Source organism: Orcinus orca, chromosome 4, assembly GCF_937001465.1.
Source record: "Orcinus orca chromosome 4, mOrcOrc1.1, whole genome shotgun sequence".
Lineage (NCBI taxonomy): Eukaryota > Metazoa > Chordata > Mammalia > Artiodactyla > Delphinidae > Orcinus > Orcinus orca.
The window spans coordinates 60,850,561-60,922,649 of NC_064562.1; positions in this window are offsets into that span (position 1 = coordinate 60,850,561).

A 72,089-nucleotide genomic window follows, 5' to 3' on the forward strand; every position below is an offset into this window, starting at 1 on the left:
GGAATTAACCAAAGACTTAGAGTGCCATGCCGGAACCGCACTAGGGCCTGAAGCAATCCTTCGGTGTTGCAGCCAGCTCACAAGAAAGCGAGTTGAAGAAAGGAGCTCAGGGGCACTGTGATTCACAAACCTGCAGAGTTATAAATGACAGCTATCATCCAAAAATATATTGAAGTAAGGCTGCCAAGAGGACTTGCAAGTGGAGCAGAATTGCAGGAAACCGATTTCACGAGGTAGACTGGAATTGCATGTAAAGCATAGGAAAAGAGGCAGAACGTCCACAATGATGCACTTGGCCAAAAAGGGCATGTGCGTTTTTTCCTGAATATATTCAGGAAAAAACGCATATGCCCTTTTTGGCCAACCAAGCAAGCTTGCAAAGGAAATCTGCACTACAATGAAGTCTCACTTCCCCCCGGTCAAAAGGGCCATCTGAAAAAAGTGTAAAATGCAGAAAGGCAGGACAGGCCATGGAGAACTGGGAGCCTTGTTATGCTGAAAGGCAGGATGTAAATTGCCAACAGCCACTCTGGAGAAGTGTATGGTGTTTCCTGAAACATCTAAAAAAGAAAGCAACAGAGCCTAGGGCACTTCCACTTATGGTCCTATAGCTTAGGGAAATTAAAATCAAAAAGACACAGCCACCCCAATATTTGGGACGGCTCTGTTTACAAGAACCTCATTTACAGTACAAGTTCAATATCACAGAAAGCGAAAAATGGATAAAGAAGTTGTGGTACTTACGTACAATGCTATATCACTCAGCAATGAAATCTATGTCATCAGGCCCGTAGCAGAATAATGAGAGGATTCAGGTACGATGATTCTAAGTGAAATAAGTCATACAGAAAAAGAAACATCAGAAGATATCACTACTACACGGAATGTAAACTTGGCTACACAGGAACTGAATTACAAAACAGAACAGGGTCTCAAACGTAGCAAACCAACTTATGCTTGCTTAAGGGGAAAGGTGATTTGGGGTGCTGCATAAAACCAGAGATTGAAATTAGCACAGATACCTTTCCATAAGCCAAATATGTAATAGACAAGAGCTGCTCCTTGCTCAACGAAGTGGACTCAACACCCCATATTAAACGCCTAAGAATATACCTGACTAGTAAGAATCTTAAAACCTATGGATTTATATGTCTCCGAAAGAGAATCAAGCGTGTGTACAGCGGCATAAACGCAGCAGTGATAGGATTGGTGAGGTTCAGTGAGCAAATGCAGACCCTTTGAAGTCATATTGCATGGTACCCATTCCACGGGTCTCAACTCTCCAGGTTTAAGGGATTCTTCCTTCACCTAAAACATGCATGTGGAACCCAGAGTATGATCCACCGTGTGATCGGGAAACGTGTTCAAATGTGTTTCAGTTTTCGTCCCCTGGTACTCGGGTGCAACATTCCAGACGCTTTAATAACACTCTCCCAACTTGGAGAGTCAGGGCCTTTAACCTCCTGTTTGGCCCAGTTTTCAATTTCTGCGTAAAATGAACAGAAATAGGGAGAACCAATGAGAGACAAGCTGGAGGTGTCTAGACGGGCAAATTTAACTCTCATTTCCCACCAGGAAGAGGAATTAACCAAAGGCTCAGCGTGCCATGCCAGAACCGCACTAGGGCCTTAAGCAATCCTGCAGAGTTGCGGCCAGCTCACAAGAAAGCGAGTTGAAGAAAGGAGCTCAGGGCCACTGTCATTCACAAAAATGCAGAGTTATAAATGGAAGCTATCGTCTCAAAATATATTGAAGTAAGTCTGTCAAGAGGACTTGAAAGTGGAGCAGATTTGCAGGAAACCGATTTCAGGAGGTAGACTGGAATTGCATGTAAAGCATAGGAAAAGAGGCAGAACGTCCACAATGATGCACTTGGCCAAAAAGGGCGTATGCGTTTTTTCCTGAATATATTCAGGAAAAAACGCATATGCACTTTTTGGCCAACCAAGCAAGCTTGCAAAGGAAATCTGCACTACAATGAAGTCTCACTGCCCCCCGGTCAAAAGGGCCATCTGAAAAAATGGTAAAATCCAGAAAGGCCATTGAGAACTGGGAGCCTTGTTATGCTGATGGGCGGGATGTAAATTGCCAACAGCCACTCTGGAGAAGTGTATGGTGTTTCCTGAAACATCCAAAAAACAAAGCAACAGAGCCTAGGGCACTTCCACTTATGGTCCTATAGCTTAGGGAAATTAAAATCAAAAAGACACAGCCACCCCAAAGTTTGGCACGGCTCTGTTTACAAGAACCTCGTTTACAGTACAAGTTCAATATCACAGAAAGCGAAAAATGGATAAAGAAGTTGTGGTACTTACGTACAATGCAATATCACTCAGCAATGAAATCTATGTCATCAGGCCCGTAGCAGCATAATGAGTGGATTCAGGTACGATGATTCTAAGTGAAATAAGTCACACAGAAAAAGAAACATCATAAGATATCACTAATACACGGAATGCGAACTTGGCTACACAGAATCTGAATTACAAAACAGAACAGGGTCTCAAATATAGAACACCAACTTATGCGTGCTTAAGGGGAAAGGTGTGTTGGGGTGCTGCATAAAACCAGAGATTGAAATTGGCACAGATACCGTTCCATAAGCCAAATATGTAATAGACAAGAGCTACTCCTTGCTCACCGAAGTGGACTCAACACCCCATATTAAACGCCTAAGAATATACCTGACTAGTAAGAATCTTAAAACCTATGGATTTATATGTCTCCGAAAGAGAATCAAGCGTGTGTACAGCGGCATAAACGCAGCAGTGATAGGATTGCTGAGGTTCGGTGAGCAAATGCAGACCTTTTGAAGTCATATTGCATGGTACCCATTCCATGGGTCTCAACTCTGCAGGTTTAAGGGATTCTTACTTCAGCTAAAACATGCATGTGGAACCCAGAGTATGATCCACCGTGTGATCGGGAAACGTGTTCAAATGTGTCTCAGTTTTTGTCCCGTGGTACTCGGGTGCAAAATTCCAGACGCTTTACTAACACTCTCCCCACTTGGAGAGTCAGTGCCTTTAACCTCCTGTTTGGCCCAGTTTGCAATTTCTGCGGAAAATGAACAGGAATAGGGAGAACCCATGAGAGACTAGTTGGAGGTGTCTGGACGGGCAAATTTAACTCTCATTTCCCACCAGGTAGAGGAATTATCCAAAGGCTCAGCGTGCCATGCCGGAACCACACTAGGGCCTGAAGCAATCCTGTGGTGTTGCGGCCAGCTCACAAGAAAGCGAGTTGAAGAAAGGCGCTCAGGGGCACTGTCATTCACAAACCTGCAGAGTTATAAATGACAGCTATCGTCCAAAAATATATTGAAGTAAGGCTGCCAAGAGGACTTGAAAGAGGGGCAGAATTGCAGGAAACCGATTTCAGGAGGTAGACTTGAATTGCATGTAAAGCATAGGAAAAGAGGCAGAATGTCCACAATGATGCACTTGGCCAAAAAGGGCTTATGCGTTTTTTCCTGAATATATTCAGGAAAAAACGCATACGCCCTTTTTGGCCAACCAAGCAAGCTTGCAAAGGAAATCTGCACTACAATGAAGTCTCACTGCCCCCGGTCAAAGGGCCATCTGAAAAAAGTGTTAAATCCAGAAAGGCAGGAAAGGCCATTGAGAACTGGGAGCCTTGTTATGCTGATGGGCGGGATGTAAATTGCCAACAGCCACTCTGGAGAAGTGTATGGTGTTTCCTGAAACATCTAAAAAACAAAGCAACAGAGCCTAGGGCATTTCCACTTATGGTCCTATAGCTTAGGGAAATTAAAATCAAAAAGACAGAGCCACCCCAAAGTTTGGGACGGCTCTGTTTACAAAAACCTCGTTTACAGTACAAGTTCAATATCACAAAAAGCGAAAAATGGATAAAGAAGTAGTGGTACTTACGTACAATGCAATATCACTCAGCAATGAAATCTATGTCATCAGGCCCGTAGCAGCATAATGAGTGGATTCAGGTACGATGATTCTAAGTGAAATAAGTCACACAGAAAAAGAAACATCATAAGATATCACTAATACACGGAATGCGAACTTGGCTACACAGAAACTGAATTACAAAACAGAACAGGGTCTCAAATATAGAACACCAACTTATGCGTGCTTAAGGGGAAAGGTGTGTTGGGGTGCTGCATAAAACCAGAGATTGAAATTGGCATAGATACCGTTCCATAAGCCAAATATGTAATAGACAAGAGCTACTCCTTGCTCACCGAAGTGGACTCAACACCCCATATTAAACGCCTGAGAATATACCTGACTAGTAAGAATCTTAAAACCTATGGATTTATATGTCTCTGAAAGAGAATCAAGTGTGTGTACAGCGGCATAAACGCAGCAGTGATAGGATTGGTGAGGTTCGGTGAGCAAATGCAGACCCTTTGAAGTCATATTGCATGGTACCCATTCCATGGGTCTCAACTCTGCAGGTTTAAGGGATTCTTACTTCAGCTAAAACATGCATGTGGAACCCAGAGTATGATCCACCATGTGATCGGGAAACGTGTTCAAATGTGTCTCAGTTTTTGTCCCCTGGTACTCGGGTGCAAAATTCCAGACGCTTTACTAACACTCTCCCCACTTGGAGAGTCAGTGCCTTTAACCTCCTGTTTGGCACAGTTTGCAATTTCTGCGGAAAATGAACAGGAATAGGAAGAACCCATTAGAGACTAGCTGGAGGTGTCTGGATGGGCAAATTTAACTCTCATTTCCCACCAGGTACAGGAATTATCCAAAGGCTCAGCATGCCATGCCAGAACCACACTAGGGCCTGAAGCAATCCTGTGGTGTTGCGGCCAGCTCACAAGAAAGCGAGTTGAAGAAAGGCGCTCAGGGGCACTGTAATTCACAAACCTGCAGAGTTATAAATGACAGCTATCGTCCAAAAATATATTGAAGTAAGGCTGCCAAGAGGACTTGAAAGCAGGGCAGAATTGCAGGAAACCGACTTCAGGAGGTAGACTGGAATTGCATGTAAAGCATAGGAAAAGAGGCAGAACGTCCACAATGATGCACTTGGCCAAAAAGGGTGTATGCGTTTTTTCCTGAATATATTCAGGAAAAAACGCATACGCCCTTTTTGGCCAACCAAGCAAGCTTGCAAAGGAAATCTGCACTACAATGAAGTCTCACTGCCCCCTGGTCAAAAGGGCCATCTGAAAAAAGTGTAAAATCCAGAAAGGCAGGACAGGCCATGGAGAACTGGGAGCATTGTTATGCTGATGGGCGGGATGTAAATTGCCAACAGCCCCTCTGGAGCAGTCTATGGTGTTTCCTGAAACATCTAAAAAACAAAGCAACAGAGCCTAGGGCACTTCCACTTATGGTCCTATAGCTTAGGGAAATTAAAATCAAAAAGACACAGCCACCCCAAAGTTTGGGACGGCTCTGTTTACAAGAACCTCGTTTACAGTACAAGTTCAATATCACAGAAAGCGAAAAATGGATAAAGAAGTTGTGGTACTTACGTACAATGCAATACCACTCAGCAATGAAATCTATGTCATCAGGCCCGTAGCAGCATAATGAGTGGATTCAGGTACGATGATTCTAAGTGAAATAAGTCACACAGAAAAAGAAACATCATAAGATATCACTAATACACGGAATGAAAACTTGGCTACACAGAAACTGAATTACAAAACAGAACAGGGTCTCAAATATAGAACACCAACTTATGCGTGCTTAAGGGGAAAGGTGTGTTGGGGTGCTGCATAAAACCAGAGATTGAAATTGGCACAGATACCGTTCCATAAGCCAAATATGTAATAGACAAGAGCTACTCCTTGCTCACCGAAGTGGACTCAACACCCCATATTAAACGCCTGAGAATATACCTGACTAGTAAGAATCTTAAAACCTATGGATTTATATGTCTCTGAAAGAGAATCAAGTGTGTGTACAGCGGCATAAACGCAGCAGTGATAGGATTGGTGAGGTTCGGTGAGCAAATGCAGACCCTTTGAAGTCATATTGCATGGTACCCATTCCATGGGTCTCAACTCTCCAGTTTTAAGGGATTCTTCCTTCAGCTAAAACATGCATGTGGAACCCAGAGTATGATCCACCATGTGATCGGGAAACGTGTTCAAATGTGTCTCAGTTTTTGTCTCCTGGTACTCGAGTGCAAAATTCCAGACGCTTTACTAACACTCTCCCCACTTGGAGAGTCAGTGCCTTTAACATCCTGTTTGGCACAGTTTGCAATTTCTGCGGAAAATGAACAGGAATAGGGAGAACCCATGAGAGACTAGCTGGAGGTGTCTGGATGGGCAAATTTAACTCTCATTTCCCACCAGGTAGAGGAATTATCCAAAGGCTCAGCGTGCCATGCCAGAACCACACTAGGGCCTGAAGCAATCCTGTGGTGTTGCGGCCAGCTCACAAGAAAGCGAGTTGAAGAAAGGCGCTCAGGGGCACTGTAATTCACAAACCTGCAGAGTTATAAATGACAGCTATCGTCCAAAAATATATTGAAGTAAGGCTGCCAAGAGGACTTGAAAGCAGGGCAGAATTGCAGGAAACCGATTTCAGGAGGTAGACTGGAATTGCATGTAAAGCATAGGAAAATAGGCAGAACGTCCACAATGATGCACTTGGCCAAAAAGGGCATATGTGTTTTTTCCTGAATATATTCAGGAAAAAACGCATACGCCCTTTTTGGCCAACCAAGCAAGCTTGCAAAGGAAATCTGCACTACAATGAAGTCTCACTGCCCCCTGGTCAAAAGGGTCATCTGAAAAAAGTGTAAAATCCAGAAAGGCAGGACAGGCCATGGAGAACTGGGAGCATTGTTATGCTGATGGGCGGGATGTAAATTGCCAACAGCCCCTCTGGAGCAGTCTATGGTGTTTCCTGAAACATCTAAAAAACAAAGCAACAGAGCCTAGGGCACTTCCACTTATGGTCCTATAGCTTAGGGAAATTAAAATCAAAAAGACACAGCCACCCCAAAGTTTGGGACGGCTCTGTTTACAAGAACCTCGTTTACAGTACAAGTTCAATATCACAGAAAGCGAAAAATGGATAAAGAAGTTGTGGTACTTACGTACAATGCAATACCACTCAGCAATGAAATCTATGTCATCAGGCCCGTAGCAGCATAATGAGTGGATTCAGGTACGATGATTCTAAGTGAAATAAGTCACACAGAAAAAGAAACATCATAAGATATCACTAATACACGGAATGAAAACTTGGCTACACAGAAACTGAATTACAAAACAGAACAGGGTCTCAAATATAGAACACCAACTTATGCGTGCTTAAGGGGAAAGGTGTGTTGGGGTGCTGCATAAAACCAGAGATTGAAATTGGCACAGATACCGTTCCATAAGCCAAATATGTAATAGACAAGAGCTACTCCTTGCTCACCGAAGTGGACTGAACACCCCATATTAAACGCCTGAGAATATACCTGACTAGTAAGAATCTTAAAACCTATGGATTTATATGTCTCTGAAAGAGAATCAAGTGTGTGTACAGCGGCATAAACGCAGCAGTGATAGGATTGGTGAGGTTCGGTGAGCAAATGCAGACCCTTTGAAGTCATATTGCATGGTACCCATTCCATGGGTCTCAACTCTCCAGTTTTAAGGGATTCTTCCTTCAGCTAAAACATGCATGTGGAACCCAGAGTATGATCCACCATGTGATCGGGAAACGTGTTCAAATGTGTCTCAGTTTTTGTCTCCTGGTACTCGAGTGCAAAATTCCAGACGCTTTACTAACACTCTCCCCACTTGGAGAGTCAGTGCCTTTAACATCCTGTTTGGCACAGTTTGCAATTTCTGCGGAAAATGAACAGGAATAGGGAGAACCCATGAGAGACTAGCTGGAGGTGTCTGGATGGGCAAATTTAACTCTCATTTCCCACCAGGTAGAGGAATTATCCAAAGGCTCAGCGTGCCATGCCAGAACCACACTAGGGCCTGAAGCAATCCTGTGGTGTTGCGGCCAGCTCACAAGAAAGCGAGTTGAAGAAAGGCGCTCAGGGGCACTGTAATTCACAAACCTGCAGAGTTATAAATGACAGCTATCGTCCAAAAATATATTGAAGTAAGGCTGCCAAGAGGACTTGAAAGCAGGGCAGAATTGCAGGAAACCGATTTCAGGAGGTAGACTGGAATTGCATGTAAAGCATAGGAAAATAGGCAGAACGTCCACAATGATGCACTTGGCCAAAAAGGGCATATGTGTTTTTTCCTGAATATATTCAGGAAAAAACGCATACGCCCTTTTTGGCCAACCAAGCAAGCTTGCAAAGGAAATCTGCACTACAATGAAGTCTCACTGCCCCCTGGTCAAAAGGGTCATCTGAAAAAAGTGTAAAATCCAGAAAGGCAGGACAGGCCATGGAGAACTGGGAGCATTGTTATGCTGATGGGCGGGATGTAAATTGCCAACAGCCCCTCTGGAGCAGTCTATGGTGTTTCCTGAAACATCTAAAAAACAAAGCAACAGAGCCTAGGGCACTTCCACTTATGATCCTATAGCTTAGGGAAATTAAAATCAAAAAGACACAGCCACCCCAAAGTTTGGGACGGCTCTGTTTACAAGAACCTCGTTTACAGTACAAGTTCAATATCACAGAAAGCGAAAAATGGATAAAGAAGTTGTGGTACTTATGTACAATGCAATACCACTCAGCAATGAAATCTATGTCATCAGGCCCGTAGCAGCATAATGAGTGGATTCAGGTAGGATGATTCTAAGTGAAATAAGTCACACAGAAAAAGAAACATCATAAGATAGCACTACTACACGGAATGTGAACTTGGCTACACAGGAACTGAATTACAAAACAGAACAGGGTCTCAAATGTAGAACACCAACTGATGCGTGCTTAAGGGGAAAGGTGAGTTGGGGTGCTGCATAACACCAGAGATTGAAATTAGCACAGATACCGTTCCATAAGCCAAATGTGTAATAGACAAGAGCTACTCCTTGCTCAACGAAGTGGACTCAACACCCCATATTAAACGCCTAAGAATATACCTGACTAGTAAGAATCTTAGAACCTATGGATTTATATGTCTCCGAAAGAGAATCAAGCGTGTGTACAGGGGCATAAACGCAGCAGTGATAGGATTGGTGAGGTTCAGTGAGCAAATGCAGACCCTTTGAAGTCATATTGCATGGTACCCATTCCATGGGTCTCAACTCTGCAGGTTTAAGGGATTCTTACTTCAGCTAAAACATGCATGTGGAACCCAGAGTATGATCCACCGTGTGATCGGGAAACGTGTTCAAATGTGTCTCAGTTTTTGTCCCCTGGTATTCGGGTGCAAAATTCCAGACGCTTTACTAACACTCTCCCCACTTGGAGAGTCAGTGCCTTTAACCTCCTGTTTGGCCCAGTTTGCAATTTCTGCGGAAAATGAACAGGAATAGGGAGAACCCATGAGAGACTAGCTGGAGGTGTCTGGACCGGAAAATTTAACTCTCATTTCCCACCAGGTAGAGGAATTATCCAAAGGCTCAGCGTGCCATGCCAGAACCACACTAGGGCCTGAAGCAATCCTGTGGTGTTGCGGCCAGCTCACAAGAAAGCAAGTTGAAGAAAGGCGCTCAGGGGCACTGTCATTCACAAACCTGCAGAGGTATAAATGACAGCTATCGTCCAAAAATATATTGAAGTAAGGCTGCCAAGAGGACTTGAAAGCGGGGCAGAATTGCAGGAAACCGATTTCAGGAGGTAGACAGGAATTGCATGTAGAGCATAGGAAAAGAGGCAGAACGTCCACAATGATGCACTTGGCCAAAAAGGGCGTATGCGTTTTTTCTTGAATATATTCAGGAAAAAACGCATACGCCCTTTTTGGCCAACCAAGCAAGCTTGCAAAGGAAATCTGCACTACAATGAAGTCTCACTGCCCCCGGTCAAAGGGCCATCTGAAAAAAGTGTTAAATCCAGAAAGGCAGGAAAGGCCATTGAGAACTGGGAGCCTTGTTATGCTGATGGGCGGGATGTAAATTGCCAACAGCCACTCTGGAGAAGTGTATGGTGTTTCCTGAAACATCCAAAAAACAAAGCAACAGAGCCTAGGGCACTTCCACATATGGTCCTATAGCTTAGGGAAATTAAAATCAAAAAGACACAGCCACCCCAAAGTTTGGGACCGCTCTGTTTACAAGAACCTCATTTACAGTACAAGTTCAATATCACAAAAAGCGAAAAATGGATAAAGAAGTTGTGGTACTTACGTACAATGCAATATCACTCAGCAATGAAATCTATGTCATCAGGCCCGTAGCAGCATAATGAGTGGATTCAGGTACGATGATTCTAAGTGAAATAAGTCACACAGAAAAAGAAACATCATAAGATATCACTACTACACGGAATGTGAACTTGGCTACACAGGAACTGAATTACAAAACAGAACCGGGTCTCAAATGTAGAACACCAACTGATGCGTGCTTAAGGGGAAAGGTGAGTTGGGTTGCTGCATAACACCAGAGATTGAAATTAGCACAGATACCGTTCCATAAGCCAAATGTGTAATAGACAAGAGCTACTCCTTGCTCAACGAAGTGGACTCAACACCCCATATTAAACGCCTAAGAATATACCTGACTAGTAAGAATCTTAAAACCTATGGATTTATATGTCTCCGAAAGAGAATCAAGCGTGTGTACAACGGCATAAATGCAGCAGTGATAGGATTGGTGAGGTTCGGTGAGCAAATGCAGTCCCATTGAAGTCATATTGCATGGTACCCATTCCATGGGTCTCAACTCTGCAGGTTTAAGGGATTCTTACTTCAGCTAAAACATGCATGTGGAACCCAGAGTATGATTCACCGTGTGATCGGGAAACGTGTTCAAATGTGTCTCAGTTTTTGTCCCCTGGTCCTCGGGTGCAAAATTACAGACGCTTTACTAACACTCTCCCCACTTGGAGAGTCAGTGCCTTTAACCTCCTGTCTGGCCCAGTTTGCAATTTCTGCGGAAAATGAACAGGAATAGGGAGAACCAATGAGAGACTAGCTGGAGGTGTCTGGATGGGCAAATTTAACTCTCATTTCCCACCAGGTAGAGGAATTATCCAAAGGCTCAGCGTGCCATGCCGGAACCACACTAGGGCCTGAAGCAATCCTGTGGTGTTGCGGCCAGCTCACAAGAAAGCGAGTTGAAGAAAGGCGCTCAGGGGCACTGTCATTCACAAACCTGCAGAGTTATAAATGACAGCTATCGTCCAAAAATATATTGAAGTAAGGCTGCCAAGAGGACTTGAAAGTGGGGCAGAATTGCAGGAAACCGATTTCAGGAGGTAGACTGGAATTGCATGTAAAGCATAGGAAAAGAGGCAGAACGTCCACAATGATGCACTTGGCCAAAAAGGGCGTATGCGTTTTTTCCTGAATATATTCAGGAAAAAACGCATACGCCCTTTTTGGCCAACCAAGCAAGCTTGCAAAGGATATCTGCACTACAATGAAGTCTCACTGCCCCCCGGTCAAAAGGGCCATCTGAAAAAAGTGTAAAATCCAGAAAGGCAGGACAGGCCATGGAGAACTGGGAGCCTTGTTATGCTGATGGGCGGGATGTAAATTGCCAACAGCCCCTCTGGAGAAGTGTATGGTGTTTCCTGAAACATCTAAATAATAAAGCAACAGAGCCTAGGGCACTTCCACTTATGGTCCTATAGCTTAGGGAAATTAAAATCAAAAAGACACAGCCACCCCAAAGTTTGGCACGGCTCTGTTTACAAGAACCTCGTTTACAGTACAAGTTCAATATCACAGAAAGCGAAAAATGGATAAAGAAGTTGTGGTACTTACGTACAATGCAATATCACTCAGCAATGAAATCTATGTCATCAGGCCCGTAGCAGCATAATGAGTGGATTCAGGTACGATGATTCTAAGTGAAATAAGTCACACAGAAAAAGAAACATCATAAGATATCACTAATACACGGAATGCAAACTTGGCTACACAGAAACTGAATTACAAAACAGAACAGGGTCTCAAATATAGAACACCAACTTATGCGTGCTTAAGGAGAAAGGTGTGTTGGGGTGCTGCATAAAACCATTGATTGAAATTGGCACAGATACCGTTCCATAAGCCAAATATGTAATAGACAAGAGCTACTCCTTGCTCAACGAAGTGGACTCAACACCCCATATTAAACGCCTAAGAATATACCTGACTAGTAAGAATCTTAAAACCTATGGATTTATATGTCTCCGAAAGAGAATCAAGTGTGTGTACAGCGGCATAAACGCAGCAGTGATAGGATTGGTGAGGTTCGGTGAGCAAATGCAGACCCTTTGAAGTCATATTGCATGGTACCCATTCCATGGGTCTCAACTCTCCAGGTTTAAGGGATTCTTCCTTCAGCTAAAACATGCATGTGGAACCCAGAGTATGATCCACCATGTGATCGGGAAACGTGTTCAAATGTGTCTCAGTTTTTGTCCCCTGGTCCTCGGGTGCAAAATTACAGATGCTTTACTAACACTCTCCCCACTTGGAGAGTAAGTGCCTTTAACCTCCTGTTTGGCCCTGTTTGCAATTTCTGCGGAAAATGAACAGGAATAGGGAGAACCCATGAGAGACTAGCTGGAGGTGTCTGGACGGGCAAATTTAACTCTCATTTCCCACCAGGTAGAGGAATTATCCAAAGGCTCAGCGTGCCATGCCGGAACCACACTAGGGCCTGAAGCAATCCTGTGGTGTTGCGGCCAGCTCACAAGAAAGCGAGTTGAAGAAAGGCGCTCAGGGGCACTGTCATTCACAAACCTGCAGAGTTATGAATGACAGCTATCGTTCAAAAATATATTGAAGTAAGGCTGCCAAGAGGACTTGAAAGCGGGGCAGAATTGCAGGAAACCGATTTCAGGAGGTAGACTTCAATTGCATGTAGAGCATAGGAAAAGAGGCAGAACGTCCACAATGATGCACTTGGCCAAAAAGTGCGTATGCGTTTTTTCTTGAATATATTCAGGAAAAAACGCATACGCCCTTTTTGGCCAACCAAGCAAGCTTGCAAAGGAAATCTGCACTACAATGAAGTCTCACTGCCCCCGGTCAAAGGGCCATCTGAAAAAAGTGTTAAATCCAGAAAGGCAGGAAAGGCCATTGAGAACTGGGAGCCTTGTTATGCTGATGGGTGGGATGTAAATTGCCAACAGCCACTCTGAAGAAGTGTATGGTGTTTCCTGAAACATCCAAAAAACAAAGCAACAGAGCCTAGGGCACTTCCACTTATGGTCCTATAGCTTAGGGAAATTAAAACCAAAAAGACACAGCCACCCCAAAGTTTGGGATGGCTCTGTTCACAAGAACCTCGTTTACAGTACAAGTTCAATATCACAGAAAGCGAAAAATGGATAAAGAAGTTTTGGTACTTACGTACAATGCAATATCACTCAGCAATGAAATCTATGTCATCAGGCCCGTAGCAGCATAATGAGTGGATTCAGGTACGATGATTCTAAGTGAAATAAGTCACACAGAAAAAGAAACATCATAAGATATCACTACTACACGGAATGTGAACTTGGCTACCCAGGAACTGAATTACAAAACAGAACAGGGTCTCAAATGTAGAACACCAACTGATGCGTGCTTAAGGGGAAAGGTGAGTTGGGGTGCTGCATAAAACCAGAGATTGATATTAGCACAGATACCGTTCCATAAGCCAAATATGTAATAGAGAAGAGCTACTCCTTGCTCAACGAAGTGGACTCAACACCCCATATTAAACGCCTAAGAATATACCTGACTAGTAAGAATCTTAAAACCTATGGATTTATATGTCTCCGAAAGAGAATCAAGCGTGTGTACAGCGGCATAAATGCAGCAGTGATAGGATTGGTGAGGTTCGGTGAGCAAATGCAGACCCTTTGAAGTCATATTGCATGGTACCCATTCCATGGGTCTCAACTCTGCAGGTTTAAGGGATTCTTACTTTAGCTAAAACATGCATGTGGAACCCAGAGTATGATCCACCGTGTGATCGGGAAACGTGTTCAAATGTGTCTCAGTTTTTGTCCCCTGGTACTCGGGTGCAAAATTCCAGACGCTTTACTAACACTCTCCCCACTTGGAGAGTCAGTGCCTTTAACCTCCTGTTTGGCCCAGTTTGCAATTTCTGCGGAAAATGAACAGGAATAGGGAGAACCCATGAGAGACTAGCTGGAGGTGTCTGGACGAGCAAATTTAACTCTCATTTCCCACCAGGTAGAGGAATTATCCAAAGGCTCAGCGTGCCATGCCGGAACCACACTAGGGCCTGAAGCAATCCTGCGGTGTTGCGGCCAGCTCACAAGAAAGCGAGTTGAAGAAAGGCGCTCAGGGGCACTGTCATTCACAAACCTGCAGAGTTATAAATGACAGCTATCGTCCAAAAATATATTGAAGTAAGGCTGCCAAGAGGACTTGAAAGCGGGGCAGAATTGCAGGAAACCGATTTCAGGAGGTAGACTGGAATTGCATGTAAAGCATAGGAAAAGAGGCAGAACGTCCACAATGATGCACTTGGCCAAAAAGGGCGTATGCGTTTTTTCCTGAATATATTCAGGAAAAAACGCATACGCCGTTTCTGGCCAACCAAGCAAGCTTGCAAAGGAAATCTGCACTACAATGAAGTCTCACTTCCCCCCGGTCAAAAGGGCCATCTGAAAAAAGTGTACAATCCAGAAAGGCAGGACAGGCCATGGAGAACTGGGAGCCTTGTTATGCTGATGGGCGGGATGTAAATTGCCAACAGCCCCTCTGGAGAAGTGTATGGTGTTTCCTGAAACATCTAAAAAACAAAGCAACAGAGCCTAGGGCACTTCCACTTATGGTCCTATAGCTTAGGGAAATTAAAATCAAAAAGACACAGCCACCCCAAAGTTTGGGACGGCTCTGTTTACAAGAACCTCGTTTACGGTACAAGTTCAATATCACAGAAAGCGAAAAATGGATAAAGAAGTTTTGGTACTTACGTACAATGCAATATCACTCAGCAATGAAATCTATGTCATCAGGCCCGTAGCAGCATAATGAGTGGATTCAGGTACGATGATTCTAAGTGAAATAAGTCACACAGAAAAAGAAACATCATAAGATATCACTAATACACGGAATGCAAACTTGGCTACGCAGAAACTGAATTACAAAACAGAACAGGGTCTCAAATGTAGAACACCAACTTATGCGTGCTTAAGGGGAAAGGTGTGTTGGGGTGCTGCATAAAACCAGAGATTGAAATTGGCACAGATACCGTTCCATAAGCCAAATATGTAATAGACAAGAGCTACTCCTTGCTCAACGAAGTGGATTCAACACCCCATATTAAACGCCTAAGAATATACCTGACTAGTAAGAATCTTAAAACCTATGGATTTATATGTCTCCAAAAGAGAATCAAGTGTGTGTACAGCGGCATAAACGCAGCAGTGATAGGATTGGTGAGGTTCGATGAGCAAATGCAGAACCTTTGAAGTCATATTGCATGGTACCCATTCCATGGGTCTCAACTCTGCAGGTTTAAGGGATTCTTATATCAGCTAAAACATGCATGTGGAACCCAGAGTATGATCCACCGTGTGATCGGGAAACGTGTTCAAATGTGTCTCAGTTTTTGTCCCCTGGTCCTCGGGTGCAAAATTCCAGACGCTTTACTAACACTCTCCCCACTTGGAGAGTCAGTGCCTTTAACCTCCTGTTTGGCCCAGTTTGCAATTTCTGCGGAAGATGAACAGGAATAGGGAGAACCAATGAGAGACTAGCAGGAGGTGTCTAGACGGGCAAATTTAACTCTCATTACCCACCAGAAAGAGGAATTAACCAAAGGCTCAGCGTGCCGTGCCGGAACCACACTAGGGCCTGAAGCAATCCTGCGGTGTTGCGGCAAGCTCACAAGAAAGCGAGTTGAAGAAAGGAGCTCAGGGGCACTGTCATTCACAAATCTGCAGAGTTATAAATGACAGCTATCGTCCCAAAATATATTGAAGTAAGGCTGCCAAGAGGACTTGAAAGCGGTGCAGAATTGCAGGAAACCGATTTCAGGAGGTAGACTGGAAATGAATGTAAAGCATAGGAAAAGAGGCAGAACGTCCACAATGATGCACTTGGCCAAAAAGGGCGTATACGTTTTTTCCTGAATATATTCAGGAAAAAACGCATACGCCCTTTTTGGCCAACCAAGCAAGCTTGCAAAGGAAATCTGCACTACAATGAAGTCTCACTGCCCCCCGGTCAAAGGGCCATCTGAAAAAAGGGTAAAACCCAGAAAGGCAGGACAGGCCATGGAGAACTGGGAGCCTTGTTATGCTGATGGGCGGGATGTAAATTGCCAACAGCCACTCTGGAGAAGTGTATGGTGTTTCCTGAAACATCCAAAAAACAAAGCAACAGAGCCTAGGGCACTTCCACTTATGGTCCTATAGCTTAGGGAAATTAAAATAAAAAAGACACAGCTACCCCAAAGTTTGGGACGGCTCTGTTTACAAGAACCTCTTTTAGTGTACAACTTCAATATCACAGAAAGCGAAAAATGGATAAAGACGTTGTGGTACTTACGTACAATGCAATATCACTCAGCAATGAAATCTATGTCATCAGGCCCGTAGCAGCATAATGAGTGTATTCAGGTACAATGATTCTAAGTGAAATAAGTCACACAGAAAAAGAAACATCATAAGATATGACTACTACACGGAATGTAAACTTGGCTACACAGGAACTGAATTACAAAACAGAACAGGGTCTCAAATGTAGAAAACAAACTTTTGCTTGCTTAAGGGGAAAGGTGAGTTGGGGTGCTGCATAAAACCAGAGATTGAAATTAGCACAGATACCGTTCCTTAATCCAAATATATAATAGACAAGAGCTACTCCTTGCTCAACGAAGTGGACACAACACCCCATATTAAACGCATAAGAATATACCTGACTAGTAAGAATCTTAAAACCTATGGATTTCTATGTTTCCGAAAGAGAATCAAGCATGTGTACAGCGGCATAAACGCAGCAGTGATAGGATTGGTGAGGATCGGTGAGCAAATGCAGACCCTTTGAAGTCATATTGCGTGGTACCCATTCCATGGGTCTCAACTCTCCAGGTTTAAGGGATTCTTCCTTCAGCTAAAACATGCATGTGGAACCCAGAGTATGATCCACCGTGTGATCTGGAAACGTGTTCAAATGTGTGTCAGTTTTCGTCCCCTGGTACTCAGGTTCAACATTCCAGACGCTTTACTACCACTCTCCCCACTTGGAGTGTCAGTGCCTTTAACCTCCTGTTTGGCCCAGTTTGCAATTTCTGCGGAAAATGAACAGGAATAGGGAGAACCAATGAGAGACTAGCTGGAGGTGTCTGGACAGGCACATTTAACTCTCATTTCCCACCAGGAAGAGGAATTAACCAAAGGCTCAGCGTGCCATGCCGGAACCACACTAGGGCCTGAAGCAATCCTGCAGTGTTGCGTCCAGCTCACAAGAAAGCGAGTTGAAGAAAGCAACTCAGGGGCACTGTAATTCACAAACCTGCAAAGTTATAAATGACAGCTATCTTCCAAAAATATATTGAAGTAGTCTGCCAAGAGGACCTGAAAGCGGGGCAGAATTACAGGAAACCGATTTCAGGACGTAGACTGGAACTGAATGTAAAGCATAGGAAAAGAGGCAGAACTTCCACAATGATGCACTTGGCCAAAAAGGGCATATGATTATTTCCTGAATATATTCAGGAAAAAATGCATACGCCCTTTCTGGCCAACCAAGCAAGCTTGCAAAGGAAATCTGCACTACAATGAAGTCTCACTTCCCCCCGGTCAAAAGGGCCATCTGAAAAAAGTGTACAATCCAGAAAGGCAGGACAGGCCATGGAGAACTGGGAGCCTTGTTATGCTGATGGGCGGGATGTAAATTGCCAACAGCCACTCTGGAGAAGTGTATGGTGTTTCCTGAAACATCTAAAAAACAAAGCAACAGAGCCTAGGGCACTTCCACTTATCGTCCTATAGTTTAGGGAAATTAAAATGAAAAAGACACAGCCACCCCAAAGTTTGGGACGGCTCTGTTTACAAAAACCTCGTTTACGGTACAAGTTCAATATCACAGAAAGCGAAAAATGGATAAAGAAGATGTGGTACTTACGTACAATGCAATATCACTCAGCAATGAAATCTATGTCATCAGGTCTGTAACAGCATAATGAGTGGATTCACTTACGATGATTCTAAGTGAAATAAGTCACACAGAAAAACAAACGTCATAAGATATCACTAATACACGGAATGTAAACTTGGCTACACAGGAACTGAATTACAAACATAACAGGGTCTCAAATGTAGAGAACCAATTTATGCTTGCTTAAGGGGAAAGGTGAGTTGGGGTGCTGCATAATACCAGAGATTGAAATTAGCACAGATGCCGTTCCATAAGCCAAATATGTAATAGACAAGAGCTACTCCTTGCTCAACGAAGTGGACTCAACACCCCATATTAAACGCCTAAGAATATACCTGACGAGTAAGAATCTTAAAACCTATGGATTTATATGTCTACGAAAGAGAACTAAGCATGTGTACAGCAGCATAAACGCAGCAGTGATAGGATTGGTGAGGTTTAGTGAGCAAATGCAGACCCGTTGAAGTCATATTGCATGGTACCCATTCCATGGGTCTCAACTCTCCAGGTTTAAGGGATTCTTCCTCAGCTAAAACATGCATGTGGAACCCAGAGTATGATCCACCGTGTGATCGGGAAACGTGTTCAAATGTGTCTCAGTTTTCGTCCCCTGGTACTCGGGTGCAACATTCCAGACGCTATAGTAACACTCTCCCCACATTGAGAGTCAGTGCCTTTAACCTCCTGTTTGACCAAGTTTGCATTTTCTGCGGAAGATCAACAGGAATAGGGAGAACCCATGAGAGACAAGCTGGCGGTGTCTGGACGGGCAAATTTAACTCTCATTTCCCACCAGGAAGAGGAACTAACCAAAGGCTCAGCGTGCCATGCTGGAACCACACTAGGGCCTGAAGCAATCCTGCGGTGTTGCGCCCAGCTCACAAGAAAGCGAGTTGAAGAAAGGAACTCAAGGTCACTGTCATTCACAAACCTGCAGAGTTATAAATGACAGCTATCGTCCAAAAATATATTGAAGTAAGGCTGCCAAGAACACTTGAAAGCGGGGCAGAATTGCAGGAAACCGATTTCAGGAGGTAGACTGGAGTTGCATGTAAAGCAATCGAAAAGAGGCAGAACGTCCACAATGATGCACTTGGCCAAAAAGGGCGTATGCGTTTTTTCCTGAATATATTCAGGAAAAAACGCATAGGCACTTTTTGGCCAACAAAGCAAGCTTGCAAAGGAAATCTGCACCACAATGAAGTCTCACTTCCCCCCAGTCAAAAGGGCCATCTGAAAAAAGTGTAAAATCCAGAAAGGCAGGACAGGCCATGGAGAACTGGGAGCCTTGTTATGCTAATGGGCGGGATGTAAATTTCCAATAGCCACTCTGGAGAAGTGCATGGTGTTTCCTGAAACATCTAAAAAGCAAAGCAACGGAGCCTAGGGCACTTCCACTTATGGTCCTATAGCTTAGGGAAATTAAAATAAAAAAAAAAAGCCACCCCAAAGTTTGGGACGGCTCTGTTTACAAGAACCTCGTTTACAGTACAAGTTCAATACCGCAGAAAGCGAAAAACGGATAAAGAAGTTGTGGTACTTACATACAATGCAGTATCACTCAGCAATGAAATCTATGTCATCAGGCCCGTGGCAGCATAACGAGTGGATTTAGATACGATGATTCTAAGTGAAATAAGTCACACAGAAAAAGAAAAATCGTAAGATATCACTAATACACGGAATGTAGACTTGGCTACACAGGAACTGAATTACAAAACAGAACAGGGACTTAAATTTAGAAAACCAACTTATGCTTGCTTAAGGGGAAAGGTGAGTTGGGGCGCTGCATAAAACCAGAGATTGAAATGAGCACATATACTGTTCCATAAGCCAAATATGTAATAGACAAGAGCTATTCCTTGCTCAATGGAATTGACTCAACACCCCATATTAAACGCCTAAGAATATACCTGACTAGTAAGAATCTTAAAACCTATGGATTGATATGTCTCTGAAAGAGAATCAAGCGTGTGTAGACTGGCATAAACGCAGCAGTGATTGGATCGGTGAGGTTCGGTGAGCAAATGCAGACCCTTTGAAGTCATATTGCATGGTAACCATTCCATGGGTCTCAACTCTCCAGGTTTAAGGGATTCTTCCTTCAGCTACAACATGCATGTGGAACCCAGGTTATGATCCACCATGTGATCGGGAAACGTGTTCAAATGTGTCTCATTTTTGTCCCCTGGTACTCGGGTGCAAAATTCCAGACGCTTTACTAACACTCTCCCCACTTGGAGAGTCAGTGCCTTTAAACTCTTGTTTGGCCCAGTTTGCAATTTCTGCGTAAGATGAACAGGAATAGGGAGAACCAATGACAGACCAGCTGGAGGTGTCTGGACGGGCAAATTTAACTCTCATTTCCCACCAGGAAAAGGAATTAACCAAAGGCTCTGCATGCCATGCCGGAACCACACTAGGGCCTGAAGCAATCCTGCGGTGTTGCGGCCAGCTCACAAGAAAGGGATGTGAAGAAAGGAGCTCAGGGGCACTGTCATTCACAAACCTGCAGAGTTATAAATGACAGCTATCATCCAAAAATATATTGAAGGAAGTCTGCCAAGAAGACTTGAATGCGGGGCAGAAATGCAGGAAACCGATTTCAGGAGGTAGACTGGAATTGCATGTAAAGCATAGGAAAAGAGGCAGAAAGTCCACAATGATGCACTTGACCAAAAAGTGCATATGCGTTTTTTCCTGAATATATTCAGGAAAAAACGCATACGCCCTTTTTGGCCAACAAACGAGGCTTGCAAAGGAAATCTGCACTACAATGAAGTCTCACTGCCCCCTGGTCAAAAGGGCCATCTGAAAAAAGTGTAAAATCCAGAAAGCCAGGACAGGCCATGGAGAACTGGGAGCCTTGTTATGCTGATGGGCGGGATGTAAATTGCCAACAGCCACTCTGGAGAAGTGTATGGTGTTTCCTGAAACATGTAAAAAACAAAGCAACAGAGCCTAGGGCACTTCCACTTATGGTCCTATAGCTTAGGGAAATTAAAATCAAAAAGACACAGCCACCCCAAAGTTTGGGATGGCTCTGTTTACAAGAACCTCATTTACGGTACAAGTTCAATATCACAGAAAGTGAAAAATGGATAAAGACGTTGTGGTACTTACGAACAATGCAATATCACTCAGCAATGAAATCTATGTCATCAGGCCCGTAGCAGCATAATGAGTGGATTCAGGTACGATGATTCTAAGTGAAATAAGTCACACAGAAAAAGAAATATCATAAGATATCACTAATACATAGAATGTAAACTTCGCTACACAGGAACTGAATTACAGAACAGAACAGGGTCTCAAATGTAGAAAACCAACTTATGCTTTCTTAAGGGGAAAGATGAGTTGGGGTGCTGCATAAAACCAGAGATTGAAATTAGCACAGATACCGTTCCATAAGCCAAATATGTAGTAGACAAGAGCTACTCCTTGCTCAACGAAGTGGACTCAACAGCCCATATTAAACGCCTAAGAATATACCTGACTAGTAAGAATCTTAAAACCTATGGATTTATATGTCTCCGAAAGAGAATCAAGCGTGTGTACAGCGGCATAAATGCAGCAGTGATAGGATTGGTGAGGTTCGGTGAGCAAATGCAGATCCTTTGAAGTCATATTGCATGGTACCCATTCCATGGGTCTCAACTCTCCAGGTTTAAGGGATTCTTCTTTCAGCTAAAACATGCATGTGGAACCCAGAGTATGATCCACCGTGTGATCGGGAAACGTGTTCAAATGTGTCTCAGATTTTGTCCCCAGGTACTCGGGTGCAACATTCCAGACGCTTTACTAACACTCACCCCACTTGGAGAGTCAGTGCCTTTAACCTCCTGTTTGGCCCAGTTTGCAATTTCTGCGGAAAATGAACAGGAATAGGGACAACCAATGAGAGACTAGCTGGAGGTGTCTGGACGGGCAAATTTAAGTCTCATTTCCCACGAGGAAGAGGAATTAACCAAAGGCTCAGCGTGCCCTGGCGGAACCACTCTAGGGCCTGAAGCAATCCTGCGGTGTTGCGGCCAGCTCACAAGAAAGCGAGTTGAAGAAAGGAGCTCAGGGGCACTTTCTTTCACAAACCTGCAGAGTTATAAATGACAGCTATCGTCCAAAAATATATTGAAGTAAGGCTGCCAAGAGGACTTGAAAGCGGGGCAGAATTGCAGGAAACCAAGTTCAGGAGGTAGACTGGAATTGCATGTAAAATAGGAAAAGAGGCAGAACGTCCACAATGATGCACTTGGCCAAAAAGGGCGTATGCGTTTTTTCCTGAATATATTCAGGAAAAAACCCATACGCACTTTTTGGCCAACCAAGCGAGCTTGCAAAGGAAATCTGAACTACAATAAAGTCTCACTGCCCCACGGTCAAAAGGGCCATCTGAGAAAACTCTAAAATCCAGAAAGGCAGGACAGGCCATGGAGAACTGGGTGCCTTGTTATGCTGATGGGCGGGATGTAAATTGCCAACAGCCACTCTGGAGAAGTGTATGGTGTTTCCTGAAACATCCAAAAAACAAAGCAACAGAGCCTAGGGCACTTCCACTTATGGTCCTATAGCTTAGGGAAATTAAAATCAAAAAGACACAGCCACCCCAAAGTTTGGGACGGCTCTGTTTACAAGAAACTCGTTTACGGTACAACTTCAATATCAAAGAAAGCAAAAAATGGATAACGAAGTTGTGGTACTTACGTACAATGCAATATCACTCAGCAATGAAATCTATGTCATCAGGCCCGTAGCAGCATAATGAGTGGATTCAGGTACGATGATTCCAAGTGAAATAAGTCACACAGAAAAAGAAACATCATAAGATATCACTACTACACGGAAAGTAAACTTGGCTACACAGGAACTGAATTACAAAACAGAACAGGGTCTCAAATGCAGAAAACCAACTTATGCTTGCTTAAGGGGAAAGGTGAGTTGGGGTGCTGCATAAAACCAGAGATTGAAATGAGCACAGATACAGTTCCATAAATGAAATATGTAATAGACAAGAGCAACTCCTTGCTCAACGAAGTGGACTCAACACCCCATATTAAACGCCTAAGAATATACCTGACTAGTAACAATCTTAAAACGTATGGATTTCTGTCTCCGAAAGAGAATCAAGCGTGTGTACAGTGGCATAAACGCAGCAGTGATAGGATTGGTGAGGTTCGGTGAGCAAATGCAGACCCTTTGAAGTCATATTGCATGGTACCCTTTCCATCCGTCTCAACTCTCCAGGTTTAACGGATTCTTCTTTCAGCGAAAACATGGATGTGGGACCCAGAGTATGATCCACCGTGTGATCGGGAATCGTGTTCAAATGTGTCTCAGTTTTCGTCCCCTGGTACTCGGTTGCAACATTCCAGATGCTTTACTAACACTCTCCCCACTTGGAGAGTCAGGGCCTTTAACCTCCTCTTTGGCCCAGTTTGCAATTTCTGCGGAAAATGAACAGGAATAGGGAGAACCAATGAGAGAGTAGCTGGAGGTGTCTGGACGGGCAAATTTAACTCTCATTTCCCACCAGGAAGAGGAATTAACCAAAGGCTCAGCGTGCCGTGCCGGAACCACACTAGGGCCTGAAGGAATCCTGCGGTGTTGCGGCCCGCTCACAAGAAAGCGAGTTGAAGAAAGGAGATCAGGGGCACTGTAATTCACAAACCTGCAGAGTTATAAATGACAGCTATCGTCCAAAAATATATTGAAGTAAGGCTGCCAACAGGACTTGAAAGTGGGGCAGAATTGCAGGAAACCGATTTCAGGAGGTAGACTGGAATTGCATGTAAAGCATAGGAAAAGAGGCAGAACGTCCACAATGATGCACTTGGCCAAAAAGGGCGTATGCGTTTTTTCCTGAATATATTCAGGAAAAAACGCATACGCCCTTTTTGGCCAACCAAGCAAGCTTGCAAAGGAAATCTGTACTAAAATGAAGTCTCACTGCCCCGTGGTCAAAAGGGCAATCTGAAAAAAGTGTAAAATCCAGAAAGGCAGGACAGGCCGTGGAGAACTTGGAGCCTTGTTATGGTGAAGGGCGGGATGAAAATTGCCAACAGCCACTCTGGAGAAGTGTATGGTGTTTCCTGAAACATCTACAAAACAAAGCAACAGAGCCTAGGGCACTTCCACTTATGGTCCTATAGCTTAGGGAAATTAAAATCAAAAAGACACAGCCACCCCAAAGTTTGGGACGGCTCTGTTTACAAGAACCTCGTTTACGGTACAAGTTCAATATCACAGAAAGCGAAAAATGGATAAAGAAGTTGTGGTACTTAGGTACAATGCAATATCACTCAGCAATGAAATCTATGTCATCAGGCCCGTAGCAGCATAATGAGTGGATTCAGGTACGATGATTCTAAGTGAAATAAGTCACACAGAAAAAGAAATATCATAAGATATCACTAATACATGGAATGTAAACTTCGCTACACAGGAACTGAATTACAGAACAGAACAGGGTCTCAAATGTAGAAAACCAACTTATGCTTTCTTAAGGGGAAAGATGAGTTGGGGTGCTGCATAAAACCAGAGATTGAAATTAGCACAGATACCGTTCCATAAGCCAAATATGTAGTAGACAAGAGCTACTCCTTGCTCAATGAAGTGGACTCAACAGCCCATATTAAACGCCTAAGAATATACCTGACTAGTAAGAATCTTAAAACCTATGGATTTATATGTCTCCGAAAGAGAATCAAGCGTGTGTACAGCGGCATAAATGCAGCAGTGATAGGATTGGTGAGGTTCGGTGAGCAAATGCAGATCCTTTGAAGTCATATTGCATGGTACCCATTCCATGGGTCTCAACTCTCCAGGTTTAAGGGATTCTTCTTTCAGCTAAAACATGCATGTGGAACCCAGAGTATGATCCACCGTGTGATCGGGAAACGTGTTCAAATGTGTCTCAGATTTCGTCCCCAGGTACTCGGGTGCAACATTCCAGACGCTTTACTAACACTCACCCCACTTGGAGAGTCAGTGCCTTTAACCTCCTCTTTGGCCCAGTTTGCAATTTCTGCGGAAAATGAACAGGAATAGGGACAACCAATGAGAGACTAGCTGGAGGTTTCTGGACGGGCAAATTTAACTCTCATTTCCTACCAGGAAGAGGAATTATCCAAAGGCTCAGCGTGCCATTCCAGAACCGCACTAGGGCCTGAAGCAATCCTGCAGTGTTGTGGCCAGCTCAAAAGAAAGCGAGTTGAAGAAAGGAGCTCAGGGGCACTGTAATTCACAAACCTGCAGAGTTATAAATGACAGCTATCGTCCAAAAATATATTGAAGTAACGCTGCCAAGAGGACTTGAATGTGGAGCAGATTTGCAGGAAACTGATTTCAGGAGGTAGACTGGAATTGCATGTAAAGCATAGGAAAAGAGGCAGAACGTCCACAATGATGCACTTGGCCAAAAAGTGCGTATGCGTTGTTTCCTGAATATATTCAGGAAAAAACGTATTCGCACTTTTTGGCCAACCAAGCAAGCTTGACAAGGAAATCTGTACTACAATGAAGTCTCACTGCCCCCCGGTCAAAAGGGCCATCTGAGAAAACTCTAAAATCCAGAAAGGCAGGACAGGCCGTGGAGAAATGTGAGCCTTGTCATGCTGAAGGGCGTGATGAAAATTGCCAACAGCCGCTCTGGAGAAGTGTATGGTGTTTCCTGAAATATCTAAGAAAAAAAGCAACAGATCCTAGGGCACTTCCACTTATGGTCCTATAGCTTAGGGAAATTAAGATAAAAAGACACAGCCACCCCAAAATTTGGGACGGCTCTGTTTACAAGAACCTCATTTATGGTACAAGTTCAATATCACAGAAAGCGAAAAATGGATAAAGAAGTTGTGGTACTTACGTACAATGCAATATCACTCAGCAATGAAATCTATGTTTTCAGGCCCGTAGCAGCATAATGAGTGGATTCAGGTACGATGATTCTAAGTGAAATAAGTCACACAGAAAAAGAAACATCATAAGATATCACTACTACACGGAATGTAAACTTGGCTACAAAGGAACTGAATTACAAAACAGACCAGGGTCTCAAATGTAGAAAACCAACTTATGCTTGCTTAAGCGGAAAGGTGAGTTGGGGTGCTGCATAAAACCAGAGATTGAAATTAGCACAGATACCATTCCATAAGCCAAATATGCAATAGACAAGAGCTACTCCTTGTTCAACGAAGTGGACTCAACACCCCATATTAAACGCCTAAGAATATACCTGACTAGTAAGAATCTTATAACCTATGGATTTATATGTCTCCGAAAAAGAATCAAGCGTGTGTACAGCGGCATAAACGCAGCAGTGATAGGATTGGTGAAGTTTGGTGAGCAAAGGCAGACCCTTTGAAGTCATATTGCATGGTACCCATTCAATGGGTCTCAACTCTCCAGGTTTGAGGGATTCTTCCTTCAGCTAAAACATGCATGTGGAACCCAGAGTATGATGCACCATGTGATCGGGAAAGGTGTTCAAATGTGTCTCAGTTTTCGTCCCCTTGTACTCGGGTGCAACATTCCAGACGCTTTACTAACACTCTCTCCACTTGGAGAGTCTGTGCCTTTAACCTCCTGTTTGGCCAAGTTTGCAATTTCTGTGGAAAATGAACAAGAATAGGGAGAACCAATGAGAAACTAGCTGGAGGTGTCTGGACGGGCAAATTTAACTCTCATTTCCCACCAGGAAGAGGAATTAACCAAAGGCTCAGCATGCCATGCCGGAACCACACTAGGGCCTGAAGCAATCCTGCGGTGTTGCGGCCAGCTCACAAGAAAGCGAGTTGAAGAAAGGAGCTCAGGGGCACTGTCATTCACAAACCTGCAGAGTTATAAATGACAGCTATCGTCCAAAAATATATTGAAGTAAGGCTGCCAAGAGGACTTGAAAGCGGGGCAGAATTGCAGGAAACCGATTTCAGGAGGTAGACTGGAATTGCATGTAAAGCATAGGAAAAGAGGCAGAACGTCCAGAATGATACACTTGGCCAAAAAGGGCGTATGCGTTTTTTCCTGAATATATTCAGGAAAAAACGCATACGCCCTTTTTGGCCAACCAAGCAAGGTTGCAAAGGAAATCTGCATTACAATGTAGTCTCACTGCCCCCAGGTCAAAAATGCCATCTGAAAAAAGTGTAAAATCCAGAAAGGCAGGACAGGCCATGGAGAACTGGGAGCCTTGTCATGCTGAAGGGTGGGATGAAAATTGCCAACAGCCACTCTTGAGAAGTGTATGGTGTTTCCTGAAACATCTACAAAACAAAGCAACAGAGTCTAGGGCGCTTCCACTTATGGTCCTATAGCTTAGGGAAATTAAAATCAAAAAGACACAGCCACCCCAAAGTTTGGGACGGCTCTGTTTACAAGAACCTCCTTTATGGTACAAGTTCAATATCACAGAAAGCGAAAAGTGGATAAAGAAATTATGGTACTTACGTACAATGCAATATCACTCAGCAATGAAATCTTTGTCATCAGGCCCGAAGCACCATAATGAGTGGATTCAGGTATGATGATTCTAAGTGAAATAAGTCACACAGAAAAAGAAATATCATAAGATATCACTACTACACGGAATGTAAACTTGGCTACACAGGAACTGAATTACAAAACAGAACAGGGTCTCAAATGTAGAAAACCAACTTATGCTTGCTTAAGGGGAAAGGTGAGTTGGGTTACTGCATAAAACCAGAGATTGAAATTAGCACAGATACCTTTCCATAGGCCAAATATGTAATAGACAAGAGCTACTCCTTGCTCAACGAAGTGGACTCAACACCCCATATTAAACGCCTAAGAATATACCTGACTAGTAAGAATCTTAAAACCTATGGATTTATATGTCTCCGAAAGAGAATCAAGCGTGTGTACAGCGGCATAAACACAGCAGTGATAGGATTGGTGAGGTTCGGTGAGCAAATGCAAACCCTTTGAAGTCATATTGCATGGTACCCATTCCATGGGTCTCAACTCTGCAGGTTTAAGGGATTCTTCCTACAGCTAAAGCATGCATGTGGAACCCAGAGTATGATCCACCGTGTGATCGGGAAACGTGTTCATATGTGTCTCAGTTTGGGTCCCGTGGTACTCGGGTGCAACATTCCAGACACTTTACTAACACTCTCCCCACTTGGAGACTCAGTGCCTTTAAACTCCTGTTTGGCCCAGTTTGAAATTTCCGCGGAAAATGAAACGGAATAGGCAGAACTAATGAGAGACTAGCTGGAGGTGTCTGGACGGGCAAATTTAACTCTCATTTCCCACCAGGAAGAGGAATTCACCAAAGGCTCAGCGTGCCGTGCCAGAACCACACTAGGGCCTGAAGCAATCCTGCGGTGTTGCGGCCAGCTCACAAGAAAGCGAGTTGAAGAACGGAGCTCAGGGGCACTGTAATTCACAAACCTGCAGAGTTATAAATGACAGCTATCGTCCAAAAATATATTGAAGTAAGGCTGCCAAGAGGACTTGAAAGCGGGGCAGAATTGCAGGAAACCGATTTCAGGAGGTAGACTGGAATTGCATGTAAAGCATAGGAAAAGAGGCAGAACGTCCAGAATGATACACTTGGCCAAAAAGGGCGTATGCGTTTTTTCCTGAATATATTCAGGAAAAAACGCATACGCCCTTTTTGGCCAACCAAGCAAGCTTGCAAAGGAAATCTGCACTACAATGAAGTCTCACTGCCCCCCGGTCAAAAGGGCCATCTGAAAAAAGTGTAAAATCCAGAAAGGCAGGACAGGCCATGAAGAACAGGGAGCCTTGTTATGCTGATGGGCGGGATATAAGATGCCAACAGCCACTCTGGAGAAGTGTATGGTGTTTCCTGAAACATCAAAAAACAAAGCAACAGAGCCTAGGGCACTTCCACTTATGGTCCTATAGCTTAGGGAAATTAAAATCAAAAAGACACAGCCACCCCAAACTTTGGGACGGCTCTGTTTACAAGAACCTCATTTAGGGTACAAGTTCAATATCACAGAAAGCGAAAAATGGATAAAGACGTTGTGGTACCTACGTACAATGCAATATCACTCAGCAATGAAATCTATGTCATCAAGCCCGTAGCGGCATCATGAGTGGATTCAGGTACGTTGATTCTAAGTGACATAAGTCACTCAGAAAAAGAAACATCATAAGATATCACTACTACACAGAATGTAAAATTGGCTACACAGGAACTGAATTACAAAACAGAACAGGGTCTCAAATGTAGAAAACCAACTTATGCTTGCTTAACGGGAAAGGTGAGTAGGGGTGCTGCGTAAAACCAGAGATTGAAATTAGCACAGATACCGTTCCATAAGCCAAATATGTAATAGACAAGAGCTACTCCTTGCTCAACGAAGTGGACTCAACACCCCATATTAAACGCCTAAGAATATACCTGACAAGTAAGAATCTTAAAACCTATGGATTTATATGTCTCCAAAAGAGAATCAAGCGTGTGTACAGTGGCATAAATGCAGCAGTGAAAGGATTGGTGAGGTTCGGTGAGCAAATGCAGACCCTTTGAAGTCATATTGCATGGTATCCATTCCATGGGTCTCAAGTCTCCAGGTTTAAGGGATTCTTCCTTCAGCTAAAACATGCATGTGGAACCCAGAGTATGATCCACCGTGTGATCGGGAAACGTGTTCAAATGTGTCTCAGTTTTCCTCCCCTGGTACTCGGGTGCAACACTCCAGACGCTTTACTAACACTCTCCCCACTTGGAGAGTCAGTGCCTTTAACCTCCTGTTTGGCCCAGTTTGCAATTTCCGCGGAAAATGAAAAGGAATAGGGAGAACCAATGAGAGACTAGCTGGAGGTGTCTGGACGGGCAAATTTAACTCTCATTTCCCACCAGGAAGAGGAATTAACCAAAGGCTCAGCGTGCCGTGCCGCCACCACACTAGGGCCTGAAGCAATCCTGCGGTGTTGCGGCCAGCTCACAAGAAAGCGAATTGAAGAACGGAGCTCAGGGGCACTGTAATTCACAAACCTGCAGAGTTATAAATGACAGCTATCGTCCAAAAATATATTGAAGTAAGGCTGCCAAGAGGACTTGAAAGCGGGGCAGAATTGCAGGAAACCGATTTCAGGAGGTAGACTGGAATTGCATGTAAAGCATAGGAAAAGAGGCAGAACGTCCACAATGATGCACTTGGCCAAAAAGGGCGTATGCGTTTTTTCCTGAATATATTCAGGAAAAAACGCATACGCCCTTTTTGGCCAACCAAGCAACCTTGCAAAGGAAATCTGCACTACAATGAAGTCTCACTGCCCCCGGTCAAAAGGGCCATCTGAAAAAAGTGTAAAATCCAGAAAGGCAGGACAGGCCATGGAGAACTGGGAGCCTTGTTATGCTGATGGGCGGTATGTAAATTGCCAACAGCCACTCTGGAGAAGTGTATGGTGTTTCCTGAAACATCAAAAAACAAAGCAACAGAGCCTAGGGCACTTCCACATATGGTCCTATAGCTTAGGGAAATTAAAATCAAAAAGACACAGAAACCCCAATGTTTGGGACGGCTGTGTTTACAAGAACCTCGTTTAGGGTACAAGTTCAATATCACAGAAAGCGAAAAATGGATAAAGACGTTGTGGTACTTACGTACAATGCAATATCACTCAGCAATGAAATCTATGTCATCAGGCCCGTAGCGGCATAATGAGTGGATTCAGGTACGTTGATTCTAAGTGAAATAAGTCACTCAGAAAAAGAAACATCATAAGATATCACTACTACACAGAATGTAAAATTGGCTACACAGGAACTGAATTACAAAACAGAACAGGGTCTCAAATGTAGAAAACCAACTTATGCTTGCTTAACGGGAAAGGTGAGTTGGGGTGCTGCATAAAACCAGAGATTGAAATTAGCACAGATACCATTCCATAAGCCAAATATGTAATAGACAAGAGCTACTCCTTGCTCAACGAAGTGGACTCAACACCCCATATTAAACGCCTAAGAATATACCTGACTAGTAAGAATCTTAAAACCTATGGATTTATATGTCTCCGAAAGAGAATCAAGCGTGTGTACAGCGGCATAAAAGCAGCAGTGAAAGGATTGGTGAGGTTCGGTGAGCAAATGCAGACCCTTTGAAGTCATATTGCATGGTATCCATTCCATGGGTCTCAAGTCTCCAGGTTTAAGGGATTCTTCCTTCAGCTAAAACATGCATGTGGAACCCAGAGTATGATCCACCGTGTGATCGGGAAACGTGTTCAAATGTGTCTCAGTTTTCCTCCCCTGGTACTCGGGTGCAACATTCCAGACGCTTTACTAACACTCTCCCCACTTGGAGAGTCAGTGCCTTTAACCTCCTGTTTGGCCCAGTTTGCAATTTCCACGGAAAATGAACAGGAATAGGGAGAACCAATGAGAGACTAGCTGGAGGTGTCTGGACGGGCAAATTTAACTCTCATTTCCCACCAGGAAGAGGAATTAACCAAAGGCTCAGCGTGCCGTGCCGGAACCACACTACGGCCTGTAGCAATCCTGTGGTGTTGCGGCCAGCTCACAAGAAAGCGAGTTGAAGAAAGGAGCTCAGGCACACTGTCATTTACAAATCTGCAGAGTTATAAATGACAGCTATCGTCCAAAAATATATTGAAGTAAGGCTGCCAAGAGGACTTGAAAGCGGGGCAGAATTGCAGGAAACCGATTTCAGGAGGTAGACTGGAATTGCATGTAAAGCATAGGAAAAGAGGCAGAACGTCCACAATGATGCACTTGGCCAAAAAGGGCGTATGCGTTTTTCCTGAATATATTCAGGAAAAAACGCATACCCCCTTTTTGGCCAAGCAAGCAAGCTTGCAAAGGAAATCTGCACTACAATGAAGTCTCACTTCCCCTGGTCAAAAGAGCCATCTGAATACAGTGTAAAATCCAGAAAGGCAGGACAGGATATGGAGAACTAGGAGCCTTGTTATGCTGATGGGCGGGATGTAAATTCCCAAAAGCCACTCTGGAGAAGTGTAGGGTGTTTCCTGAAACATCCAAAAAACAAAGCAACAGAGCCTAGGGCACTTCCAGTTATGGTCCTATAGCTTAGGGAAATTAAAATCAAAAAGACACAGCCACCCCAATATTTGGGACAGCTGTGTTTACAAGAACCTCGTTTACGGTACAAGTTCAATATCACAGAAAGCGAAAAATGGATAAAGACGTTGTGGTACTTACGTAGAATTCAATATCACTCAGCAATGAAATCTATGTCATCAGGCCCGTAGCAGCATAATGAGTGGATTCAGGTACGATGATTCTAAGTGAAATAAGTCACACAGAAAATGAAACATCATAAGATATCACTACTACACGGAATGTAAACTTGGCTACACAGGAACTGAATTACAAAACAGAACAGGGTCTCAAATGTAGAAAACCAACCTATGCTTGCTTAAGGGGAAAGGTGAGTTGGGGTGCTGCATAAAACCAGAGATTGAAATTAGCACAGATACCGTTCCATAAGCCAAATATGTAATAGACAAGAGCTACTCCTTGCTCAACGAAGTGGACTCAACACCCCATATTAAACGCCTAAGAATATACCTGACTAGTAAGAATCTTAAAACCTATGGATTTATATGTCTCCGAAAGAGAATCAAGCGTGTGTACAGCGGCATAAACACAGCAGTGATAGGATTGGTGAGGTTCGGTGAGCAAATGCAGACCCTTTGAAGTCATATTGCATGATACCCATTCCATGGGTCTCAACGCTGCAGGTTTAAGCGATTCTTCCTTCAGCTAAAACATGCATGTGGAACCCAGAGTATGATCCACCGTGTGATCGGGAAACGTGTTCAAATGTGTCTCAGTTTTCGTCCCCTGGTACTCGGGTGCAACATTCCAGACGCTTTACTAACACTCTCCCCACTTGGAGAGTCAGTGCCTTTAACCTCCTGTTTGGCCCAGTTTGCAATTTCCGCGGAAAATTAAAAGGAATAGGGAGAACCAATGAGAGACTAGCTGGAGGTGTCTGGACGGGCAAATTTAACTCTCATTTCCCACCAGGAAGAGGAATTAACCAAAGGCTCAGCGTGCCGTGCCGCAACCACACTAGGGCCTGAAGCAATCCTGCGGTGTTGCGGCCAGCTCACAAGAAAGCGAGTTGAAGAAAGGAGCTCAGGCGCACTGTCATTCACAAACCTGCAGAGTTATAAATGACAGCTATCGTCCAAAAATATATTGAAGTAAGGCTGCCAAGAGGACTTGAAAGCGGGGCAGAATTGCAGGAAACCGATTTCAGGAGGTAGACTGGAATTGCATGTAAAGCATAGGAAAAGAGGCAGAACGTCCACAATGATGCACTTGGCCAAAAAGGGCGTATGCGTTTTTCCTGAATATATTCAGGAAAAAACGCATACGCCCTTTTTGGCCAAGCAAGCAAGCTTGCAAAGGAAATCTGCACTACAATGAAGTCTCACTGCCCCCCGGTCAAAAGGGTCATCTGGGAGACTTCCGGGAAGATGGCGGAAGAGTAAGACGCGGAGATCATGTTCCTCCCCACAGATACACCAGAAATACATCTACGCGTGGAACAACTCCTACAGAGCATCTACTGAACGCTGGCAGAAGAACTCAGACCTCCCAAAAGGCAAGAAACCCCCCACGTACCTGGGTAGGGCAAAAGAAAAAACTAAACAGAGACAAAAGGACTGGGACGGGTCCTGCACCAGCGGGAGAGAGCTGTGAAGGAGGAAAAGTGTCCACACACTAGGAAGCCCCTTCGCGGGTGGAGACTTCGGGAGGCGGAGTGGGGGAGCTTGGGAGCCGCGGAGGAGAGCACAGCAACAGGGGTGCAGAGGGCAAAGCGGACAGATTCCAGCGCAGAGGATCGGGCCGACCGGAACTCGCCAGCCGAGAGGCTTGTCTGCTCGCCCGCCGGGGCGGGCGGGACTGGGAGCTGAGGCTCCGGCTTTTGTCGGAGCGCCGGGAGAGGACTGAGGTTGGCGGCGTGAACACAGCCTGCAGGGCGTTAGTGCACCGCGGCTGGCCGGGAGAGAGTCCGGGGAGAAGTCTGGAACTGCCGAAGAGGCAAGAGACTTTTACGTCCCTCTTTGTTTCCTGGTGCACGAGGAGAGGGGATTAAGAACGCTGCTTGAGAGAGCTCCAGGGACGGGCGCGAGCCGCGGCTAAAAGTGCGGAGCCCAGAGACAGACATGAGACGCTAGGGCCGCTGCTGCCGCCACCGGGAGGCCTGTGTGCGAACACAGGTCACTAGCCACACGCCCTTCCAGGGAGCCTGTTCAGCCCGCCACTGCCAGGGTCCCGGGATCCAGGGACAACTCCCCCGGGAGAACGCACAGGCGCGCCTCAGGCTGCAACGTCTCGCCGGCCTCTGCCGCCGCAGGCCCGCCCCACACTCCGTGCCCCTCCCTACCCCCGGGCCTGAGTGAGCCAGAGCCTCCGAATCAGCGGCTCCTTTAACCCCGTCCTGTCTGAGCAAAGAACAGACGCCCTCCGGCGACCTACACGCACAGGCGGGGCTAAATCCAAAGCTGAGCCCCTGGGAACTGTGAGAACAAAGAAGAGAAAGGGAAATCTCTCCCAGCAGCCTCAGAAGCAGTGGATTAAAGCTCCACAATCAACTTGATATACCCTGCATCTGTGGAATACCTGAATAGACAACGAATCATCCCAAATTAAGGAGCCCTGTGGATGAAAGGCGCTTGGTGCTGCAGCCAGGAGTCAGTGCTGTGCCTCTGAGGTGGGAGAGCCAACTTCAGGACACTGATCCACAAGAGACCTCCCAGCTGCACATAATATCAAACAGCAAAAATCTCCGAGAGATCTCCATCTCAACGCCAGCACCCAGCTTCACTCAACGACCAGCAAGCTACAGTGCTGGACATCCTATGCCAAACAACTAGCAAGACAGGAACACAATCCCACCCATTAGCAGAGAGGCGGCCCAAAATCATAATAAGTCTACAGACACCCCAAAACACACCACCAGACGTGGACCTGCCCACCAGAAAGACAAGATCCAGCCTCATCCACCAGAACACAGGCACTAGTACCCTCCACCAGGAAGCCGACACAACCCACTGAACCAACCTTAGCCACTGGGGACAGACACAAAAAACAACAGGAACTACGAACCTTCAGACTGCAAAAAAGGAGACCCCAAACACAGTAAGATAAGCAAAATGAAAAGACAGAAAAACACACCGCAGATGAAGGAGCAAGATAAAAACTCATCAGACCTAACAAATGAAGAGGAAATAGGCAGTCTACCTGAAAAAGAATTCAGAATAATGATAGTAAGGTTGATCCGAAATCTTGGAGATAGAATGGACAATAGAATGGACAAAATGCAAGAATCAGTTAACAAGGACCTAGAAGAACTAAAGATGAAACAAGCAACGATGAACAACACAATAAATGAAATTAAAAGTACTCTAGATGGGATCAATAGCAGAATAACTGAGGCAGAAGAACGGATAAGTGACCTGGAAGATAAAATAGTGGAAATAACTACTGCAGAGCAGAATAAAGAAAAAAGAATGAAAAGAACTGAGGACAGTCTCAGAGACCTCTGGGACAACATTAAACGTACCAACATTCGAATTATAGGGGTTCCAGAAGAAGAAGAGAAAAAGAAAGGGACTGAGAAAATATTTGAAGAGATTATAGTTGAAAACTTCCCTAATATGGGAAAGGAAATAGTTAATCAAGTCCAGGAAGCACAGAGAGTCCCTTACAGGATAAATCCAAGGAGAAATACGCCAAGACACATATTAATCAAACTGTCAAAAATTAAATACAAAGAAAACATATTAAAAGCAGCAAGGGAAAAACAACAAATAACACACAAAGGAATCCCCATAAGGTTAACAGCTGATCTTTCAGCAGAAACTCTGCAAGCCAGAAGGGAGTGGCAGGACATATTGAAAGTGTTGAAGGAGAAAAACCTGCAACCAAGATTACTCTACCCAGCAAGGATCTCATTCAGATTTGATGGAGAAATTAAAACCTTTACAGACAAGCAAAAGCTGAGAGAGTTCAGCACCACCAAACCAGCTCTACAACAACTGCTAAAGGAACTTCTCTAGGCAAGAAACACAAAAGAAGGAAAAGACCTACAATAACAAACCCAAAACAATTAAGAAAATGGGAATGGGAACACACATATCGATAATTACCTTAAATGTAAATGGACTAAATGCTCCCACCAAAAGACACAGATTGGCTGAATGGATACAAAAACAAGACCCATATATTTGCTGTCTACAAGAGACCCACTTCAGACCTAGAGACACATACAGACTGAAAGTAAGGGGATGGAAAAAGGTATTTCATGCAAATGGAAACCAAAAGAAAGCTGGAGTAGCAATTCTCATATCAGACAAAATAGACTTTAAAACAAAGACTATTAGAAGAGACAAAGAAGGACACTACATAATGATCAAGGGATCGATCCAAGAGGAAGATATAACAATTGTAAATATTTATGCACCCAACATAGGTGCACCTCAATACATAAGGCAAATACTGACAACCATAAAAGGGGAAATCGACAGTAACACATTCATAGTAGGGGACTTTAACACCCCACTTTCACCAATGGACAGATCATCCAAAATGAAAATAAATAAGGAAACACAAGCTTTAAATGATACATTAAATGAGATGGAGTTAATTGATATTTATAGGACATTCCATCCAAAAACAACAGAATACACATTTTTCTCAAGTGCTCATGGAACATTCTCCAGGATAGATCATATCTTGGGTCACAAATCAAGCCTTGGTAAATTTAAGAAAATTGAAATTGTATCAAGTATCTTTTCCGACCACAACGCTATGAGACTCGATATCAATCACAGGAGAAGATCTGTAAAAAATACAAACACATGGAGGCTAAACAATACACTACTTAATAACGAAGTGATCACTGAAGAAATCAAAGGGGAAATCAAAAAATACCTAGAAACAAATGACAATGGAGACACGACGACTCAAAATCTATGGGATGCAGCAAAAGCAGTTCTAAGAGGGAAGTTTATAGCAATACAATCTTACCTTAAGAAACAGGAAACATCTCGAATAAACAACCTCACCTTGCACCTAAAGCAATTAGAGAAAGAAGAACAAAAAAACCCCAAAGTTAGCAGGAGGAAAGAAATCATAAAAATCAGATCAGAAATAAATGAAAAAGAAATGAAGGAAACGATAGCAAAGATCAATAAAACTAAAAGCTGGTTCTTTGAAAGGATAAACAAAATTGATAAACCATTAGCCAGACTCATCAAGAAAAAAAGGGAGAAGACTCAAATCAATAGAATTAGAAATGAAAAAGGAGAAGTAACAACTGACACTGCAGAAATACAAAAGATCATGAGAGATTACTACAAGCAACTCTATGCCAATAAAATGGACAACCTGGAAGAAATGGACAAATTCTTAGAAAGGCACAACCTGCCAAGACTGAATCAGGAAGAAATAGAAAATATGAACAGACCAATCACAAGCACTGAAATTGAAACTGTGATTAAAAATCTTCCAACAAGCAAAAGCCCAGGACCAGATGGCTTCACAGGCGAATTCTATCACACATTTAGAGAAGAGCTATCACCTATCCTTCTCAGACTCTTCCAAAATATAGCAGAGGGAGGAACACTCCCCAACTCATTCTACGAGGCCACCATCACCCTGATACCAAAACCAGACAAGGATGTCACAAAGAAAGAAAACTACAGGCCAATATCACTGATGAACATAGATGCAAAGATCCTCAACAAAATACTAGCAAACAGAATCCAACAGCACATTAAACGGATCATACACCATGATCAAGTGGGGTTTATTCCAGGAATGCAAGGATTCTTCAATATACGCAAATCAATCAACGTGATAACAAATTGAAGGAGAAAAACCATATGATCATCTCAATAGATGCAGAGAAAGCTTTTGACAAAATTCAACACCCATTTATGATAAAAACCTTGCAGAAAGTAGGCATAGAGGGAACTTTCCTCAACATAATAAAGGCCATATATGACAAATCCACAGCCAACATCGTCCTCAATGGTGAAAAACTGAAAGCATTTCCACTAAGATCAGGAACAAGACAAGGTTGCCCACTCTCACCACTCTTATTCAACATAGTTTTGGAAGTTTTAGCCACAGCAATCAGAGAAGAAAAGGAAATAAAAGGAATCCAAATCGGAAAAGAAGAAGTAAAGCTGTCACTGTTTGCAGATGACATGATACTATACATACAGAATCCTAAAGATGCTACCAGAAAACTACTAGAGCTAATCAATGAATTTGGTAAAGTAGCAGGATACAAAATTAATGCACAGAAATCTCTGGCATTCCTATACACTAAGGATGAAAAATCTGAAAGTGAAATCAAGAAAACACTCCCATTTACCATTGCAACAAAAAGAATAAAATACCTAGGAATAAACCTACCTAAGGAGACAAAAGACCTGTATGCAGAAAATTATAAGACACTGATGAAAGAAATTAAAAATGATACAAATAGATGGAGAGATACACCATGTTCTTGGATTGGAAGAATCAACATTGTGAAAATGACTCTACTACCCAAAGCAATCTACAGATTCAATGCAATCCCTATGAAACTACCACTGGCATTTTTCACAGAACTAGAACAAAAAATCTCACAATTTGTATGGAAACACAAAAGACCCCGAATAGCCAAAGCAATCTTGAGAACGAAAAATGGAGCTGGAGGAATCAGGCTTCCTGACTTCAGACTATACTACAAAGCTACAGTAATCAAGACAGTATGGTACTGGCACAAAAACAGAAATATAGATCAATGGAACAGGATAGAAAGCCCAGAGATAAACCCACGCACATATGGTCACCTTATCTTTGACAAAGGAGGCAGAAATGTACAGTGGAGAAAGGACAGCCTATTCAATAAGTGGTGCTGGGAAAACTGGACAGCTACATGTAAAAGTATGAGATTAGATCACTCCCTAACACCATACACAAAAATAAGCTCAAAATGGATTAAAGACCTAAATGTAAGGCCAGAAACTATCAAACTCTTAGAGGAAAACATAGGCAGAATACTCTATGACATAAATCACAGCAAGATCCTTTTTGACCCACCTCCTAGAGAAATGGAAATAAAAACAAAAGTAAACAAATGGGACCTAATGAAACTTAAAAGCTTTTGCGCAGCAAAGGAAACCATAAAGAAGACCAAAAGACAACCCTCAGAATGGGAGAAAATATTTGCAAATGAAGCAACTGACAAAGGATTAATCTCCAAAATTTATAAGCAGCTCATGCAGCTTAATAACGAAAGAACAAACAACCCAATCCAAAAATGGGCAGAAGACCTAAATAGACATTTCTCCAAAGAAGATATACAGAGTGCCAACAAACACATGAAAGAATGCTCAACATCACTAATCATTAGAGAAATGCAAATCAAAACTACAATGAGATATCATCTCACACCAGTCAGAATGGCCATCATCAAAAAATCTAGAAACAATAAATGCTGGAGAGGGTGTGGAGAAAAGGGAACCCTCTTACACTGTTGGTGGGAATGTAAATTGATACAGCCACTGTGGAGAACAGTATGGAGGTTCCTTAAAAAGCTACAAATAGAACTACCATATGACCCAGCAATCCCACTACTGGGCATATACCCTGAGAAAACCATAATTCAAAAAGAGTCATGTACCAAAATGTTCATTGCAGCTCTATTTACAATAGCCCAGAGATGGAAACAACCTAAGTGTCCATCATCGGATGAATGGATAAAGAAGATGTGGCACATATATACAATGGAATATTACTCAGCCATAAAAAGAGATGAAATGAGCTATTTGTAATGAGGTGGATAGACCTAGAGTCTGTCATACAGAGTGAAGTAAGTCAGAAAGAGAGAGACAAATACTGTATGCTAACACATATATATGGAATTTAAGAAAAAAAAAATGTCATGAAAAACCTAGGGGTGAAACAGGAATAAAGACACAGACTTACTAGAGAATGGACTTGAGGCTATGGGGAGGGGGAAGGGTAAACGGTGACAAAGCAATAAAGAGGCATGGACATGTATACACTACCAAACGTAAGGTAGATAGCTAGTGGGAAGCAGCCGCATAGCACAGGGAGATCAGCTCGGTGCTTTGTGACCGCCTGGAGGGGTGGGATAGGGAGGGTGGGAGGGAGGGTGATGCAAGCAGGAAGAGATATGGGAACATATGTATATATATAACTGATTCATTTTGTTGTGAAGCTGAAACTAACATACCATTGTAAAGCAATTATGCTCCAATAAAGATGTTTAAAAAAATAAAAAATAAAAAAGTAAAAAAAATAAAATAAATAAAAAAAAAAAAAAAGGGCCATCTGAAAAAAGTGTAAAATCCAGAAAGGCAGGACAGGCCATGGAGAACTGGGAGCCTTGTTATGCTGAAGGGAAGGATGTAAATTGCCAACAGCCACTCTGGAGAAGTTTATGGTGTTTCCTGAAAAATCTAAAAAACAAAGCAACAGAGCCTAGGGCACTTTCACTTATGGTCCTATAGCTTAGGGAAATTAAAATCAAAAAGACACAGCCACCCCAAAGTTTGGGATGGCTCTGTTTACAAGAACCTCGTTTACGGTACAAGTTCAATATCACAGAAAGCGAAAAATGGATAAAGAAGTTGTGGTACTTACGTACAATGCAATATCACTCAGCAATGAAATCTATGTCATCAGGCCCGTAGAACCATAATGAGTGGATTCAGGTACGATGATTCTAAGTGAAATAAGTCACACAGAAAAGGAAACATCATAAGATATCACTACTACACGGAATGTAAACTTGGCTACACAGGAACTGAATTACAAAACAGAACAGGGTCTCAAATGTAGAAAACCAAATTATGCTTGCTTAAGGGGAAAGGTGAGTTGGGGTGCTACATAAAACCAGAGATTGAAATTAGCACAGATACTGTTCCATAAGCCAAATATGTAATAGACAAGAGCTAATCCTTGCTCAACGAAGTGGACTCAACACCCCATATTAAACGCCTAAGAATATACCTGACTAGTAAGAATCTTAAAACCTATGGATTTATATGTCTCCGAAAGAGAATCAAGCGTGTGTACAGCGGCATAAGCGCAGTAGTGATAGGATTGGTGAGGTTCGGTGAGCAAATGCAGACCCTTTGAGGTCATATTGCATGGTACCCTATCCATGGGTCTCAACTCTCCATGTTTAAGGGATTCTTCCTTCAGCTACAACATGCATGTGGAACCCAGAGTATGATCCACCATGTGATCGGGAAATGTGTTCAAATGTGTCTCAGTTTTCGTCCCCTGGTACTCGGGTGCAACATTCCAGATGCTTTACTAACACTCTCCCCACTTGGAGAGTCAGGGCCTTTAAACTCCTGTTGGCCCAGTTTGCAATTTCTGTGGAAGATGAACAGGAATAGGGAGAACCAATGAGAGGCTAGCTGGAGGTGTCTGGACGGGCAAATTTAACTCTCATTTCCCACCAGGAAGAGGAATTAACCAAAGGCTAAGCGTGCCGTGCCAGAACCACACTAAGGCCTGAAGCAATCCTGCGGCTTTGTGGCCAGCTAACAAGAAAGCGAGTTGAAGAAAGGAGCTCAGGGGCACTGTAATTCACAAACCTGCAGAGTTATATATGACAGCTATCCTCCAAAAATATATTGAAGTAAGGCGGCCAAGAGAAATTCAATGTGGGGCAGAATTGCAGGAAACCGATTTCAGGAGGTAGACTGGAATTGCATGTAAAGCATAGGAAAAGAGGCAGAACGTCCACAATGATGCACTTGGCCAAAAAGGGCGTATGCGTTTTTACCTGAATATATTCAGGAAAAAACGCATACGTACTTTTTGGCCAACCAATCAAGCTTGCAAAGGAAATCTGAACTACAATGAAGTCTCACTGCCCCACGGTCAAAATGGCAATCTGAAAAAAGTGTAAAATCCAGAGAGGCACGACAGGCCATGGAGAACTGGGAGCCTTGTTATGCTGATGGGCGGGATGTAAATTGCCAACAGCCACTCTGGAGAAGTGTATGGTGTTTCCTGAAACATCTAAAAAACAAAGCAACAGTGCCTAGGGCACTTCCACTTATGGTCCTATAGTTTACGGAAATTAAAATCAAAAAGACACAGCCACCCCAAAGTTTGGGACGGCTCTGTTTACAAGAACCTCGTTTACGGTACAAGTTCAATATCACAGAAAGCGAAAAATGGATAAAGAAGATGTGGTACTTACGTACAATGCAATATCACTCAGCAATGAAATCTATGTCATCAGGCCCGTAGCAGCATAATGAGTGGATTCAGGTACGATGATTCTAAGTGAAATAAGTCACACAGAAAAAGAAACATCATAAGATATCACTACTACACGGAATGTAAACTTGGCTACACAGGAACTGAATTACAAAACAGAACACGGTCTCAAATGTAGAACACCAACTTATGCTTGCTTAAGGGGAAAGGTGAGTTGGGGTGCTGCATAAAACCAGAGATTGAAATTAGCACAGATACCGTTCCATAAGCCAAATATGCAACAGACAAGAGCTACTCCTTGCTCAACGAAGTGGACTCAACACCCCATATTAAACGCCTAAGAATATACCTGACTAGTAAGAATCTTAAAACCTTTGGATTTATACGTCTCCGAAAGAGAATCAAGCGTGGGTACAGCAGCATAAACGCAGCAGTGATAGGACTTCTGAGGTTCGGTGAGCAAATGCAGACCCTTTGAAGTCATATTGCATATTACCCATTCCAAGGGTCTCAACTCTCCACGTTTAAGGGACTCTTCCTTCAGCTAAATCATGCATGTGGAACCCAGAGTATGATCCACCATGTGATTGGGAAACGTGTTCAAATGTTTCTCAGTTTTCGTCCCCTGGTACTCGGGCGCAACATTCCAGATGCTTTACTAACACTCTCCCCACTAGGAGAGTCAGTGCCTTTAACCTCCTGTTTGACCCTGTTTGCAATTTCTGCAGAAAATGAACAGGAATAGGGAGAACCAATGAGACACTAGCTGGAGGTGTCTGGATGGGCAAATTTAACTCTCATTTCCCACCAGGAAGAGGAATTAACCAAAGGCTCATCGTGCCGTGCCGGAACCACACTAGGGCCTGAAGCAATCCTGTGGTGTTGCGGCCAGCTCACAAGAAAGCGAGTTGAAGAAAGGAGCTCAGGGGCACTGTAATTCACAAACCTGCAGAGTTATAAATGACAGCTATCGTCCAAAAATATATTGAAGTAAGGCTGCCAAGAGGACTTGAAAGCGGGGCAGAATTGCAGGAAACCGATTTCAGGAGGTAGACTGGAATTGCATGTAAAGCATAGGAAAAGAGGCAGAACATCCACAATGGTGCACTTGGCCAAAAAGGGTGTATGCGTTTTTTCCTGAATATATTCAGGAAAAAACGCATACGTCCTTCTTGGACAACCAAGCAAGCTTACAAATTAAATCTGCACTACAATGTAGTCTCACTGCCACCCGCTCAAAAGGGCCATCTGAAAAAAGTGTAAAATTCAGAAAGGCAGGACAGGCCATGGAAAACTGGGAGCCTTGTTATGCTGATGGGCGGGATGTAAATTGCCAACAGCCACTCTGGAGAAGTGTAGGGTGTTTCCTGAAACATCCAAAAAACAAAGCAACAGAGCCTAGGGCACTTCCACTTATGGTCCTATAGCTTAGGGAAATTAAAATAAAAAAGACACAGCCACCCCAAAGTTTGGGACGGCTCTGTTTACAAGAACCTCGTTTAGGGTACAAGTTCAATATCACAGAAAGCGAAAAATGGATGAAGACGTTGTGGTACTTACGTACAATGCAATATCACTCAGCAATGAAATCTATGTCATCAGGCCCGTAGCAGCATAATGAGTGGATTCAGGTACGATGATTCTAAGTGAAATAAGTCACACAGAAAAAGAAACATCATAAGATATCACTACTACACGGAATGTAAACTTGGCTACACAAGAACTGAATTACAAACAGAACAGGATCTCAAATGTAGAAAACCAACTTATGCTTGCTTAAGGGGAAAGGTGAGTTGGGGTGCTGCATAAAACCAGAGATTGAAATTAGCAAAGATACCGTTCCATAAGCCAAATCTGTAATAGACAAGAGCTACTCCTTGCTCAACGAAGAGGACACAACACCCCATATTAAACTCCTAAGAATATACCTGACTAGTAAGAATCTTAAAACCTATGGATTTATATGTCTCCGAAAGAGAATCAAGTGTGTGTACAGCGGCATAAGCGCAGTAGTGATAGGATTGGTGAGGTTCGGTGAGCAAATGCAGACCCTTTGAGGTCATATTGCATGGTACCCTATCCATGGGTCTCAACTCTCCAGATTTAAGGGATTCTTCCTTCAGCTAAAACATGCATGTGGAACCCAGAGTATGATTCACCATGTGATCGGGAAACGTGTTCAAATGTTTCTCAGGTTTCGTCCCCTGGTACTCGGGTGCAACATTCCAGACGCTTTACTAACACTCTCCCCACTTGGAGAGTCAGTGCCTTTAACATCCTGTTTGGCCCAGTTTGCAATTTCTGCGGAAAATGAACAGGAATAGTGAGAACCAATGAGAGACTAGCTGGAGGTGTCTGGACGGGCAAATTTAACTCTCATTTCCCACCAGGAAGAGGAATTAACCAAAGGCTCATCGTGCCGTACCGGAACCACACTAGGGCCTGAAGCAATCCTGTGGTGTTGCGGCCAGCTCACAAGAAAGCGAGTTGAAGAAAGGAGCTCAGGGGCACTGTAATTCACAAACATGCAGAGTTATAAATGACAGCTATCCTCCAAAAATATATTGAAGTAAGGCTGCCAAGAGGACTTGAAAGCGGGGCAGAATTGCAGGAAACCGATTTCAGGAGGTAGACTGGAATTGCATGTAAAGCATAGGAAAAGAGGCAGAACGTCCACAATGATGCACTTGGCCAAAGAGGGCGTATGCGTTTTTTCTTGAATATATTCAGGGAAAAACGCATACGCCCTTTTTGGCCAAGCAAGCAAGCTTGCAAAGGAAATCTGCACTACAATGAAGTCTCACTGCCCCCCGGTCAAAAGGGCCATCTGAAAAAAGTGTTAAATACAGAAAGGCAGGACAGGCCATGGAGAACTGGGAGCCTTGTTATGCTGATGGGTGGGATGTAAAATGCCAACAGCCACTCTGGAGAAGTGTATGGTGTTTCCTGAAACATCCAAAAAACAAAGCAACAGAGCCTAGGGCACTTCCAGTTATGGTCCTATAGCTTAGGGAAATTAAAATCAAAAAGACACAGCCACCCCAATATTTGGGACAGCTGTGTTTACAAGAACCTCGTTTACGGTACAAGTTCAATATCACAGAAAGCGAAAAATGGATAAAGACGTTGTGGTACTTACGTAGAATTCAAATTCACTCAGCAATGAAATCTATGTCATCAGGCCCGTAGCAGCATAATGAGTGGATTCAGGTACGATGATTCTAAGTGAAATAAGTCACACAGAAAATGAAACATCATAAGATATCACTACTACACGGAATGTAAACTTGGCTACACAGGAACTGAATTACAAAACAGAACAGGGTCTCAAATGTAGAAAACCAACCTATGCTTGCTTAAGGGGAAAGGTGAGTTGGGGTGCTGCATAAAACCAGAGATTGAAATTAGCGCAGATACCATTCCATAAGCCAAATATGTAATAGACAAGAGCTACTCCTTGCTCAACGAAGAGGACACAATACCCCATATTAAACGCCTAAGAATATACCTGACTAGTAAGAATCTTAAAACCTATGGATTTATATGCCTCCGAAAGAGAATCAAGCATGTGTACAGCGGCATAAGCGCAGTAGTGATAGGATTGGTGAGGTTCGATGAGCAAATGCAGACCCTTTGAGGTCATATTGCATGGTACCCTATCCATGGGTCTCAACTCTCCAGGTTTAAGGGATTCTTCCTTCAGCTACAACATGCATGTGGAACCCAGAGTATGATCCACCGTGTGATCGGGAAACGTGTTCAAATGTGTCTCAGTTTTCGTCCCCTGGTACTCGGGTGCAACATTCCAGATGCTTTACTAACACTCTCCCCACTTGGAGAGTCAGGGCCTTTAACCTCCTGTTGGACCAGTTTGCAATATCTGTGGAAGATGAACAGGAATAGGAGAACCAATGAGAGACTAGCTGGAGGTGTCTGGACGGGCAAATTTAACTCTCATTTCCCACCAGGAAGAGGAATTAACCAAAGGTTCAGCCTGCCATGCCGGAACCACTCTAGGGTCTGAAGCAATCCTTCGGTGTTGCGGCTAGCTCACAAGAAAGCGAGTTGAAGAAAGGAGCTCAGGGGCACTGTCATTCACAAACCTGCAGAGTTATAAATGACAGATATCGTCCAAAAATATATTGAAGTAAGGCTGCCAAGAGGACTTGAAAGTGGGGCAGAATTGCAGGAAACCGATTTCAGGAGGTAGACAGGAATTGCATGTAAAGCATAGGAAAAGAGGCAGAACGTCCACAATGATGCACTTGGCCAAAAAGTGCGTATGTGTTTTTTCCTGAATATATTCAGGAAAAAACGCATACGCCCTTTTTGGCCAACCAAGCAAGCTTGCAAAGGAAATCTGCACTACAATGAAGTCTCACTGCCCCCCGGTCAAAAGGGCCATCTGGGAGACTTCCGGGAAGATGGCGGAAGAGTAAGACGCGGAGATCATGTTCCTCCCCACAGATACACCAGAAATACATCTACGCGTGGAACAACTCCTACAGAGCATCTACTGAACGCTGGCAGAAGAACTCAGACCTCCCAAAAGGCAAGAAACCCCCCACGTACCTGGGTAGGGCAAAAGAAAAAACTAAACAGAGACAAAAGGACTGGGACGGGTCCTGCACCAGCGGGAGAGAGCTGTGAAGGAGGAAAAGTGTCCACACACTAGGAAGCCCCTTCGCAGGTGGAGACTTCGGGAGGCGGAGTGGGGGAGCTTGGGCGCCACGGAGGAGAGCACAGCAACAGGGGTGCAGAGGGCAAAGCGGACAGATTCCAGCGCAGAGGATCGGGCCGACCGGAACTCGCCAGCCGAGAGGCTTGTCTGCTCGCCCGCCGGGGCGGGCGGGACTGGGAGCTGAGGCTCCGGCTTTTGTCGGAGCGCCGGGAGAGGACTGAGGTTGGCGGCTTGAACACAGCCTGCAGGGCGTTAGTGCACCGCGGCTGGCCGGGAGAGAGTCCGGGGAGAAGTCTGGAACTGCCGAAGAGGCAAGAGACTTTTACGTCCCTCTTTGTTTCCTGGTGCACGAGGAGAGGGGATTAAGAACGCTGCTTGAGAGAGCTCCAGGGACGGGCGCGAGCCGCGGCTAAAAGTGCGGAGCCCAGAGACAGACATGAGACGCTAGGGCCGCTGCTGCCGCCACCGGGAGGCCTGTGTGCGAACACAGGTCACTAGCCACACGCCCTTCCAGGGAGCCTGTTCAGCCCGCCACTGCCAGGGTCCCGGGATCCAGGGACAACTCCCCCGGGAGAACGCACAGGCGCGCCTCAGGCTGCAACGTCTCGCCGGCCTCTGCCGCCGCAGGCCCGCCCCACACTCCGTGCCCCTCCCTACCCCCGGGCCTGAGTGAGCCAGAGCCTCCGAATCAGCGGCTCCTTTAACCCCGTCCTGTCTGAGCAAAGAACAGACGCCCTCCGGCGACCTACACGCACAGGCGGGGCTAAATCCAAAGCTGAGCCCCTGGGAACTGTGAGAACAAAGAAGAGAAAGGGAAATCTCTCCCAGCAGCCTCAGAAGCAGTGGATTAAAGCTCCACAATCAACTTGATATACCCTGCATCTGTGGAATACCTGAATAGACAACGAATCATCCCAAATTAAGGAGCCCTGTGGATGAAAGGCGCTTGGTGCTGCAGCCAGGAGTCAATGCTGTGCCTCTGAGGTGGGAGAGCCAACTTCAGGACACTGATCCACAAGAGACCTCCCAGCTGCACATAATATCAAACAGCAAAAATCTCCGAGAGATCTCCATCTCAACGCCAGCACCCAGCTTCACTCAACGACCAGCGAGCTACAGTGCTGGACATCCTATGCCAAACAACTAGCAAGACAGGAACACAATCCCACCCATTAGCAGAGAGGCGGCCCAAAATCATAATAAGTCTACAGACACCCCAAAACACACCACCAGACGTGGACCTGCCCACCAGAAAGACAAGATCCAGCCTCATCCACCAGAACACAGGCACTAGTACCCTCCACCAGGAAGCCGACACAACCCACTGAACCAACCTTAGCCACTGGGGACAGACACAAGAAACAACAGGAACTACGAACCTTCAGACTGCAAAAAAGGAGACCCCAAACACAGTAAGATAAACAAAATGAAAAGACAGAAAAACACACCGCAGATGAAGGAGCAAGATAAAAACTCATCAGACCTAACAAATGAAGAGGAAATAGGCAGTCTACCTGAAAAAGAATTCAGAATAATGATAGTAAGGTTGATCCGAAATCTTGGAGATAGAATGGACAATAGAATGGACAAAATGCAAGAATCAGTTAACAAGGACCTAGAAGAACTAAAGATGAAACAAGCAACGATGAACAACACAATAAATGAAATTAAAAGTACTCTAGATGGGATCAATAGCAGAATAACTGAGGCAGAAGAACGGATAAGTGACCTGGAAGATAAAATAGTGGAAATAACTACTGCAGAGCAGAATAAAGAAAAAAGAATGAAAAGAACTGAGGACAGTCTCAGAGACTTCTGGGACAACATTAAACGTACCAACATTCGAATTATAGGGGTTCCAGAAGAAGAAGAGAAAAAGAAAGGGACTGAGAAAATATTTGAAGAGATTATAGTTGAAAACTTCCCTAATATGGGAAAGGAAATAGTTAATCAAGTCCAGGAAGCACAGAGAGTCCCTTACAGGATAAATCCAAGGAGAAATACGCCAAGACACATATTAATCAAACTGTCAAAAATTAAATACAAAGAAAACATATTAAAAGCAGCAAGGGAAAAACAACAAATAACACACAAAGGAATCCCCATAAGGTTAACAGCTGATCTTTCAGCAGAAACTCTGCAAGCCAGAAGGGAGTGGCAGGACATATTGAAAGTGTTGAAGGAGAAAAACCTGCAACCAAGATTACTCTACCCAGCAAGGATCTCATTCAGATTTGATGGAGAAATTAAAACCTTTACAGACAAGCAAAAGCTGAGAGAGTTCAGCACCACCAAACCAGCTCTACAACAACTGCTAAAGGAACTTCTCTAGGCAAGAAACACAAAAGAAGGAAAAGACCTACAATAACAAACCCAAAACAATTAAGAAAATGGGAATGGGAACACACATATCGATAATTACCTTAAATGTAAATGGACTAAATGCTCCCACCAAAAGACACAGATTGGCTGAATGGATACAAAAACAAGACCCATATATTTGCTGTCTACAAGAGACCCACTTCAGACCTAGAGACACATACAGACTGAAAGTAAGGGGATGGAAAAAGGTATTTCATGCAAATGGAAACCAAAAGAAAGCTGGAGTAGCAATTCTCATATCAGACAAAATAGACTTTAAAACAAAGACTATTAGAAGAGACAAAGAAGGACACTACATAATGATCAAGGGATCGATCCAAGAGGAAGATATAACAATTGTAAATATTTATGCACCCAACATAGGTGCACCTCAATACATAAGGCAAATACTGACAACCATAAAAGGGGAAATCGACAGTAACACATTCATAGTAGGGGACTTTAACACCCCACTTTCACCAATGGACAGATCATCCAAAATGAAAATAAATAAGGAAACACAAGCTTTAAATGATACATTAAATGAGATGGAGTTAATTGATATTTATAGGACATTCCATCCAAAAACAACAGAATACACATTTTTCTCAAGTGCTCATGGAACATTCTCCAGGATAGATCATATCTTGGGTCACAAATCAAGCCTTGGTAAATTTAAGAAAATTGAAATTGTATCAAGTATCTTTTCCGACCACAACGCTATGAGACTCGATATCAATCACAGGAGAAGATCTGTAAAAAATACAAACACATGGAGGCTAAACAATACACTACTTAATAACGAAGTGATCACTGAAGAAATCAAAGGGGAAATCAAAAAATACCTAGAAACAAATGACAATGGAGACACGACGACTCAAAATCTATGGGATGCAGCAAAAGCAGTTCTAAGAGGGAAGTTTATAGCAATACAATCTTACCTTAAGAAACAGGAAACATCTCGAATAAACAACCTCACCTTGCACCTAAAGCAATTAGAGAAAGAAGAACAAAAAAACCCCAAAGTTAGCAGGAGGAAAGAAATCATAAAAATCAGATCAGAAATAAATGAAAAAGAAATGAAGGAAACGATAGCAAAGATCAATAAAACTAAAAGCTGGTTCTTTGAAAGGATAAACAAAATTGATAAACCATTAGCCAGACTCATCAAGAAAAAAAGGGAGAAGACTCAAATCAATAGAATTAGAAATGAAAAAGGAGAAGTAACAACTGACACTGCAGAAATACAAAAGATCATGAGAGATTACTACAAGCAACTCTATGCCAATAAAATGGACAACCTGGAAGAAATGGACAAATTCTTAGAAAGGCACAACCTGCCAAGACTGAATCAGGAAGAAATAGAAAATATGAACAGACCAATCACAAGCACTGAAATTGAAACTGTGATTAAAAATCTTCCAACAAGCAAAAGCCCAGGACCAGATGGCTTCACAGGCGAATTCTATCACACATTTAGAGAAGAGCTATCACCTATCCTTCTCAGACTCTTCCAAAATATAGCAGAGGGAGGAACACTCCCCAACTCATTCTACGAGGCCACCATCACCCTGATACCAAAACCAGACAAGGATGTCACAAAGAAAGAAAACTACAGGCCAATATCACTGATGAACATAGATGCAAAGATCCTCAACAAAATACTAGCAAACAGAATCCAACAGCACATTAAACGGATCATACACCATGATCAAGTGGGGTTTATTCCAGGAATGCAAGGATTCTTCAATATACGCAAATCAATCAACGTGATAACAAATTGAAGGAGAAAAACCATATGATCATCTCAATAGATGCAGAGAAAGCTTTTGACAAAATTCAACACCCATTTATGATAAAAACCTTGCAGAAAGTAGGCATAGAGGGAACTTTCCTCAACATAATAAAGGCCATATATGACAAATCCACAGCCAACATCGTCCTCAATGGTGAAAAACTGAAAGCATTTCCACTAAGATCAGGAACAAGACAAGGTTGCCCACTCTCACCACTCTTATTCAACATAGTTTTGGAAGTTTTAGCCACAGCAATCAGAGAAGAAAAGGAAATAAAAGGAATCCAAATCGGAAAAGAAGAAGTAAAGCTGTCACTGTTTGCAGATGACATGATACTATACATACAGAATCCTAAAGATGCTACCAGAAAACTACTAGAGCTAATCAATGAATTTGGTAAAGTAGCAGGATACAAAATTAATGCACAGAAATCTCTGGCATTCCTATACACTAAGGATGAAAAATCTGAAAGTGAAATCAAGAAAACACTCCCATTTACCATTGCAACAAAAAGAATAAAATACCTAGGAATAAACCTACCTAAGGAGACAAAAGACCTGTATGCAGAAAATTATAAGACACTGATGAAAGAAATTAAAAATGATACAAATAGATGGAGAGATACACCATGTTCTTGGATTGGAAGAATCAACATTGTGAAAATGACTCTACTACCCAAAGCAATCTACAGATTCAATGCAATCCCTATGAAACTACCACTGGCATTTTTCACAGAACTAGAACAAAAAATCTCACAATTTGTATGGAAACACAAAAGACCCCGAATAGCCAAAGCAATCTTGAGAACGAAAAATGGAGCTGGAGGAATCAGGCTTCCTGACTTCAGACTATACTACAAAGCTACAGTAATCAAGACAGTATGGTACTGGCACAAAAACAGAAATATAGATCAATGGAACAGGATAGAAAGCCCAGAGATAAACCCACGCACATATGGTCACCTTATCTTTGACAAAGGAGGCAGAAATGTACAGTGGAGAAAGGACAGCCTATTCAATAAGTGGTGCTGGGAAAACTGGACAGCTACATGTAAAAGTATGAGATTAGATCACTCCCTAACACCATACACAAAAATAAGCTCAAAATGGATTAAAGACCTAAATGTAAGGCCAGAAACTATCAAACTCTTAGAGGAAAACATAGGCAGAATACTCTATGACATAAATCACAGCAAGATCCTTTTTGACCCACCTCCTAGAGAAATGGAAATAAAAACAAAAGTAAACAAATGGGACCTAATGAAACTTAAAAGCTTTTGCGCAGCAAAGGAAACCATAAAGAAGACCAAAAGACAACCCTCAGAATGGGAGAAAATATTTGCAAATGAAGCAACTGACAAAGGATTAATCTCCAAAATTTATAAGCAGCTCATGCAGCTTAATAACGAAAGAACAAACAACCCAATCCAAAAATGGGCAGAAGACCTAAATAGACATTTCTCCAAAGAAGATATACAGAGTGCCAACAAACACATGAAAGAATGCTCAACATCACTAATCATTAGAGAAATGCAAATCAAAACTACAATGAGATATCATCTCACACCAGTCAGAATGGCCATCATCAAAAAATCTAGAAACAATAAATGCTGGAGAGGGTGTGGAGAAAAGGGAACCCTCTTACACTGTTGGTGGGAATGTAAATTGATACAGCCACTGTGGAGAACAGTATGGAGGTTCCTTAAAAAGCTACAAATAGAACTACCATATGACCCAGCAATCCCACTACTGGGCATATACCCTGAGAAAACCATAATTCAAAAAGAGTCATGTACCAAAATGTTCATTGCAGCTCTATTTACAATAGCCCAGAGATGGAAACAACCTAAGTGTCCATCATCGGATGAATGGATAAAGAAGATGTGGCACATATATACAATGGAATATTACTCAGCCATAAAAAGAGATGAAATGAGCTATTTGTAATGAGGTGGATAGACCTAGAGTCTGTCATACAGAGTGAAGTAAGTCAGAAAGAGAGAGACAAATACTGTATGCTAACACATATATATGGAATTTAAGAAAAAAAAAATGTCATGAAAAACCTAGGGGTGAAACAGGAATAAAGACACAGACTTACTAGAGAATGGACTTGAGGCTATGGGGAGGGGGAAGGGTAAACGGTGACAAAGCAATAAAGAGGCATGGACATGTATACACTACCAAACGTAAGGTAGATAGCTAGTGGGAAGCAGCCGCATAGCACAGGGAGATCAGCTCGGTGCTTTGTGACCGCCTGGAGGGGTGGGATAGGGAGGGTGGGAGGGAGGGTGATGCAAGCAGGAAGAGATATGGGAACATATGTATATATATAACTGATTCATTTTGTTGTGAAGCTGAAACTAACATACCATTGTAAAGCAATTATGCTCCAATAAAGATGTTTAAAAAAATAAAAAATAAAAAAGTAAAAAAAATAAAAAAAATAAAAAAAAAAAAAAAAAAAAAAAAGGCCATCTGAAAAAAGTGTAAAATCCAGAAAGGCAGGACAGGCCATGGAGAACTGGGAGCCTTGTTATGCTGAAGGGAAGGATGTAAATTGCCAACAGCCACTCTGGAGAAGTTTATGGTGTTTCCTGAAAAATCTAAAAAACAAAGCAACAGAGCCTAGGGCACTTTCACTTATGGTCCTATAGCTTAGGGAAATTAAAATCAAAAAGACACAGCCACCCCAAAGTTTGGGATGGCTCTGTTTACAAGAACCTCGTTTACGGTACAAGTTCAATATCACAGAAAGCGAAAAATGGATAAAGAAGTTGTGGTACTTACGTACAATGCAATATCACTCAGCAATGAAATCTATGTCATCAGGCCCGTAGAACCATAATGAGTGGATTCAGGTACGATGATTCTAAGTGAAATAAGTCACACAGAAAAGGAAACATCATAAGATATCACTACTACACGGAATGTAAACTTGGCTACACAGGAACTGAATTACAAAACAGAACAGGGTCTCAAATGTAGAAAACCAAATTATGCTTGCTTAAGGGGAAAGGTGAGTTGGGGTGCTGCATAAAACCAGAGATTGAAATTAGCACAGATACTGTTCCATAAGCCAAATATGTAATAGACAAGAGCTAATCCTTGCTCAACGAAGTGGACTCAACACCCCATATTAAACGCCTAAGAATATACCTGACTAGTAAGAATCTTAAAACCTATGGATTTATATGTCTCCGAAAGAGAATCAAGCGTGTGTACAGCGGCATAAGCGCAGTAGTGATAGGATTGGTGAGGTTCGGTGAGCAAATGCAGACCCTTTGAGGTCATATTGCATGGTACCCTATCCATGGGTCTCAACTCTCCATGTTTAAGGGATTCTTCCTTCAGCTACAACATGCATGTGGAACCCAGAGTATGATCCACCATGTGATCGGGAAATGTGTTCAAATGTGTCTCAGTTTTCGTCCCCTGGTACTCGGGTGCAACATTCCAGATGCTTTACTAACACTCTCCCCACTTGGAGAGTCAGGGCCTTTAAACTCCTGTTGGCCCAGTTTGCAATTTCTGTGGAAGATGAACAGGAATAGGGAGAACCAATGAGAGGCTAGCTGGAGGTGTCTGGACGGGCAAATTTAACTCTCATTTCCCACCAGGAAGAGGAATTAACCAAAGGCTAAGCGTGCCGTGCCAGAACCACACTAAGGCCTGAAGCAATCCTGCGGCTTTGTGGCCAGCTAACAAGAAAGCGAGTTGAAGAAAGGAGCTCAGGGGCACTGTAATTCACAAACCTGCAGAGTTATATATGACAGCTATCCTCCAAAACTATATTGAAGTAAGGCGGCCAAGAGAAATTCAATGTGGGGCAGAATTGCAGGAAACCGATTTCAGGAGGTAGACTGGAATTGCATGTAAAGCATAGGAAAAGAGGCAGAACGTCCACAATGATGCACTTGGCCAAAAAGGGCGTATGCGTTTTTACCTGAATATATTCAGGAAAAAACGCATACGTACTTTTTGGCCAACCAATCAAGCTTGCAAAGGAAATCTGAACTACAATGAAGTCTCACTGCCCCACGGTCAAAATGGCAATCTGAAAAAAGTGTAAAATCCAGAGAGGCACGACAGGCCATGGAGAACTGGGAGCCTTGTTATGCTGATGGGCGGGATGTAAATTGCCAACAGCCACTCTGGAGAAGTGTATGGTGTTTCCTGAAACATCTAAAAAACAAAGCAACAGTGCCTAGGGCACTTCCACTTATGGTCCTATAGTTTACGGAAATTAAAATCAAAAAGACACAGCCACCCCAAAGTTTGGGACGGCTCTGTTTACAAGAACCTCGTTTACGGTACAAGTTCAATATCACAGAAAGCGAAAAATGGATAAAGAAGATGTGGTACTTACGTACAATGCAATATCACTCAGCAATGAAATCTATGTCATCAGGCCTGTAGCAGCATAATGAGTGGATTCAGGTACGATGATTCTAAGTGAAATAAGTCACACAGAAAAAGAAACATCATAAGATATCACTACTACACGGAATGTAAACTTGGCTACACAGGAACTGAATTACAAAACAGAACAGGATCTCAAATGTAGAAAACCAACTTATGCTTGCTTAAGGGGAAAGGTGAGTTGGGGTGCTGCATAAAACCAGAGATTGAAATTAGCAAAGATACCGTTCCATAAGCCAAATATGCAACAGACAAGAGCTACTCCTTGCTCAACGAAGTGGACTCAACACCCCATATTAAACGCCTAAGAATATACCTGACTAGTAAGAATCTTAAAACCTTTGGATTTATATGTCTCCGAAAGAGAATCAAGCGTGTGTACAGCAGCATAAACGCAGCAGTGATAGGACTTCTGAGGTTCGGTGAGCAAATGCAGACCCTTTGAAGTCATATTGCATATTACCCATTCCAAGGGTCTCAACTCTCCACGTTTAAGGGACTCTTCCTTCAGCTAAATCATGCATGTGGAACCCAGAGTATGATCCACCATGTGATTGGGAAACGTGTTCAAATGTTTCTCAGTTTTCGTCCCCTGGTACTCGGGCGCAACATTCCAGATGCTTTACTAACACTCTCCCCACTAGGAGAGTCAGTGCCTTTAACCTCCTGTTTGGCCCAGTTTGCAATTTCTGCAGAAAATGAACAGGAATAGGGAGAACCAATGAGACACTAGCTGGAGGTGTCTGGATGGGCAAATTTAACTCTCATTTCCCACCAGGAAGAGGAATTAACCAAAGGCTCATCGTGCCGTGCCAGAACCACACTAGGGCCTGAAGCAATCCTGTGGTGTTGCGGCCAGCTCACAAGAAAGCGAGTTGAAGAAAGGAGCTCAGGGGCACTGTAATTCACAAACATGCAGAGTTATAAATGACAGCTATCCTACAAAAATATATTGATGTAAGGCTGCCAAGAGGACTTGAAAGCGGGGCAGAATTGCAGGAAACCGATTTCAGGAGGTAGACTGGAATTGCATGTAAAGCATAGGAAAAGAGGCAGAACATCCACAATGGTGCACTTGGCCAAAAAGGGTGTATGCGTTTTTTCCTGAATATATTCAGGAAAAAACGCATACGTCCTTCTTGGACAACCAAGCAAGCTTACAAATTAAATCTGCACTACAATGTAGTCTCACTGCCACCCGCTCAAAAGGGCCATCTGAAAAAAGTGTAAAATTCAGAAAGGCAGGACAGGCCATGGAAAACTGGGAGCCTTGTTATGCTGATGGGCGGGATGTAAATTGCCAACAGCCACTCTGGAGAAGTGTAGGGTGTTTCCTGAAACATCCAAAAAACAAAGCAACAGAGCCTAGGGCACTTCCACTTATGGTCCTATAGCTTAGGGAAATTAAAATAAAAAAGACACAGCCACCCCAAAGTTTGGGACGGCTCTGTTTACAAGAACCTCGTTTAGGGTACAAGTTCAATATCACAGAGGGCGAAAAATGGATGAAGACGTTGTGGTACTTACGTACAATGCAATATCACTCAGCAATGAAATCTATGTCATCAGGCCCGTAGCAGCATAATGAGTGGATTCAGGTACGATGATTCTAAGTGAAATAAGTCACACAGAAAAAGAAACATCATAAGATATCACTACTACACGGAATGTAAACTTGGCTACACAAGAACTGAATTACAAACAGAACAGGGTCTCAAATGTAGAAAACCAACTTATGCTTGCTTAAGGGGAAAGGTGAGTTGGGGTGCTGCATAAAACCAGAGATTGAAATTAGCACAGATACCGTTCCATAAGCCAAATCTGTAATAGACAAGAGCTACTCCTTGCTCAACGAAGAGGACACAACACCCCATATTAAACTCCTAAGAATATACCTGACTAGTAAGAATCTTAAAACCTATGGATTTATATGTCTCCGAAAGAGAATCAAGCGTGTGTGCAGCGGCATAAGCGCAGTAGTGATAGGATTGGTGAGGTTCGGTGAGCAAATGCAGACCCTTTGAGGTCATATTGCATGGTACCCTATCCATGGGTCTCAACTCTCCAGATTTAAGGGATTCTTCCTTCAGCTAAAACATGCATGTGGAACCCAGAGTATGATTCACCATGTGATCGGGAAATGTGTTCAAATGTTTCTCAGGTTTCGTCCCCTGGTACTCGGGTGCAACATTCCAGACGCTTTACTAACACTCTCCCCACTTGGAGAGTCAGTGCCTTTAACCTCCTGTTTGGCCCAGTTTGCAATTTCTGCGGAAAATGAACAGGAATAGTGAGAACCAATGAGAGACTAGCTGGAGGTGTCTGGACGGGCAAATTTAACTCTCATTTCCCACCAGGAAGAGGAATTAACCAAAGGCTCATCGTGCCGTACCGGAACCACACTAGGGCCTGAAGCAATCCTGTGGTGTTGCGGCCAGCTCACAAGAAAGCGAGTTGAAGAAAGGAGCTCAGGGGCACTGTAATTCACAAACATGCAGAGTTATAAATGACAGCTATCCTCCAAAAATATATTGAAGTAAGGCTGCCAAGAGGACTTGAAAGTGGGGCAGAATTGCAGGAAACCGATTTCAGGAGGTAGACAGGAATTGCATGTAAAGCATAGGAAAAGAGGCAGAACGTCCACAATGATGCACTTGGCCAAAAAGTGCGTATGTGTTTTTTCCTGAATATATTCAGGAAAAAACGCATATGCCCTTTTTGGCCAACCAAGCAAGCTTGCAAAGGAAATCTGCACTACAATGAAGTCTCACTGCCCCCCGGTCAAAAGGGCCATCTGGGAGACTTCCGGGAAGATGGCGGAAGAGTAAGACGCGGAGATCATGTTCCTCCCCACAGATACACCAGAAATACATCTACGCATGGAACAACTCCTACAGAGCATCTACTGAACGCTGGCAGAAGAACTCAGACCTCCCAAAAGGCAAGAAACCCCCCACGTACCTGGGTAGGGCAAAAGAAAAAACTAAACAGAGACAAAAGGACTGGGACGGGTCCTGCACCAGCGGGAGAGAGCTGTGAAGGAGGAAAAGTGTCCACACACTAGGAAGCCCCTTCGCGGGTGGAGACTTCGGGAGGCGGAGTGGGGGAGCTTGGGAGCCGCGGAGGAGAGCACAGCAACAGGGGTGCAGAGGGCAAAGCGGACAGATTCCAGCGCAGAGGATCGGGCCGACCGGAACTCGCCAGCCGAGAGGCTTGTCTGCTCGCCCGCCGGGGCGGGCGGGACTGGGAGCTGAGGCTCCGGCTTTTGTCGGAGCGCCGGGAGAGGACTGAGGTTGGCGGCGTGAACACAGCCTGCAGGGCGTTAGTGCACCGCGGCTGGCCGGGAGAGAGTCCGGGGAGAAGTCTGGAACTGCCGAAGAGGCAAGAGACTTTTACGTCCCTCTTTGTTTCCTGGTGCACGAGGAGAGGGGATTAAGAACGCTGCTTGAGAGAGCTCCAGGGACGGGCGCGAGCCGCGGCTAAAAGTGCGGAGCCCAGAGACAGACATGAGACGCTAGGGCCGCTGCTGCCGCCACCGGGAGGCCTGTGTGCGAACACAGGTCACTAGCCACACGCCCTTCCAGGGAGCCTGTTCAGCCCGCCACTGCCAGGGTCCCGGGATCCAGGGACAACTCCCCCGGGAGAACGCACAGGCGCGCCTCAGGCTGCAACGTCTCGCCGGCCTCTGCCGCCGCAGGCCCGCCCCACACTCCGTGCCCCTCCCTACCCCCGGGCCTGAGTGAGCCAGAGCCTCCGAATCAGCGGCTCCTTTAACCCCGTCCTGTCTGAGCAAAGAACAGACGCCCTCCGGCGACCTACACGCACAGGCGGGGCTAAATCCAAAGCTGAGCCCCTGGGAACTGTGAGAACAAAGAAGAGAAAGGGAAATCTCTCCCAGCAGCCTCAGAAGCAGTGGATTAAAGCTCCACAATCAACTTGATATACCCTGCATCTGTGGAATACCTGAATAGACAACGAATCATCCCAAATTAAGGAGCCCTGTGGATGAAAGGCGCTTGGTGCTGCAGCCAGGAGTCAGTGCTGTGCCTCTGAGGTGGGAGAGCCAACTTCAGGACACTGATCCACAAGAGACCTCCCAGCTGCACATAATATCAAACAGCAAAAATCTCCGAGAGATCTCCATCTCAACGCCAGCACCCAGCTTCACTCAACGACCAGCAAGCTACAGTGCTGGACATCCTATGCCAAACAACTAGCAAGACAGGAACACAATCCCACCCATTAGCAGAGAGGCGGCCCAAAATCATAATAAGTCTACAGACACCCCAAAACACACCACCAGACGTGGACCTGCCCACCAGAAAGACAAGATCCAGCCTCATCCACCAGAACACAGGCACTAGTACCCTCCACCAGGAAGCCGACACAACCCACTGAACCAACCTTAGCCACTGGGGACAGACACAAAAAACAACAGGAACTACGAACCTTCAGACTGCAAAAAAGGAGACCCCAAACACAGTAAGATAAGCAAAATGAAAAGACAGAAAAACACACCGCAGATGAAGGAGCAAGATAAAAACTCATCAGACCTAACAAATGAAGAGGAAATAGGCAGTCTACCTGAAAAAGAATTCAGAATAATGATAGTAAGGTTGATCCGAAATCTTGGAGATAGAATGGACAATAGAATGGACAAAATGCAAGAATCAGTTAACAAGGACCTAGAAGAACTAAAGATGAAACAAGCAACGATGAACAACACAATAAATGAAATTAAAAGTACTCTAGATGGGATCAATAGCAGAATAACTGAGGCAGAAGAACGGATAAGTGACCTGGAAGATAAAATAGTGGAAATAACTACTGCAGAGCAGAATAAAGAAAAAAGAATGAAAAGAACTGAGGACAGTCTCAGAGACCTCTGGGACAACATTAAACGTACCAACATTCGAATTATAGGGGTTCCAGAAGAAGAAGAGAAAAAGAAAGGGACTGAGAAAATATTTGAAGAGATTATAGTTGAAAACTTCCCTAATATGGGAAAGGAAATAGTTAATCAAGTCCAGGAAGCACAGAGAGTCCCTTACAGGATAAATCCAAGGAGAAATACGCCAAGACACATATTAATCAAACTGTCAAAAATTAAATACAAAGAAAACATATTAAAAGCAGCAAGGGAAAAACAACAAATAACACACAAAGGAATCCCCATAAGGTTAACAGCTGATCTTTCAGCAGAAACTCTGCAAGCCAGAAGGGAGTGGCAGGACATATTGAAAGTGTTGAAGGAGAAAAACCTGCAACCAAGATTACTCTACCCAGCAAGGATCTCATTCAGATTTGATGGAGAAATTAAAACCTTTACAGACAAGCAAAAGCTGAGAGAGTTCAGCACCACCAAACCAGCTCTACAACAACTGCTAAAGGAACTTCTCTAGGCAAGAAACACAAAAGAAAGAAAAGACCTACAATAACAAACCCAAAACAATTAAGAAAATGGGAATGGGAACACACATATCGATAATTACCTTAAATGTAAATGGACTAAATGCTCCCACCAAAAGACACAGATTGGCTGAATGGATACAAAAACAAGACCCATATATTTGCTGTCTACAAGAGACCCACTTCAGACCTAGAGACACATACAGACTGAAAGTAAGGGGATGGAAAAAGGTATTTCATGCAAATGGAAACCAAAAGAAAGCTGGAGTAGCAATTCTCATATCAGACAAAATAGACTTTAAAACAAAGACTATTAGAAGAGACAAAGAAGGACACTACATAATGATCAAGGGATCGATCCAAGAGGAAGATATAACAATTGTAAATATTTATGCACCCAACATAGGTGCACCTCAATACATAAGGCAAATACTGACAACCATAAAAGGGGAAATCGACAGTAACACATTCATAGTAGGGGACTTTAACACCCCACTTTCACCAATGGACAGATCATCCAAAATGAAAATAAATAAGGAAACACAAGCTTTAAATGATACATTAAATGAGATGGAGTTAATTGATATTTATAGGACATTCCATCCAAAAACAACAGAATACACATTTTTCTCAAGTGCTCATGGAACATTCTCCAGGATAGATCATATCTTGGGTCACAAATCAAGCCTTGGTAAATTTAAGAAAATTGAAATTGTATCAAGTATCTTTTCCGACCACAACGCTATGAGACTCGATATCAATCACAGGAGAAGATCTGTAAAAAATACAAACACATGGAGGCTAAACAATACACTACTTAATAACGAAGTGATCACTGAAGAAATCAAAGGGGAAATCAAAAAATACCTAGAAACAAATGACAATGGAGACACGACGACTCAAAATCTATGGGATGCAGCAAAAGCAGTTCTAAGAGGGAAGTTTATAGCAATACAATCTTACCTTAAGAAACAGGAAACATCTCGAATAAACAACCTCACCTTGCACCTAAAGCAATTAGAGAAAGAAGAACAAAAAAACCCCAAAGTTAGCAGGAGGAAAGAAATCATAAAAATCAGATCAGAAATAAATGAAAAAGAAATGAAGGAAACGATAGCAAAGATCAATAAAACTAAAAGCTGGTTCTTTGAAAGGATAAACAAAATTGATAAACCATTAGCCAGACTCATCAAGAAAAAAAGGGAGAAGACTCAAATCAATAGAATTAGAAATGAAAAAGGAGAAGTAACAACTGACACTGCAGAAATACAAAAGATCATGAGAGATTACTACAAGCAACTCTATGCCAATAAAATGGACAACCTGGAAGAAATGGACAAATTCTTAGAAAGGCACAACCTGCCAAGACTGAATCAGGAAGAAATAGAAAATATGAACAGACCAATCACAAGCACTGAAATTGAAACTGTGATTAAAAATCTTCCAACAAGCAAAAGCCCAGGACCAGATGGCTTCACAGGCGAATTCTATCACACATTTAGAGAAGAGCTATCACCTATCCTTCTCAGACTCTTCCAAAATATAGCAGAGGGAGGAACACTCCCCAACTCATTCTACGAGGCCACCATCACCCTGATACCAAAACCAGACAAGGATGTCACAAAGAAAGAAAACTACAGGCCAATATCACTGATGAACATAGATGCAAAGATCCTCAACAAAATACTAGCAAACAGAATCCAACAGCACATTAAACGGATCATACACCATGATCAAGTGGGGTTTATTCCAGGAATGCAAGGATTCTTCAATATACGCAAATCAATCAACGTGATAACAAATTGAAGGAGAAAAACCATATGATCATCTCAATAGATGCAGAGAAAGCTTTTGACAAAATTCAACACCCATTTATGATAAAAACCTTGCAGAAAGTAGGCATAGAGGGAACTTTCCTCAACATAATAAAGGCCATATATGACAAATCCACAGCCAACATCGTCCTCAATGGTGAAAAACTGAAAGCATTTCCACTAAGATCAGGAACAAGACAAGGTTGCCCACTCTCACCACTCTTATTCAACATAGTTTTGGAAGTTTTAGCCACAGCAATCAGAGAAGAAAAGGAAATAAAAGGAATCCAAATCGGAAAAGAAGAAGTAAAGCTGTCACTGTTTGCAGATGACATGATACTATACATACAGAATCCTAAAGATGCTACCAGAAAACTACTAGAGCTAATCAATGAATTTGGTAAAGTAGCAGGATACAAAATTAATGCACAGAAATCTCTGGCATTCCTATACACTAAGGATGAAAAATCTGAAAGTGAAATCAAGAAAACACTCCCATTTACCATTGCAACAAAAAGAATAAAATACCTAGGAATAAACCTACCTAAGGAGACAAAAGACCTGTATGCAGAAAATTATAAGACACTGATGAAAGAAATTAAAAATGATACAAATAGATGGAGAGATACACCATGTTCTTGGATTGGAAGAATCAACATTGTGAAAATGACTCTACTACCCAAAGCAATCTACAGATTCAATGCAATCCCTATGAAACTACCACTGGCATTTTTCACAGAACTAGAACAAAAAATCTCACAATTTGTATGGAAACACAAAAGACCCCGAATAGCCAAAGCAATCTTGAGAACGAAAAATGGAGCTGGAGGAATCAGGCTTCCTGACTTCAGACTATACTACAAAGCTACAGTAATCAAGACAGTATGGTACTGGCACAAAAACAGAAATATAGATCAATGGAACAGGATAGAAAGCCCAGAGATAAACCCACGCACATATGGTCACCTTATCTTTGACAAAGGAGGCAGAAATGTACAGTGGAGAAAGGACAGCCTATTCAATAAGTGGTGCTGGGAAAACTGGACAGCTACATGTAAAAGTATGAGATTAGATCACTCCCTAACACCATACACAAAAATAAGCTCAAAATGGATTAAAGACCTAAATGTAAGGCCAGAAACTATCAAACTCTTAGAGGAAAACATAGGCAGAATACTCTATGACATAAATCACAGCAAGATCCTTTTTGACCCACCTCCTAGAGAAATGGAAATAAAAACAAAAGTAAACAAATGGGACCTAATGAAACTTAAAAGCTTTTGCGCAGCAAAGGAAACCATAAAGAAGACCAAAAGACAACCCTCAGAATGGGAGAAAATATTTGCAAATGAAGCAACTGACAAAGGATTAATCTCCAAAATTTATAAGCAGCTCATGCAGCTTAATAACGAAAGAACAAACAACCCAATCCAAAAATGGGCAGAAGACCTAAATAGACATTTCTCCAAAGAAGATATACAGAGTGCCAACAAACACATGAAAGAATGCTCAACATCACTAATCATTAGAGAAATGCAAATCAAAACTACAATGAGATATCATCTCACACCAGTCAGAATGGCCATCATCAAAAAATCTAGAAACAATAAATGCTGGAGAGGGTGTGGAGAAAAGGGAACCCTCTTACACTGTTGGTGGGAATGTAAATTGATACAGCCACTGTGGAGAACAGTATGGAGGTTCCTTAAAAAGCTACAAATAGAACTACCATATGACCCAGCAATCCCACTACTGGGCATATACCCTGAGAAAACCATAATTCAAAAAGAGTCATGTACCAAAATGTTCATTGCAGCTCTATTTACAATAGCCCAGAGATGGAAACAACCTAAGTGTCCATCATCGGATGAATGGATAAAGAAGATGTGGCACATATATACAATGGAATATTACTCAGCCATAAAAAGAGATGAAATTGAGCTATTTGTAATGAGGTGGATAGACCTAGAGTCTGTCATACAGAGTGAAGTAAGTCAGAAAGAGAGAGACAAATACTGTATGCTAACACATATATATGGAATTTAAGGAAAAAAAAATGTCATGAAAAACCTAGGGGTGAAACAGGAATAAAGACACAGACTTACTAGAGAATGGACTTGAGGCTATGGGGAGGGGGAAGGGTAAACGGTGACAAAGCAATAAAGAGGCATGGACATGTATACACTACCAAACGTAAGGTAGATAGCTAGTGGGAAGCAGCCGCATAGCACAGGGAGATCAGCTCGGTGCTTTGTGACCTCCTGGAGGGGTGGGATAGGGAGGGTGGGAGGGAGGATGATGCAAGCAGGAAGAGATATGGGAACATATGTATATATATAACTGATTCATTTTGTTGTGAAGCTGAAACTAACATACCATTGTAAAGCAATTATGCTCCAATAAAGATGTTTAAAAAAATAAAAAATAAAAAAGTAAAAAAAATAAAAAAAATAAAAAAAATAAAAAAAAAAAAAGGGCCATCTGAAAAAAGTGTAAAATCCAGAAAGGCAGGACAGGCCATGGAGAACTGGGAGCCTTGTTATGCTGAAGGGAAGGATGTAAATTGCCAACAGCCACTCTGGAGAAGTTTATGGTGTTTCCTGAAAAATCTAAAAAACAAAGCAACAGAGCCTAGGGCACTTTCACTTATGGTCCTATAGCTTAGGGAAATTAAAATCAAAAAGACACAGCCACCCCAAAGTTTGGGATGGCTCTGTTTACAAGAACCTCGTTTACGGTACAAGTTCAATATCACAGAAAGCGAAAAATGGATAAAGAAGTTGTGGTACTTACGTACAATGCAATATCACTCAGCAATGAAATCTATGTCATCAGGCCCGTAGAACCATAATGAGTGGATTCAGGTACGATGATTCTAAGTGAAATAAGTCACACAGAAAAGGAAACATCATAAGATATCACTACTACACGGAATGTAAACTTGGCTACACAGGAACTGAATTACAAAACAGAACAGGGTCTCAAATGTAGAAAACCAAATTATGCTTGCTTAAGGGGAAAGGTGAGTTGGGGTGCTGCATAAAACCAGAGATTGAAATTAGCACAGATACTGTTCCATAAGCCAAATATGTAATAGACAAGAGCTAATCCTTGCTCAACGAAGTGGACTCAACACCCCATATTAAACGCCTAAGAATATACCTGACTAGTAAGAATCTTAAAACCTATGGATTTATATGTCTCCGAAAGAGAATCAAGCGTGTGTACAGCGGCATAAGCGCAGTAGTGATAGGATTGGTGAGGTTCGGTGAGCAAATGCAGACCCTTTGAGGTCATATTGCATGGTGCCCTATCCATGGGTCTCAACTCTCCAGGTTTAAGGGATTCTTCCTTTAGCTACAACATGCATGTGGAACCCAGAGTATGATCCACCATGTGATCGGGAAATGTGTTCAAATGTGTCTCAGTTTTCGTCCCCTGGTACTCGGGTGCAACATTCCAGATGCTTTACTAACACTCTCCCCACTTGGAGAGTCAGGGCCTTTAAACTCCTGTTGGCCCAGTTTGCAATTTCTGCGGAAGATGAACAGGAATAGGGAGAACCAATGAGAGGCTAGCTGGAGGTGTCTGGACGGGCAAATTTAACTCTCATTTCCCACCAGGAAGAGGAATTAACCAAAGGCTAAGCGTGCCATGCCAGAACCACACTAAGGCCTGAAGCAATCCTGCGGCTTTGTGGCCAGCTAACAAGAAAGCGAGTTGAAGAAAGGAGCTCAGGGACACTGTAATTCACAAACCTGCAGAGTTATATATGACAGCTATCCTCCAAAAATATATCTAAGTAAGGCTGCCAAGAGAAATTCAATGTGGGGCAGAATTGCAGGAAACCGATTTCAGGAGGTAGACTGGAATTGCATGTAAAGCATAGGAAAAGAGGCAGAACGTCCACAATGATGCACTTGGCCAAAAAGGGCGTATGCGTTTTTACCTGAATATATTCAGGAAAAAACGCATACGTACTTTTTGGCCAACCAATCAAGCTTGCAAAGGAAATCTGAACTACAATGAAGTCTCACTCCTCCACGGTCAAAATGGCAATCTGAAAAAAGTGTAAAATCCAGAGAGGCACGACAGGCCATGGAGAACTGGGAGCCTTGTTATGCTGATGGACGGGATGTAAATTGCCAACAGCCACTCTGGAGAAGTGTATGGTGTTTCCTGAAACATCTAAAAAACAAAGCAACAGTGCCTAGGGCACTTCCACTTATGGTCCTATAGTTTACGGAAATTAAAATCAAAAAGACACAGCCACCCCAAAGTTTGGGACGGCTCTGTTTACAAGAACCTCGTTTACGGTACAAGTTCAATATCACAGAAAGCGAAAAATGGATAAAGAAGATGTGGTACTTACGTACAATGCAATATCACTGAGCAATGAAATCTATGTCATCAGGCCCGTAGCAGCATAATGAGTGGATTCAGGTACGATGATTCTAAGTGAAATAAGTCACACAGAAAAAGAAACATCATAAGATATCACTACTACACGGAATGTAAACTTGGCTACACAGGAACTGAATTACAAAACAGAACAGGATCTCAAATGTAGAAAACCAACTTATGCTTGCTTAAGGGGAAAGGTGAGTTGGGGTGCTGCATAAAACCAGAGATTGAAATTAGCACAGATACCGTTCCATAAGCCAAATATGCAACAGACAAGAGCTACTCCTTGCTCAACGAAGTGGACTCAACACCCCATATTAAACGCCTAAGAATATACCTGACTAGTAAGAATCTTAAAACCTTTGGATTTATATGTCTCCGAAAGAGAATCAAGCGTGTGTACAGCAGCATAAACGCAGCAGTGATAGGACTTCTGAGGTTCGGTGAGCAAATGCAGACCCTTTGAAGTCATATTGCATGTTACCCATTCCAAGGGTCTCAACTCTCCACGTTTAAGGGACTCTTCCTTCAGCTAAATCATGCATGTGGAACCCAGAGTATGATCCACCATGTGATTAGGAAACGTGTTCAAATGTTTCTCAGTTTTCGTCCCCTGGTACTCGGGCGCAACATTCCAGATGCTTTACCAACACTCTCCCCACTTGGAGAGTCAGTGCCTTTAACCTCCTGTTTGGCCCAGTTTGCAATTTCTGCAGAAAATGAACAGGAATAGGGAGAACCAATGAGACACTAGCTGGAGGTGTCCGGATGGGCAAATTTAACTCTCATTTCCCACCAGGAAGAGGAATTAACCAAAGGCTCATCATGCCGTGCCGGAACCAAACTAGGGCCTGAAGCAATCCTGTGGTGTTGCGGCCAGCTCACAAGAAAGCGAGTTGAAGAAAGGAGCTCAGGGGCACTGTAATTCACAAACATGCAGAGTTATAAATGAAGCTATCCTACAAAAATATATTGATGTAAGGCTGCCAAGAGGACTTGAAAGCGGGGCAGAATTGCAGGAAACCGATTTCAGGAGGTAGACTGGAATTGCATGTAAAGCATAGGAAAAGAGGCAGAACATCCACAATGGTGCACTTGGCCAAAAAGGGTGTATGCGTTTTTTCCTGAATATATTCAGGAAAAAACGCATACGTCCTTCTTGGACAACCAAGCAAGCTTACAAATTAAATCTGCACTACAATGTAGTCTCACTGCCACCCGCTCAAAAAGGCCATCTGAAAAAAGTGTAAAATTCAGAAAGGCAGGACAGGCCATGGAAAACTGGGAGCCTTGTTATGCTGATGGGCGGGATGTAAATTGCCAACAGCCACTCTGGAGAAGTGTAGGGTGTTTCCTGAAACATCCAAAAAACAAAGCAACAGAGCCTAGGGCACTTCCACTTATGGTCCTATAGCTTAGGGAAATTAAAATAAAAAAGACACAGCCACCCCAAAGTTTGGGACGGCTCTGTTTACAAGAACCTCGTTTAGGGTACAAGTTCAATATCACAGAGGGCGAAAAATGGATGAAGACGTTGTGGTACTTACGTACAATGCAATATCACTCAGCAATGAAATCTATGTCATCAGGCCCGTAGCAGCATAATGAGTGGATTCAGGTACGATGATTCTAAGTGAAATAAGTCACACAGAAAAAGAAACATCATAAGATATCACTACTACACGGAATGTAAACTTGGCTACACAAGAACTGAATTACAAACAGAACAGGGTCTCAAATGTAGAAAACCAACTTATGCTTGCTTAAGGGGAAAGGTGAGTTGGGGTGCTGCATAAAACCAGAGATTGAAATTAGCACAGATACCGTTCCATAAGCCAAATATGTAATAGACAAGAGCTACTCCTTGCTCAATGAAGAGGACACAACACCCCATATTAAATGCCTAAGAATATACCTGACTAGTAAGAATCTTAAAACCTATGGATTTATATGTCTCCAAAAGAGAATTAAGCGTGTGTACAGTGGCATAACAGCAGTAGTGATAGGATTGGTGAGGTTCGGTGAGCAAATGCAGACCCTTTGAGGTCATATTGCATGGTACCCTATGCATGGGTCTCAACTCTCCAGATTTAAGGGATTCTTCCTTCAGCTAAAACATGCATGTGGAACCCAGAGTATGATTCACCATGTGATCGGGAAACGTGTTCAAATGTTTCTCAGGTTTCGTCCCCTGGTACTCGGGTGCAACATTCCAGACGCTTTACTAACACTCTCCCCACTTGGAGAGTCAGTGCCTTTAACCTCCTGTTTGGCCCAGTTTGCAATTTCTGCGGAAAATGAACAGGAATAGGGAGAACCAATGAGAGACTAGCTGGAGGTGTCTGGACGGGCAAATTTAACTCTCATTTCCCACCAGGAAGAGGAATTAACCAAAGGCTCAGCGTGCCATGCCGCAACCACACTAGGGCCTGAAGCAATCCTGCGGTGTTTCGGCCAGCTCACAAGAAAGCGAGTTGAAGAAAGGAGCTCAGGGGCACTGTCATTCACAAACCTGCAGAGTTATAAATGACAGCTATCGTCCAAAAATATATTGAAGTAAGGCTGCCAAGAGGACGTGAATGCGGGGCAGAATTGCAGGAAACCGATTTCAGGAGGTAGACTGGAATTGCATGTAAAGCACAGGAAAAGAGGCAGAACGTCGACAATGATGCACTTGGCCAAAAAGGGCGTATGCGTTTTTTCCTGAATATATTCAGGAAAAAACGCATACGCCCTTTTTGGCCAACCAAGCAAGCTTGCAAAGGAAATCTGTACTACAATGAAGTCTCACTGCTCCCTGGTCGAAAGGGCCATCTGAAAAAAGTGTAAAATCCAGAAAGGCAGGACAGGGCATGGAGAACTGGGAGCCTTGTTATGCTGATGGGCGGGATGTAAATTGCCAACAGCCACTCTGGAGAAGTGTATGGTGTTTACTGAAACATCTAAAAAACAAAGCAACAGAGCCTAGGGCACTTCCACTTATGGTCCTATAGCTTAGGGAAATTAAAATAAAAAAGACACAGCCACCCCAAAGTTTGGGACGGCTCTGTTTACAAGAACCTCGTTTACGGTACAAGTTCAATATCACAAAAAACGAAAAATGGATAAAGAAGTTGTGGTACTTACGTACAATGCAATATCACTCAGCAATGAAATTTATGTCATCAGGTCCATAGCAGCATAATGAGTGGATTCAGGTATGATGATTCTAAGTTAAATAAGTCACACAGAAAAAGAAACATCATAAGATATCACTACTACACGGAATGTAAACTTGGCTACACAGGAACTGAATTACAAAACAGAAAAGGGTCTCAAATGTAGAAAACCAACTTATGCTTGCTTAAGGGGAAAGGTGAGTTGGGGTGCTGCATAAAACCAGAGATTGAAATTAGCACAGATACCATTCCATAAGCCAAATATGTAATAGACAAGAGCTACACCTTGCTCAACGAAGAGGACACAACACCCCATATTAAACACCTAAGAATATACATGACTAGTAAGAATCTTAAAACCTTTGGATTTATATGTCTCCGCAAGAGAATCAAGCGTGTGTACAGCAGCATAAACGCAGCAGTGATAGGACTGGTGAGGTTCGGTGAGCAAATGCAGACCCTTTGAAGTCATATTGCATATTACCCATTCCAAGGGTCTGAACTCTCCAGGTGTAAGGGATTCTTCCTTCCGCTAAAACATGCATGTGGTACCCAGAGTATGATCCACCATGTGATTGGGAAACGTGTTCAAATGTGTCTCAGGTTTCGTCCCCTGGTACTCGGGTGCAACATTCCAGACGCTTTACTAACACTCTCCCCAATTGGAGAGTCAGTGCCTTTAACCTCCTCTTTGGCCCAGTTTGCAATTTCTGCAGAAAATGAACAGGAATAGGGAGAACCAATGAGAGACTAGCTGGAGGTGTCTGGACGGGCAAATTGAACTCTCATTTCCCACCAGGAAGAGGAATTAACCAAAGGCTCAGCGTGCCATGCCGGAACCACACTAGGGCCTGAAGCAAACCTGCGGTGTTGCGGCCAGCTCACAAGAAAGCGAGTTGAAGAAAGGAGCTCAGGGCACTGTCATTCACAAACCTGCAGAGTTATAAATGACAGCTATCGTCCAAAAATATATTGAAGTAAGGCTGCCAAGAGGACTTGAAAGCGGGGCAGAATTGCAGGAAACCCATTTCAGGAGGTAGACTGGAATTGAATGTAAAGCATAGGAAAAGATGTAGAACGTCCACAATGATGCACTTGGCCAAAAAGGGCGTATGCGTTTTTTCCTGAATATATTCAGGAAAAAACGCATAAGCTCTTTTTGGCCAACCAAGCAAGCTTGCAAAGGAAATCTGAACTACAGTGAAGTCTCACTGCCTCCCGGTCAAAATGGCCATCTGAAAAAAGTGTAAAATCCAGAAAGGCAGGACAGGCCATGGAGAACTGGGAGCCTTGTTATGCTGATGGGCGGGATGTAAATTGCCAACAGCCACTCTGGAGAAGTGTATGGTGTTTCCTGAAACATCTAAAAAACAAAGCAACAGAGCCTAGGGCACTTCCACTTATGGTCCTATAGCTTAGGGAAATTAAATTCAAAAAGACAAAGCCACCCAAAAGTTTGGGACGGCTCTGTTTACAAGAACCTCATTTACGGTACAAGTTCAATATCACAGAAAGCGAAAAATGGATAAAGACGTTGTGGTACTTACGTACAATGCAATATCACTCAGCAATGAAATTTATGTCATCAGGTCCATAGCAGCATAATGAGTGGATTCAGGTACGATGATTCTAAGTGAAATAAGTCACACAGAA